Source organism: Phocoena phocoena, chromosome 2 (genome assembly GCF_963924675.1).
Source record: "Phocoena phocoena chromosome 2, mPhoPho1.1, whole genome shotgun sequence".
NCBI lineage: Eukaryota > Metazoa > Chordata > Mammalia > Artiodactyla > Phocoenidae > Phocoena > Phocoena phocoena.
Genome location: NC_089220.1, coordinates 48,844,323 through 48,916,411, shown reverse-complemented (window position 1 = coordinate 48,916,411; position 72,089 = coordinate 48,844,323). Strand labels below are relative to the sequence as shown.

General features: G+C 39.0%; 1 protein-coding gene and 1 non-coding gene across 2 annotated transcripts; both read left to right on the top strand.

Moving 5' to 3' along the window:
• Positions 1 to 41,857: 41,857 nt before the first annotated feature.
• On the top strand, positions 41,858 to 53,945 carry TMX1 (thioredoxin related transmembrane protein 1). The gene is made up of 8 exons (XM_065871675.1): positions 41,858 to 42,009; positions 45,050 to 45,165; positions 46,503 to 46,548; positions 48,358 to 48,486; positions 50,686 to 50,731; positions 50,830 to 50,931; positions 51,047 to 51,113; positions 53,764 to 53,945. Exons 1-8 carry the CDS (start codon positions 41,858 to 41,860, stop codon positions 53,943 to 53,945), a joined length of 840 nt encoding a protein of 279 aa, XP_065727747.1.
• Positions 45,283 to 45,417, top strand: LOC136119635 (small nucleolar RNA SNORA70). The gene has a single exon (XR_010655608.1). It is a non-coding gene; the product is annotated as a small nucleolar RNA SNORA70 (small nucleolar RNA).
• Positions 53,946 to 72,089: the final 18,144 nt, after the last annotated feature.

Below are 72,089 nucleotides of genomic sequence, written 5' to 3'. Positions count from 1 at the left end.
TTCACCATCACCATTCATCACCCGTAATCAACATTTTCAAACGGAGGAAAGGGAAGAAAGGGTGTAAGTCCAGGATAATGAATTTCCTTTTAACCAAGTAGAGCCAGGGTAGTGCACATTGCTTCTGCTCTCATTCCAGTAGTTAACACTTAGTGACATAGCTGCATTGAGTTAGTTCTAAGGGAGGTTGAAAATAAAATCTTTAGTTGATTGGCCATGTGCCCAGAAAGGAGAGAATGGATGTGAGAAAACATTCAGGACTCTCCATGATAAAATAGTTATATTATTATCCCCATTTTACAGATAAAAACACTGAGGCAGAGAAGTTAAGTAACTTGTCCATTGAAACAAAGTTAACAATGGTGGGGCCATGATTTGAACCCCAGGCAGTATGGCTCCAAAGGGTTTGGTCTACCTACAATATTCTTCTGCCTTCTCAGAGTCTACTGTACATGTGGTCACTTGCTTTTTTTCTCTCCACTGTGCTATATAAACTCCTTGAGGAAAAGATTACATTCACCTTCAAATTTCCTGCATTGTAGCTTTGCATATTATAAAGGGTATGTCAGCTAGTTCTTAGTTGCAGGCCACAGAGTTGCAAACTCTAGCTAGTTTAAGCATAAAAGAAATGTAGCAAGTGATTTTGATAGCACAAAGCCTCTTCCAAAGGACCAGAGAATCAGCTTTAAAGATTATATAGCCCAGAATGAAATAGGAGGGAAGGGGACAGGGCACAACATTTAAAAGGATGTCAGAGCCGTTGGGGATACGACATAAACTGATTAGAACCAACTAGGTCCAAGATGGTGGAAGATTTGACTTCCTGTAGACCTTGACCCTCATTATATGCTCATTGTAATGCATTAGCATATGCTAAATGACACACCCACAGGTGCCATAACAGTTCTGAGGCTAACCATAGAAGGCCAAAAAGTGGGCAGTGGCCCAATTCCTGGAAGTCTCCACCCCTTCTCCCGAAATATTGGAATAGCTAGAATAATCCTCCCACTCATTAGCCTATGAAATTACCCAGCCCATAAAAACTAACCACCCCGTATTTCGGGGCTGCCCTCGCCTTTTGAGATGGACTGCATGACCCACACTCTGTCTGTGGAGTGTGTCTCTTTCTCAACAAATCTACTTCTAACCAATCACTTTGCCTCTCTCTCAATTTCTTCTGCACTGAGACATAAAGAACCTGAGCTTCACTAAGTCCTGAGACCAGGTGTGCAATCTCAATTAAAAGGCAGTGGGTTTGAGTCCCAGCCTGTGGGTTCCAGTCCCAATTTGAATTTTGGCTGGGTTCGAGTCTCATCTGAGGTGTGCAGTCTCAGCAGCAACACGTAAATCATTGCACAGTATGGTCCCATGGAGTCACCAGATGGAGGCAAGACCAGAGCTCACTGCTGCCCCCCAAAACAAGCTGTAGCTTGCAGCTGAACCTCGGCCCTCTCTGCCACTGGAAGTCCATGTCTTTGCAATTCACCTTCCCCAGAATGAATCTGTGTAGCCCTAGCTCAGGTGGGTCACCAGTCTCTGAACTGAGGTGTTGCATGAGTAGGTCTGGTTGGGGAGGCCCCTATCACATGCTGGTGCCTAGTTGTATGGGAGGTGGGAAAGCGTTTCTGGCTTCTGTCAGGGGAAGGACAGGACTCAAAAGATGGAGAACTTCCCAATATAGGAAGCGTGATCCAAGAGTAGGGCAGCCCAAACTATATCAACTGTCTACCCCATGGGGGCTTGAATAAAGTGTCTCTTTCCTCCTAACTTTCTTAAATCCTTTCTTGCCTGAGAAGTAGAGTGCTAGAAACACTGAGATGACTTTCCTGAGGCTACTTAAGAAGAAATGTTTAGAGTTCAAAGAAACCTCTGAACTTTCTAATTCTAGAGTTTTTAGACTGATCTAGTAGGTCACAGACAAAGGTAACCTAGCCCATTTAGCTGCTATAAGAAATAATTAGCAACTTAAATGATGCCAGAGTGTTTAAATGGACTTCGTTCTCTCTCTGTCTGCCTCACCTCACTTTTTTTTTTTTTTAAAGCAGTTATGTTTTTCTTCTTGTTTTATCTTAAGGGCCTAGTGATTTCTATCTACTGATAGTGAAGTTTCACTTTTCTTGCTGATATTTTACTAATTCACAAATTCATCTAAAAGAAAAAATATGAATGAATGAAAGAATACTGAATTAGCAATATATATACTTAGGTCTACATAAATTCTTTGAAAATATTGTGATCCAAGTAGCAATTATTGTTGTTATTATGCACAATAGTATATTATCAAAGTATAATAAAATGATTTATTTACCAAATGCGTTCTAATAACCTATCATGTTGATCAGAAATTTGGAGATACAACAGGCTTCTAGAAGTCTGACTGCCTTAGTTTGGGTTCCCCACTAGCAAACAATGACTCAAGTGCAGATAGTTGATTTGGGAGGGGAAAAGAGCACCGATAAAAGAGCGAAGATATGAGACAAAGAAGGGAAGTCAGCCAATAAAGGGTGTTATCCAGGGAGCTATCCATGTGGGAGATTGTGCTTGATCCCACTGGAGGAACGTGTGGAGCCAGCCTGGATCTCATGCACACCTCAGTTATGTCACCTAAGGAATAGGGGAGTGCTTGAGGGCTGATCCCAGGAAGAGCTAATTTTCCCACCCACTGACCATCACAAAGTGATGGCAGTAAAGTTTTATCTTGCTGGTTCCAGCAGCAGGAGTTCTTGTTCTCAGACAAATACATGATGGTGTTGGCAGTTGGAAACCATGCTAGAGTAACCTGGTGAGGGTGGGAACTATGGGCGGGACACCAGAGTGTCTGATACCATTACTTTGTAACTGATCTAGACTTCTTAAAACTCAACTTAGATGAGATGTTGACCTAATAGTTAATTTCTGCATCTGTTGGGAGAGATATTTGGATCAGATAGTTTCTAAAGCTTCCATGATATTTTTCAGTTTCCTCATTTGCTTAAACTCTGCAGCCAGAATTATAATGCTATCTTGTTACTATTACAATATAAACACAATGTTAGAAGTTTCTACTATGTAAGAAAACTAAGTTCTAGGATATTGTTTGTGATATGTGGTATCAAAACATCTGATTTCTTGGTAGGATCTTTTGGGATGTTATTATGACTCTATTCCAGTACATTTTATTGCAATAATTTCCAAAGCCATGAATAAGAAAGGATGTTTGTTACATATTTAGAGAGGCTCATTTTGAAGAAAGGGGATATGTGGAGATGTTACAGAAGCATTTTTCATAATAAGAAATCACTCGGGGCCTATGGCTTGACTCTGGAGCACAGATATAATTGCGTGTCCTTTTGGGGGCTGGGACATTAAGTTGACTATATTCTTCATCTGATATGCATCTCATCATGATTTCTGAGATGGGAGATATCTTTGCTTTGGAGCTGGAGACGGAATGGCCATGGGGTTCCCATGGTGGACTTTGTCTCCATTCTGCTTCTGCTAAGCTGGTGAAAATGGTTACGCCCTCTCCTCTGTGGCTCCTCCTTCCTTCTCCTAGTAGTTTCTTTCTCTCCCCTTCTGTCTTCTTTCTTTCTTGTTCTCTTTTCTCTTCCTTATATTTCCTTCTGCCTTCTTTGTTTCTCCCTCTTTCACTCTCTCCGTTTCTCCTAGGATTGGGATATTCCCCTAGTCTGTTTCTTCCATTTTTACCAGTTAATTTCAATCCTGGTAACATCTGGAAAAACTCCCAGCTTAGTGCCAGTTGCTTTTCTCTGGGTTATATTCTTTTTCTTGAGTAAAGCGGTTGAGATTGTTCCACGGCTTTAGAAAAACAAATAGATTAGAATTTTTGGGCTTCTCTTCTCATCTTGGGTTGCCGGATGTAGCAGATAAAAATACAGGACATGTTAAATTTAAATTTCAGATAAATAGCAAATAATTTTTTAGTATAAGTATACCCCATTCAATATCTGGGACATACTTGTCCTAAAAGTATCCCTTGCTTATCTGAAATTCAAATGTAACTGGGCAACCTGTATTTTATTTGGTGACCCTAGTTTTAACACATTTCAAAATCTGCTCTTGCTTTTATTCCGTGACTGACCTACCAGCAATAACTGCAGTTCAATGTCCATTTCCAGCTCTTAAGGCCAAGGAGATATAGGCATGATCTCATCATTTATGGTGAAAACACAATTATTACAGCAAGAAGTACTTCATTTGAGAAAGTTTTTCCCTGCCTTTATCTATTGAAACTGAAGCATTTCCAGGAGTATGTGGAATAATAAAATTAAGAGGGCAATTTTATGGTGTTAAGTGGTAGATGGAAATTAAAAGGCTGTTACTCAAGGCAGTTCTCATCCACTGCATGTGGCCGTTGTGATTACCTTGTAATTTGTTAATCTGAATATTTTGACATGCACTCAAGGAGTTCTGTATAGTGTCTGTTACAACAAAGAAAATTAATATGTCTCATATACTGGCACACAACAATGATACTTCTATACTTTTCCATTTTTATCTTTACATCTTCATCACTTATTGGGCCTAAGTTTAGAAACATAATAGTTGAGGGTATTGAAATTCTCCAATTCTGCCCTGCTAACAATCCTTTCCTCTTGCCCTGTCCCCTTCATGGGTGAGTCTAGAGAGAGACTTACACAAAGAAAAAACATAATAAAAAAAAACAAGGTAATTCTACCTCATTATCTGAGCCAATGTCCCTACTGTCAAGCTCTGGTAAAGACGGTTTGGACCATGTGGTTCAGACTCGGGGACTGTGTGAGGCCCCTACCTCCCTCCGAGAGGTGTCAAAGTCGGAATAGAGTGAAGGACATGCAGAAGGACAGGACTGGCATGAGGTATTAGAGCCTCAGCAGAATGAGAAAGGCATCCATTTGGAAGGAAGAACTGGTGTCAGGTATTGGAGCCCAAGCGGGGTAAGGAGGGTGTCCATAAAGGGTAGGGGGCAACAACGGCAATATGAGGTAGATTACATACAGGGAAATTATAAATTTCCTATAAATAACCTTATTAAGGAAAATGGGAACTGGGCTTCTCAATGTTGGAGAAGGGAGTTACAAATATAGAAAGGGAGAAAACTAGAATTATCACCCAGATATTGGACTGAATTAGAGATACTGGTGTAAACTAATAGATTTATATATATAACTATAACTATAATGCACACTCTCTCGCTCTCCAAATATATATAAAAATGTGTGTATATATATATACCCTAGCTCAGCCCACCAAGAGGGTATGGGAACAAAAGTGTTCTGTGAAAGAGGCAGGTGAATGAACTTTAGAGTGGGAACAAAGTGTAAGATCTTCATATTGCACAATAATGCCCACCAGAGAGCATCCACTGTAGAAGAAACACTAAGTAAACAAGTAGACAAGATGACTTGGTCAGTAGATGTCAGCCAGCCTCTGTCATTGGCCACCCCGGGGCTTACTTATTGGGCTCAAGAACAGAATAGCCACTGAGGCATATGTGGAGACTCTGTCTGGGCACAACAGAACATGGAGCCATTCCTGCTGCTGAATGTATCACTTTCTAGCAACAGAAACCCAAACTTCCCCCCTGATATTGTACCAATCCTTGAGGAGACACACCAGCAACGTGACGGCAGGGTGATTCCATCAGGTGCCTTCTACCCTGCAAAGGTCAATGATTCATCACTGATCAAGACTGACACATAATTCAGATATAGGTTTGCCTTTTCCTACCCACAGTACAGCAGCACTGTCCAAATGTTCACAGATTGCCTGATAACCTGACACAGTATCCTGAAAAACACCACCCTGGACTAAGTGAACCTTCATGGCAAAGACCACCAGTGTGGGAAAAGATACATGAACATGAGATCCGCTGGCTCTATCACATACTTCATCATCCAGAAGTTGCCAGCTTGGTAGAGCTGTGGAAAGGACACTTGAAGGCACCGCTGACATGCTGAGTTGGAGGTAGACACCCTGTGAGGAGGGGGTGTTATCCTTCAAGATGTAGACCAAAAGCCATATTATGGTACTATGGCCCAAACAGGTGGAAGAACAACATGGACTGGGGAACCAAGGGACAGAAATAGGAGTAGCACTGCTCTCCGGTATTCCCAGTGACCCACTCGGGGACTTTGTGCTTCCCATTTCTCACAACCCTTGGCCCTGTGGGTCTAGAAGTCCTGGTTCACAAAAGGGGGGTATTTCCAACAGGTGGTGCATCAAGATACCTATTACACTTATTTCTGTGGCTGCCATGTGGTCACTTAAGGCTCCTTGTGCCAGTAGACTGGCAGGCACACAAAGGAGTTCCCACAATGCCAGATGGAGTTGACCCTGATCATTATAAGGAGGTAAGCCTGATACAAAATGGGGGTGGGAGGAATGTATTTGGCACTCAGGTGATCTACTGAGGCATCCTGTGGTTCTCCCATACCTGATTTTAACTGTAAATGGGCAAGTATAGCAACCATAGACTGATAGGGCACAGTGAAGTGTACCCCAGACCCTTCAGTGATGTGGGTCTAGGTCATTCCACCAAGCAAACCACTTAGACTAGTAGAAGTACTAGCCAAGGATGAGGGGAATCTAGAACAGGTGGTAAAAAAAGGCAGTAATAACATTAGTTATAGCCTTGGGACCAAATGCCACAGCAGAAATCTACCTTCTTCCTCTAACCTTCCTCTTGCAAGCTTCCCCAGGAATTGTGACCAACTAGAATCCTGGAGAAGTTGTACCTAGATGGAGTGAACTTAATGTGGGAAGCCAGTGAACCTGAGCACTGCACATATAGTAGATGCCGCTGGTGCTCCCCCCACATAACCTAGAACCAGACCTATATCTTCCATCTTCTTCAAGTCCCATGGCTAGGATGCTTGGGAGGTTATATACTTCCCTCCTGGGGACAGACAATGATAGTCTGTTACAGGCAGGATGATTCTGCATTGTGATTTTTACCCCAGAGCACCCTCCGCATACAGGCACACACAACCCAGTGGCTCAGGCCAAGGCTAGACCACTGAGATCACATCCTCACTCAGCTCCCAATCCCTTTTTCTGAAGACCAGTCCCTCAATAAAACACCCTAAATCCCTACTGCAGGCTCTGCTTCTAGGGAAACTAACTTAAGACTGTGCCCTTCCTGATTCTAGGAGGCGGGAACATTTTTAAGTTGACTTAAACCAACTGGAAGACTAATTCAACAATGGGCAGATTTCAGAAGGGAAAAGGATCCCATGGTATAATTAGGGGAAATTTAAAAAAAAACCTCCTCAAATAGAAAATTTAAGATACAGAAGTGTAGCTTAAGACTAAACACTAGAGGAAAGAAGAACTGGGTATAGTTGATCTCAAAAGCCAAATATTAACTAGCAATGGCAGTGCTATTGTTTAAATATTGTTAAAAACAGAGATATATTGAAGAAATTTAATGTCTGAACAGCTAAGAATAGGTCTTCCATTATTTTCTGAGTTGGTCAGACTCTTAATAGTGTGTCCTATTTGATAACAGAGATTGTGGAGAAACTAGAGACCATGTAGGGTACAGCAACAAAATTGATTAAAGTGCACATAGTAGGTTCTGTGTGTGTGGAAAAGATTTTTTTGAGGGGAGAAGAGTGTTTTTATCAAGGAGAAGATCTTATTACTGACATTGTTTAGAATTGTCAATGACTGAATGATGATAACAAAAAGCAGGCTGATTTTTTGTGTGTGTGTTTACACATTGGAAAATTTTAATCAAACAAACAAAAAAAGAACTTATTTATTTCTTACTATGTATCCAGCCTGTAATAAGTACAAATAAAAAGATTACTGGTGAATTTGAGAAGACAGGATTTGCTAATCCTCAAAGGAATGCCATTTAAAGATCTCTGATACTTGTCACCTGTCACTACATAATTCTGCTGGCCACACCATCTGGAAATTGTGGATATTTAGTTCAAGACCAGCACAGTCACAGTGACTTCAGCAGACTGATTTTTATTCAGTTTTTTTTTAAATTTAATTAATTTTTTTATACAGCAGGCTCTTATTAGTCATCAATTTTATATGCATCAGTGTATATATGTCAATCCCAACCTCCCAACTCATCACACCACGACCCCTACCACCCGCCACTTTCCCCCCTTGGTGTCCATACGTTTGTTACCTACATCTGATTCTCTACTTCTGCCCTGCAAACAGGTTCAACTGTACCACTTTTCTAGGTGCCACATATATGCGTTAACATACGATATTTGTTTTTCTCTTTCTGACTCACTTCACTCTGTGTGACAGTCTCTAGATCCATCCATGTCTCTACAAATGAGCCAATTTCGTTCCTTTTTATGGCTGAGTAATATTCCATGGTATATATGTACCACATCTTCTTTATCCATTCATCTGTCGATGGGTATTTACGTTGCTTCAGTGACCTGGCTGTTGTAAACAGTGCTGCAGTGAACATTGGGGTGCATGTGTCTTTTTGAATTATGGTTTTCTCTGGGTATATGCCCAGTAGTGGGATTGCTGGGTCATATTGTAATTCTATTTTTAGTTTTTTAAGGAACCTTCATACTGTTCTCCATAGTGGCCATATCAATTTACATTCCCACCAACAGTGCAAGAGGGTCTCCTTTTCTCCACACCCTCTCCAGCATTTGTTATTCGTAGATTTTCTGATGATGCCCATTCCAACTGGTCTGAGGTGATACATCATTGAAGTTTTGATTTGCATTTCTCTAATAATTAGTGATGTTGAGCAGCTTTTCATGTGCTTCTTGGCCATCTGTATGTATTCTTTGGAGAAATGTCTATTTACGTCTTCTGCCCATTTTTGGATTGGGTTACTTGTTTTTTTAATATTGAGCTGCATGAGCTGTTTATATATTTTGGAGATTCATCCTTTGTCCGTTGATTCGTTTGCAAATATTTTCTCCCATTCTGAGGGTTGTCTTTTTGTCTTGTTTGTAGTTTTCTTTGCTTTGTAAAAGCTTTTAAGTCTCATTAGGTCCCATTTGTTTATTTTTGTTTTTACTTCCATTACTCTAGGAGGTGGATCAGAAAAGATCTTGCTGGGATTTATGTCAAAGAGTGTTCTTCCTATGTTTTCCTCTAAGAGTTTTACAGTGTCCAGTCTTACATTTAGGTGTCTAATCCATTTTGAGTTTATTTTTGTGTATGGTGTTAGGGAGTGTTCTAATTTCATTCTTTTACATGTAGCTGTCCAGTTTTCCCAGCACCACTTATTGAAGAGACTGTCTTTTCTCCATTGTACAACCCTGTCTCCCTTGTCATAGATTAGTTGACCATAGGTCAACTTGGGTTTATCTCCGAGCTTTCTATCCTGTTCCATTGATCTATATTTCTGTTTTTGTGCCAGTACCATACTGTCTTGATTACTGTAGCTTTGTAGTATAGTCTGAAGTCAGGGAGTCTGATTCCTCCAGCTCCATTTTTTACCCTCAAGACTGCTTTGGCTATTCGGGGTCTTCTGTGTCTCCACACAAATTTTAAGATTTTTTTGTTCTAGTTCTGTAAAAATGCCACTGGTAATTTGACAGGGGTTGCATTGAATCTGTAGATGGCTTTGGGTAGTATAGTCATTTTCACAATATTGATTCTTCCAATTCAAAAACATGGTATAGCTCTCCATCTGTTTGTGTCATCTTTGATTTCTTTCATCAGTGTCTAACAGTTTTCTGTATACATGTCTTTTACCTCCTTAGGTAGGTTTATTCCTAGGTATTTTATTCTTTTTGTTGCAATGGTGAATGGGATTGTTTCCTTAATTTCTCTTTCTGATCTTTTGTTCTCAGTGTATAGGAATGCAAGAGATTTCTGTGCAGTAATTTTGTATCCTGCAACTTTACCAAATTCATTGATTAGCTCTAGTAGTTTTCTGGTGGCATCTTTAGGATTCTCTATGTATAGTATAATGTCATCTGCAAACAGTGACACTTTTACTTCTTCTTTTCCAATTTGTATTCCTTTTATTTCTTTTTCTTCTCTGAATGCCGTGGCTAGGACTTCCAAAACTATGTTGAATAACAGTGGCAAGAATGGACATCCTTGTCTTCTTCCGGATCCTAGAGGAAATGCTTTCAGTTTTTCACCATTGAGAATGATGTTTGCTGTGGGTTTGTCATATATGGCCTTTATTATGTTGAAGTAGGTTCCCTCTATGCCCACTTTCTGGAGAGTTTTTATCATAAATGGGTGTTGAATTTTGTCAAAAGCTTTTTCTGCATCTATTGAGATGATCATACGGTTTTTGTTCTTCAATTTGTTAATATGGTGTACAACACTGATTGATTTGCGCATATTGAAGAATCCTTGCATCCCTGGGATAAATTCCACTTGATCATGGTGTATGATCCTTTTAATGTGTTGTTGGATTCTGTTTGCTAGTAGTTCATTGAGGATTTTTGAATCTATATTCATCAGTGTTATTGGTGTGTAATTTTCTTTTTTTTGTAGTATCTTTGTCTGGTTTTGGTATCAGGGTGATGGTGGCCTCACAGAATGAGTTTGGGAGTGTTCCTTCCTCTGCAATTTTTTGGAAGAGTTTGAGAAGGATGGGTGTTAGCTCTTCTCTAAATGTTTGATAGAATTCACCTGTGAAGCCATGTGGTCCTGGACTTTTGTTTTCTGGAAGATTTTTAATCACAGTTTCAACTTCATTACTTGTGATTAGTCTCTTCATATTTTCTGTTTCTTCCTGGTTCAGTCTTGGAAGGTTATACCTTTCTAAGAATTGGTCCATTTCTTCCAGGTTGTCCATTTTATTGGCATAGAGTTGCTTGTAGTACTCTCTTAGGATGCTTTGTGTGGTGTCCGTTGTAACTTCTCCTTTTCCATTTCTAATTTTATTGATTTGAGTCCTCTCCCTATTTTTCTTGATGAGTCTGGCTAAAGGTTTATCAATTTTGTTTATCTTTCAAAGAACCAGCTTTTAGTTTTATTGATCTCTGCTATCATTTCCTTCATTTCTTTTTTATTTATTTCTGATCTGATCTTTATGATTTCTTTCCTTCTGCTAATTTTGGGGATTTTTGTTCTTCTTTCTCTAATTGCTTTAGGAGTAAGGTTAGATTGTTTATTTGAGATTTTTCTTGTTTATTGAGGTAGGCTCGTACAGCTATAAACTTCCCTCTTAGAACTGCTTTTGCTGCATCCCATAGGATTTGGATTGTTGTGTTATCTTTGTAATTTGTCTCTAGGTATTTTTTGATTTCCTCTTTGATTTCTTCAATGATCTCTTTGTTATTTAGTAACGTATTGTTTAGCTTCAATGTGTTTGTGTTTTTTACGTTTTTCCCCCTGGTATTGATTTCTAACCTCAGTATTGTGGTCAGAAAAGATGCTTGACATGATTTCAATTTTCTTAAATTTACTTGATTTGTGACCCAAGATGTGATCTATCCTGGGGAATTGTCCATGCTCACTTGAGAAGAAAGTGTAATATGCTGGTTTTGGATGGAATGTCCTATAAATATCAATTAAATCTATCTGTTCTACTGTGTCATTTAAAGCTTGTGTTTCCTTATTAATTTTCTGTCTGGATGGTCTGTCCACTGGTGTAAGTGAGGTGTTAAAGTCCCCCACTATTATCGTGTTACTGTCGATTTCCTCTTTTATAGCTGTTAGCAGTTGCCTTATGTATTGAGGTGCTCCTATGTTGGGTGCATATATGTTTATAATTGTTATATCTTCTTCTTGGATTGATCCCCTGATTATTACATAGTGTCCTTCCTTGTCTCTTGTAACATTCTTTATTTTAAAGTCTATTTTATCTGATATGAGTATTTCTACTCCAGCTTTCTTTTGATTTCTGTTTGCATGGAATATCTTTTTCCATCCCCTCACTTTCAGTCTGTATGTGTCCCTAGGTCTGAAGTGGGTCTCTTTTTTTTGTTGTTGTTGTTGTGGTACGCGAGTCTCTCACCGCTGTGGCCCCTCCCGTTGCGGAGCACAGGCTCTGGACGCGCAGGCTCAGCGGCCATGGCCCACGGGACCAGCCGCTCCGCGGCATGTGGGATCCTCCCGGACCGGGGCATGAACTCATGTCCCCTGCATCGGCAGGCGGACTCCCAACCACTGCGCCACCAGGGAAGCCCTGAAGTGGGTCTCTTGTAGACAGCATATACATGGGTCTTGCTTTTGTATCCATTCAGCAAACCTGTGTCTTTTGGTTGGAGCATTTAATCCATTCACGTTTAAGGTAATTATTGATATGTATGTTCCTATGACCATTTTCTTAATTGTTTTGGGTTTGTTTTTGTAGGTCCTTTTCTTCTCTTGTATTTCCCACTTAGAGAAGTTCCTTTAGTATTTGTTGTAGAGCTGGTTTTGTGGTGCTGAATTCTCTTAGCTTTTGCTTGTCTGTAGTTATTGATTTCTCCATCGAATCTGAATGAGATCCTTGCCGGGTAGAGTAATCTTGGTTGTACGTTCTTTGCTTTCATCACTTTAACTGTATCATGCCACTCCCTTCTGGCTTGTAGAGTTTCTGCTGAGAAATCAGCTGTTAACCTTATGGGAGTTCCCTTGCATGTTATTTGTCGTTTATCCCTTGTTGCTTTCAATAATTTTTCTTTGTCTTTAATTTTTGTCAATTTGAATACTATGTGTCTCAGCATGTTTCTCCTTGGGTTTATCCTGCCTGGGACTCTGCACTTCCTGGACTTGGGTGGCTATTTCCTTTCCCATGTTAGGGAAGTTTTTGGCTGTAATCTCTTCAAATATTTTCTCAGGTCCTTTCTGTCTGTCTTCTCCTTCTGGGACCCCTATAATGCAAATGTTGTTGCATTTAATGTTGTCCCAGAGGTCTCTTAGGCTGTCTTCATTTCTTTTCATTCTTTTTTCTTTATTCTGTTCTGTGGCAGTGAATTCTACCATTCTGTCTTCCTGGTCGCTTATCCTTTCTTCTTCCTCAGTTATTCTGCTATTGATTCCTTCTCGTGTATTTTTCATTTCAGTTATTGTATTGTTCATCTCTTCTTTAATTCTTCTAGGTCTTTGTTAAACATTTCTTGCATCTTCTCGATCTTTGCCTCCATTCTTTTTCCGAAGTCCTGGATCATCTTCAGTATCATTATTCTGAATTCTTTTTCTGGAATGTTGACTATCTCCACTTTATGTAGTTGTTTTTCTGGGGTTTTATCTTGTTCATTCATCTGGTACAAAGTTCTCTGCTTTTTCATTTTGTGTATCTTTCTGTGAATGTGGTTTTCCTTCCACAGGCTGCAGAATTGTAGTTCTTTTTGCTTCTGATGTCTGTCCTCTGGTCTTTATTCAGTTTTATGATTGTTTAAAAATTGTCTACAGGGACTTCCCTGGTGGTCCAGTTGTTAGGACTCCGCACTTCCACTGCAGGGGGCACAGGTTTGATCTCTTGTCAGGGAACTAAGATCTCACATGCCACTCAGCATGGCCAAAAAATAAATAAATAAAAAGAGAGATAAAAAAATTGTCTACAGACAATACAACTTCCTGTTGTATGTGCCCAGATGGTCTGCTCCCTCCTCCCTGTTCTTGGCATGATAATGATTCACACATAGGACAAAACACTGAGATAAAGTAACAAGAATGTTTGGGAATGTGTTAGGCAAGGAAGGCATGGGCTATGCCCTGAGGCTGATTTGTGACAAGTACAGAAATTGAGAGTCAAGTCTTAGATGGTTTTTAATAGCAATTTGATTTTGCTGATATCCAGTATCATTTTCTAGTAATTCATTTTCATTGTCTTTTACCAAACAATTGGTCTGCAACAGTGGGGAAATTTTTAAAAAAATCATCCTTTACCACAGATACTTTGAGAAACACTAGTTTATAAGTCTCCTGTTGAATTACAGCAGGCACACTGAAGTGTCTTGATTAAACAAGACGGTGAATGGATCGATGATTCTAAAAATGTACCAAATGGCTGGGCTTGAGGAAGGAATGAACTAGAAGTTACCAAAGCTGATTATACTGGAACATAGCATGCTATGTTAGGACAATTTTAAACATCAGATTCTATCCTGGAACAAATTTAATATTGTTCTCCAGGTGTAAAGCTTGCTAGTGTGGAGAAGATCACGATGTATTTAGATGGTTGCTTTCATTATTTACTTACCTGAAGGTAACAGACTGGAACCAGATAACTCCTTGGGAACAGTACTCACCTTGAATTCCTTCATGGGGAAGAATATGGGTAATTGAAAGGCCACCAGGAATAAAATTAGTAATATATGGATGGCTGTGTGCAGAAAAAGAGTAGGAGGGACTTAGGGTTCAATCCCAGAGCAGTGATAACTGGGATGACTAAGGCAGTGTATAATGGAAGACATTTCTGAGTGAAATAATTAGAAGATGAATGAAAGCGTCAATCTCTAAGTGACAGGGATTTCTTTCTACCCCAGTTTTAATTCTGATCCCTTGATTCTTCTTTTGTTTGAAATCTTAAAACAGTTTGGCATTTCCTTTTCAAAAATGTCACCAGTCATGATTCAAGTAGCAACCTAACTCCAAAATGCTAACTTTCTCTACGTTAGAACGCAGAGTAGAAAGAAAGAACATTTATCTCGCAGGGGATTTTTAAATCTGTGACTTTTATAATTTCTACTGTAGATATTATGAGGTATAATTATTAGTTATCTTCACTCCATTATTCATCCATTCATTTCATACTTTATGGTGTATTAGGAAATAATCCTTTGGCAAATGAATGGACTAGATGAATAGAAAATAGATTGGAATAAATTTAGGTCTGAAGAATGCAAGATGTTCTTGCCTATGGGAAAAAGGAGATTTATTTTCCTTTTTGAATCTAGTATGCTTGGAGAACAGTCTGAGAAACCCATTGTTTCATATATTCCAGCAGTCAATGGGTACATCAGGGTCCAAATGCTTTATGCTTACAATGTCTCTTAGGAACACAGGAATAATGTTTTACTGGCTTTTTGAAAAAGCGAAATCAGAGATATTTCTTACACAATCATAGGTACTGTAGAAAACATTTTTGAAATGATAACCCATTATCCAGTGTTCTGCCTTAGTCAAATTGCTACTATGTCATAAAAGATTGTCATATTGTCATAATACAAGTTATATTAAGAAAAGACCTTTTTATTAGGTAGCTATCTCATGACCTTGTTCAATATCCACTTCCAGTATATCATCAATCTCCATGAAATTCTTTCCATGTTTAGCTTGAATTTTTTCAGTAATCATTGAATCCCTCTTTCTCTAGCTTCTTTCAAGAATGACTTTGGTAAAGCATGGCTGTAGGCAGCATATGAGACCCACATTCAAAACTGCTTGATAGTTTTCTGACTGAACTTGAAACTTGGACTTTCTTACCCATCTATATGACACAGGAGGCCAAGCAGGACTCTCTTGATGGAAGCAAAGCAGAACCTGTGGGAAGAGAGAGAAGGAAATAAAGATGCTGGAGGTGGCTGTGTCTCCTGGGAGTTTAGTCCCCATGGAAGGCTTTACATCTCCAAGGTTTCCTATCCATAATCCAATACTCCCCTGGGGCTAATAATTTCTGACTATTTATCATGTGTTATTTCCAGAGGGAACATTGCTCTAAACAATATATACCATACTTTATTAAAAGAAAAACCCAGCAAAAATGGCAAGTGGGTGAATGTAGAACTTATTAATTACCCCTGGTGAGGTGAAGTGTGGGTGAGCTTAATAAAGCCTTTCAAAACTAAGTTTCAAATGGCTGATAGACCTCCACAGACTCTGTCAACATGCATGCACTGTATTATTTTCATTGATCATAACTTACAGAATTTTAAGAAAAAACTTTAAAAAGTATGCAGCATAATCTACTGAACATAAAACACAGGATCCTTTCTTCCTATTAACTAAGTTAGAGCTCTTTTATGTACATAACCTTAATAAAGTATTCTAATTTTGTGGCATTAAATGGTACAATAAGCTGTTATACAATTTTCCTTCTCCCCCACAAAGACACTGAATTCTAAGGTATACCAATATTATTGATAATTGTCATCAGTTAACTGTTGTTTGAGGCTCTACAAAAACAATTTATGTGGGATTTATCCCCATATACTTCCAAAAAAAAAAAAATATATATATATAGGTTCGAACATTAGTGTAGTAGAAAGGTTGATTTTTGGGTTTTGTGACCAGGGAGTCTGGAATTCCTAAATAATCTCACTCGGTTTTGATATGTAAAATCTTATTTAATCTTTATTTTGTTTTACTTCTCTTTTGTTACCTTTATTTTTGTTCTTGAAAATTCAACCTTTAATTGAGTCTCCCTATACACTTGGATTGAAAGCAATTTGTAAATACTGTATCTCACTAAAGATACAATATCTTATATTGTATCTCACTAAAGGATGATTACCATACTTATATTTCTTTTGATTAATTTAATTGGTGTCTGTCACTGTTGTTATTTTGTAGTATTTATGTATAGAGATATCATTTTATTACACTTTTTATATTTATAGAAAATGGTACCATTTATATTAGGAACTTTTGAAAATTTTAATGAAATGCATTTATAAATATAAAGTACAAAATAAATTTCACTTCTTTATGAAAATTCCAAACAGAAAGAAGTACCAGTGAAAACTAAGTTTAATCTGGATAAATTTCCTATGTCATTTAAGAAAAAATAATGATTGGGCCAGTTCATGTATTTATCACATTTGAAGTCTAGCACTTTCTTCCATAATCGGAAAGAAACAGTACTAATTTTTCTTGGCTAAACAATTTTGCATACAGCATTCCTTTTTTAAAACCAGAAATGCTGGCTTCTCGGGCATGGCAAGCCTGTGGGTGGTCAGCTGATAGCTAGCTGTGTGTGTTCCCTGGTTTCAGTGGTACCTGAGCTCAGCAGTCCCCTCTCAGTGGAAATGTGGAAAAGTGAACACCTCTTAAAGCCATGGAGGGAACAATGTGCTCCTCTCCTGGGATGACCACCTCCCCACATCCAGTACACATGACAGAGGGGTGGGAGGTCCAGAGTCACCTGCTACCCTGGTCCAGCCAGGCTCCTTCAGAAGGAGCCTTGCCAAAGGCAGGTCAAGAGTAGAGGCAGATCCTATGGCAAAAAGCAGCTTTGGTCCCATTCTCTGCTGGAGCTAGTTCCTTCTGCTGTGGCCACATGGGCTGGTGGTAGCAGAGGAGAAGGCTGAGACAAGAGAAGATGAGGGAAGTGATGAAGGATCACATGTCCACTCTGTCCAGGAAATGTGCCACCAAGGTCTTACTCAAAAAACAGGGATGGGCTCTGCATTTCCTATGTTAAACTGCTGATGCAACATCAGAGACATAACTCTTGTGCTGCCGCAGAAGTGAGTGCCAGTAGATGGTACCTCCTTTACCTTAGAATCCAGCCTCCAGATTAATAAAAATTACCATGTCCTTGAACATCAATTTAGATGACTCAGTGTTTCCAAACTTGAAAGTTCTAGGTGGCTAAGAGACCTCCTTTTAGTGGGTGATTTTTTTTTTTATTGTTTCTCTTCAATATATTGAAAATATACGAAGACAACATAACTTTAAGTTTAGGTTATTGGTGGAATTTATATATGTTGGGAAAATAAAAGGGCAGAGACTTAATTAGTTATGGTCATTTGAATACAAAGAGCCTGAGATGAGTATTGACCTTAAGGTATCTTTCTTACCTATTCATCTTACGCTAATGTTTCAATTTATATTGGTCTGGTTCCTGAATTTTAGTAGTCACCGTTTACAGCTGTTTCATTGGTTGTCTCTCATTTGCTTTCCAGAAGGCACGTTTTCTTCAAAAGCACCTCATAAATCACTTTCTCCCATTCTCTGTTTGGGTAGGATATGTTCTTTTCTAATGATAGATGCTATGGTACCATTTGTTCTCAACCCAAATGATATAAAATTGGCTGTGAGCCACTGCTCAAATTTCTATTTTTATATCTGCCCCTACTTTTTTAAGAGATACCTCCTTTGAACACAGCTCAGATTTCTGTTCTCCTTAGTTAGATGCATACAACATCTTAAACTTAATTTCTTGTTGTTGTTGGAAGTATTTTTAGTTTGTCTAATTTTCATAATCCTTGCATTTCATCAGGGTGAACCTGATGAATTCTGTAGAATCACTGTAGAATTTCTGTAGAATCACTTTACCTAACAAAGGAGCAGCTAACAAATCCTTAAAATGTTATTTTACTTCTTATGAATAATAATTGTCTTGAATGTTGATTGTCATCACAGGTTGATGCTGCAAGAGGAAGCCCACCGATGCACTGGCAGATTGCTGCACTTTATAAAGATGAGCATGTCTTTAGTTTGGGGAGTTTGGGTTTTAATTCATGCAGGGAGTCACAAATGTTCCAACACCCGTTCTGTAGACTTGGTCTGACTGCAAGAACTGCCCTTCCCTCCTGTTCAGGATCAGGATGGGCTCTTCCCGTGGATGGTGGTTGCTGGGCCCATGTTACCTGTCTCCCTCTCCTTTCCCTCCTCTCTCTCCATCCCAGTTGCTGCTTCCTGAAGGCCCAGACCAATTGTGTCTTAAGGTCCAGGCTGACCAGACTGGAGCCCACAGAGCATTTAAATAGATGGGCAAAACACTCTTCTCAACTTGCCGGAACCCCAGGGGTCTGATCCCAGATCCTGTGCCCTCTGCTAGAGGGAGAAGGAAAGCCCGAGACTATGACTTGAGTTTTGAGATGGAACTTGCAATAGATGTTCGCAAACCAACAACATAACCAATGATGCTTCTGATGTCTAGGACTATTAGCACACTATTTACCTGCATAATTCCTATGAGAACTGGAGAGATCCGACAAAGGAAAACACAGAAAACTGTGCTCTGTTTTCATGTAAGACTTCCATCACGAAGAAGAGATTTTCTAATTTCACTGAGGATTACCAAAAGCTGTCTATGTATTACAGAGCTAGTTGCTCCTAAGCTCAGTTTATATTTCCCAGCCTATTTCTTATGTCTAAATGGTATTTTCCCTTCAGAGAGGAAAATTATAACCCAATTATAAGATTTTCCCCAGTAGTTGTAAGGTGTTTCCTTCAGTTTCTGTCAACTGTATTTCAAGATGGAGAGAGCTACTAGTAATTTGCCAGCCTGTCTGAAAGATGTGTGAGTAGCAGACAGATCACCCAGATAACACATAACATATTTCAAAAGCTATATAATGGCTGCAAATGGTTATACACCTACTCCCTTTGAAAATATGAACAAGAACTTCTATGAGACAGAAATGTCATTCAAAGGAAGTCAAGACGAAGTAATACACTTTGGTTATATACTACATTCACGAAAGAGAATATTAACTTCTGGTAATACTCTAAAAAATTCTGGATTAGGACGGAAGAACCTTTTACTAAAGAGATAATCTGATCTTTGGGAGATGTGCTTTTGAGTAGAATATTGCTTGATTGCATTATATTTTGTAGAGAAGGATATTTTACATTTTGAAAGATTCATGCCATTAGACCTTACTGTTATAAAAGAAGAAGTAACAGGTTTTATAGCTTTACTAAGTAAGTGAATGTAAATCTTATTATACTCTCAAGTATGATATACTTTAAATCACACATTAGGCCACCCCAAGCAGAACAAACAGGTTACAGATCTATTATTTTAATTTCAGTTTCATACCACACTGGGTATCATTCCCTACAAGCATGGTGTTAATACATGTGATGTATTAATCAGTGACACCCTGATGTGTCAGGCAGCCAGCTACACCCAGCAGGTTGCCACAGCCTAGCAGATGGCCCACTATTCAAACACATCCTAACACCTGTTCCTTAGGGAACTTCTCACCCAGGCCTCCTCCCTAAACTCAAAGAAATTTTTTGCAACACTTGTGGAAGTCATTCCATTATCTTTTATTACACAAAAAGACAGTTTCTATTTCAGAACTCTGCTGGGGTTGAGGAGGCAGAGATGGAAGAGAATGTTTTTGAGCCCCCAGTAGAGAGACAGAGAGAGTGTGTTGTGGCCTGCAAGCAGGTGAAACCATGGGGTGGGCCCTGCAGCTGCCCTCTGCTCACTGCACCATCTGCTCTGCAGCTGGGACAATACCAGGTGCTGGTTAGACAATTAACTTGCCCCTGAAGAAGGCCACCTTTAACCTAAAAAGTAACTATTAAATTGCCCCAGATGGTGGGTTAATGCCAATCCACGGCCTATTTAAGATGATCTGGGCAGCAAAATCTTGAGAGAAAGTGTTTAATCGATTAAAAAAAAAAAACTTTTAAGGGACTAGGTCATTAAAGGAAAGGTCTTACCTTAGAATTTCATTTTTTTATCTACAATTATTTGAAGATACAAGTGTACGTATTTAGATAAAGTAGCTCCAGTGGCATAGATAAAAGAGCCAGTTACAGAACCCTGAACTATTTTGATCATGAAAAGCGCTAGGAAGATCACTGAGGATTGCGGCAAAAGTCAGTCATAAAAATCCCTCGGAGGAAAAAAAATCCCTTGGATAGTTCTCTAAATTTTGGAATCTGTAACTGACTCTGTTTACTAAAAGTATAATTAAAGGTAGTTATACCATAGCAAATCTATTTTTACATGCTCAACTGCAACTCAAAATTCAGGTGCTACGGGTAGTTTGAATCAGGGCAAAATGGTAACCTATAATTTAAAATAGAACGCAGCCAAGACATGGTAAAACTAAATCTCAAAGTTCTTCATTAAAAGGCAAATTAATGAAAAGTGAATTAGGCCATGGGGCAGAAGGATACTTAACTGTAAAATGAACCAAAGCAGGTCATTAAATTGACAAACAGGATGAATAGCTGATTCTCAAAACCAGAGCCAATTTGACAACAATTGCTACATAGGAAAGCTCTTGACTAGGCATATAAAATAGAGGAGGAAGGGCAAAGATGAAGTTTCCAGAACTGGGGACAAATGAAAACCTTAGTAAGTCATTATCTCTGCATACTTCTTCACAGACTAGTCTACTGCTGTTTACAGCTGCTTGAGGTCATTTAATCAAATATACTTTCTAGAACATTTTCTAGAACCCTTCTAGTTAATCTTGGCAGTGGTCTGGGGAGGGCAGCAGTGTTGAAAAGCAGCAGTTCCCAGCTATAGCTTTGACTTTCTAGAACCAAAAGGGTCATAAGAGAGAGTGAGCAGAAAGAAGACTGCAAATGTGTGTCCTGCAGGGCTTCTATAACACTCCCCCTCCTTGTCCTCAGGTGGATCTACAGAGCAGGGATTATTTGAGGGCTGCTACAGGGTAGGCTCATTGCTTGGTTCTGGAGATCCACTGTTAAGTCAGATATACACTGTCTGTGATCTGGTGCAGGCGGAGCTTAAAGTCAAGTCAGTAGAGGTGAAAGGAAAAGGAAAGGGACCTGGAATGGTTTCCAGTTACTGTCATACCTTCCCATACCCCCTGCTTTGGGCTTGGGGGTGGAGGAAGGGAAAGAGGGAAGAGGAAAAGAAGAGACCTTTTAAGGAGAAAGGTTGGAAAGAAGAGAGATGTGAAAAATGAAATACACACACCTCAGAAATACTAATGGCTAATGCATTTTGAGAACTTACATTGCCACCATGGCCAATTTCAAGCTACCAATCTGATGTCACTGAACGTAGGGCTTGGGCAGAAATTCACAGTCGTTCACCATTATATGCTATTTGCACCATATAGATTCAACAGATGTAAATAATCTCAGAACCATAGATAATAGTAAAATGTAGTCAAATAGTTAGGAAGTGATGAGTTTTGATTATTTATTACCTGATTTAATATAACCTATTATTAAATTATATAATTTAATTTTTAATAGGGGCTATATTTAACAATGATGTGCAAAATTCCTGGAAATTTAACAGTTGGCTTTTGCAGATACAAGCCCTCACACCACTGCTTATGAAGCAAGTACTCTTATTATCCCCATTTTACGTTAATAGGAAAATGAGGAAAAGAGAAGTTTAGTAATTTGACCAAGTTTCCATAATTTGTGAATGCCTGAGCTGAGGTAACAAACTGAGGCTCCAAAGCTTTTCTGCTTCTCTGCTGGGAAAGTGTAGACAAAACAGCCCCCAGTGACCCCAAATTCATCTCTATCTACATGCTAATTACTGGCTGTGGGAAAAACTATTTTGTAGGTCTCTAGTGGGGAGAGCAGCTTTAGGAAGGGATAGATGACTCTAGCCTGGATGGTTGAAGGCTGGTGAGAGGGAATCCCCACCAAGCTAAAAAGACTGCTGCTTCCTCCCTCTGCCCCCAGAAGGAGGCTGCATCTGAACTCAAGCTAATATGCTGAATCTTGTTGGATGTTCTTTGAGGACAATATCAGAACTCTTCTTCTTAAATTAACGTAAACATGAGATATCATTTCTGGCTAAGATGAATGAATTTATAGAATTATAACACCCATTTGGGCTAAATCCATATTCTCTCCAGAATCCTCGCAGAGATTTCTGAGAGGGTCGTAACTCTCAGTGAGAAAGACACAATTACTTAGGGGTGAGGGAGGAAATGTTACCGTTCAAGCAAAGAGTTTGTTATGAGAGTTAAGTAAATACTGCTGCTCATAACCATTACTAACACCAAACTGGCAGCAGCAAATTACTTTCGCTCATGACTCTTGGTGATTCCAATTTTATGCATATTTTTGAAATCATAATTATTATTCCAATATTTAGAACAGAAAATATATATCCTATAGAATACTAGATACTTTAGAACAGAGTATTAATGTTAAGCTTGATATTATGTATAAGATTTTCTTTTCATTATAACTGTGCATTTTAATGATCTGTAGTTGATAAAAGCAATTTATATCATTAAACTGCTTTTTTGCTATGGCATTTTGTGATGAACTAATTAATAACTTAGACTCATAAAGTGGGTATCTCAGTGAATTAATTTTATATTCATAACCTATGATCCTAGACTGCATATTTACGAAACTCAAGAAAGTAAAAAAAATCCATATTCATTTTTGACATAAATGTAAATCACTTCAAACATTATTTGAAGTGAATAAATGTATACAAACATTCATTACTTGGAGGCTAATTCATCTGCATTATGAATTTATGAAGATTGTGCCTCTTATGGTCTCCATGGTAACAAAAATAAAACAAGTTAATGGGAAGAGGTTTCTCTTAATCTCTATAAAAGGGGTTAAGGCCCTTTTATGACATATTCAAATTTAAACCATCAAATCAAATTTACATTCAGTCAGCTTCAAAGATTAAAAAGGTGATCAATACACTTGAATGTCATTTTCAATAACCAACAACCCAATTACCAAATTCAGTGCTGGGCACAAGTGTCCTTCATAGCATAAGGATAAAAACAACATTGTAATCTAGTTCAGATATCACTAAACTATTCACTAATACATTTGCTTAATGAGCCCATAGCCTCATTAATTTTCTTATTCAGGTTTTCAGTTTTCATCCTACTAATGAATATTGGCCACATTGATTGATTATGAGTTCTCTGGCTGACAGAGGTGGAGGCCAGGTCATGCTAAAGGCAATGGAAAGTGAATTCAAAGGAGAGCTGGAAAGATGGCAGTAGCGCTCTCATTGCAGCATCTGGGAAGTGCCCTCAGAGGACACAGGTATATCTCAGCCCCCGCTTCAGCTGCTGCATGTCCATTTTTCCTCTTTCATGCCCATCCATAACCACTGTCTGCTTTCAAGCCTTCCAGAGCCATGTAACATTTGAGACCTCTCAGTAACAGAATTCACTAGCTAGGCAAGGACTACTACATGTTCAACAAAAGCTTTTCCTTTACCTCCTGGTCACACGGCTAAATCACAGTTCCCTGACTCCCTTGCACATGAGTGAGTTGCGGTCAACGAAACAAGGGCAAACCATATTGACCATTTCCAGGCCTGTCATGCAAACTTCCTATGGGATTCTCTGTATCTTCTCAGTCCCTATTTGCCAATTGGAGGCAGAGGATCCAACAGAGAAGTCTGAGATCCTAGCAAAATTAGAGCCATATGGGGGAAGGAGACCCTGAATGACCACACTGAAAGCTGTCCTCCAGCCCTGAACACCCTCATCAGACTTGACAGGAGAGCAAAAATAAACTTTTATTATGTTAAGCCACTGACATTTTGAGATTTGACTGTCACAGCAGCTAGCCTTATTTACTCTAGTACAATGGGGAAGGGGAGGCAGTTTTATACAATATGAAATTGTTTCTCCTTGATGCCTTTGTCAAGGCTGCCCCCTTTTTGTTAAAACTACACTACCATTTTCAGTGGAGTGATGACCCTTGATGCTTAGATACCAAAAAGTAGCTATTTTTAGTAGGAAAACAAAAAGTGTTACAAAGGCTCAGGGAAGGGGAGAAAGGTACAAATATATAAAACATCTGACTTTTAGTGGTTTTATTGCATAACAATACATATACAAATCATGCAAAACATAAAAATACAGGCAGTAATCTCTTCCTAAACAATGAACGGATAAATAGAATATTACCCAACAGCTAGAAGAAATAAGTAGGCTAAAATAATATTATACAGGATAATTACATTCTAAATGTACAGCATTTTAAATTGTAAAGTTATAAGAGAGATCTCTTTTGACAAGAAGTCTCTCAAAATTGTTATAGGTAAATATAACTTCTTTACAAAACAACAGAAAAAAAGGAGCTAGTAAACCATTTATGAAAAAATCAATTAATTATTAAAGTGACACTTAACAGCTTTAAATTGCTAATCCCTAACATACTTCTGTTTATTTCTTTAGCCTAAGGAAATAATAATATTAAAAACTGCTTGTCAGTAAAATTTACAATCAGTGTGATAGCAACTTTTACTCCCAAATTTTTAAGAAATTGGATTCTTGAAAGTCTTACCTATTTTGTTTTTAGAAAAGTTTTAAATTATATACATGCACAACTCATTGGCACATTAAAAATGTACGGCCATACAAAAACAGACAGTGGTCAGTGGAACAGAACAGAGAGCCCAGAAATAAACCCACACACCTATGGACAATTAATCTCCAACAAAGAAGGCAAGAATATACAATGGGGAAAAGACAGTCTCTTCCGCAAGTGGTGTTGGGAAAGCTGGATGGCCATATGTTAATCAATGAAGTTAGAACACACCCTCAAACCATACACAAAAATAAACCCAAAATGACTTAAAGACTTAACTATAAGACAAGGCACCATAAAACTCCTAGAAGAGAACACAGGCAAAACATTCTTGGACATAAATTGTACCAGTGTTTTCTAAGGTCAGTCTCTCAAGGCAATAGAAATAAAAGCAAAAATAAACAAATGGGACCTAAGCCAAACTTATAAACTTTTGCATAGCAAAGGAAACCATAAACAAAATGAAAAGACAACCTACAGACTGGGAGAAAATATTTGCAAATGATGTGACTAACAAGGGCTTTATTTCCAAAATATACAAACAGCGAATAAAACTCAACAACAACAAAACAAACAAATCAATCAGAAAAAGGGCAGAAGACCTAAACAGGCATTTCTCCGAAGAAGACATACAGATGGCCAAGAGGCACATGAAAAAATGCTCAACGTTGCTAATTATTAGAGAAATGCAAATCAAAATTACAATGAGGTACCACCTCACACCAGTCAGAACGGCCATCATCAAAAAGTCTACAGATAGCAAATGCTGGAGAAGGTGTGGAGAAAAGGGGACCCTCCTACACTGTTGGTGGGAATGTAAACTGGTGCAGCCACTATGGAAAACAGTATGGAGGTTCCTCAAAAAGATAAAAATAGAGGGACTTCACTGGTGGTACAGTGTTTAAGACTGCGCTCACAGTGCAGGTGGCCCAGGTTCGATCCCTGGTCAGGGAACTAGATCCCACATGCCACAACTAAGAGCCCACATGCCACAACTAAAGAAGCCCACATGTGGGCAACAAAGATCTCTCCTCCTGAAACTAAGACCCAGCACAGCCAAATAAATAAATATTAAAAAAAACCCAAAACTAAAAATAGAGTTGCTATATGATCCAGCAATTCCACTCCTGGGTATATACCCAGACAAAACTATAATTTGAAAAGATACATGCACCCCTATGTTCATAGCAGCACTATTTACAATAGCCAAGACATGGAAACAAGCTAAATGTCCATCGACATATGAATGGATAAAGAAGATGTGGCACATATATACAATGGAATATTACTCAGCCATAAAAAAGAGTGAAATAATGCCATTTGCAGCACCATGGATGGACTTAGAGACTATCATACTAAGCGAAGTAAGTCAGAAAGAGAAAGACAAATACCATATGAAATCATTTATATGTGGAATCTAAAATATGACACAAATGAACTGATCTAAGAAATAGAAACAGGGCTTCCCTGGTGGCACAGTGGTTGGGAGTCTGCCTGCCATTGCAGGGGACGTGGGTTCATGCCCCGGTCCGGGAGGATCCCACATGCCGCGGAGCCATGGCCGCTGAGCCTGAGCGTCCGGAGCCTGTGCTCCGTAACGGGAGAGGCTGCAACAGTGAGAGGCCCGAATACTGCAAAAAAAAAAAAAAAAAAAAAAAGAAAAAAGAAAAAGTAACAGACTCACAGACATAGAGAACAGACTTGTGGTTCCCAAGGAGGGGAGGGTAGAGGAGGGAGTTTGGGATTGGGAGTTTGGGATTAGCAGAGGCAAATTATTATGTATAGGATTGATAAACAACAAGGTCCTACTGTACAGCACAGGGAACTATATTCAATATCCTGTGACAGGGCTTCCCTGGTGGTGCAGTGGTTAAGAATCCGCCTGCCAATGCAGGGGACATGGGTTCCAGCCCTGGTCCAGGAAGATCCCACATGCATGGAGCAGCTAAGCCTGTGTGCCACAACTACTGAGCCTATGCTCTAGAGTCCGCAAGCCACAACTACTGAGCCCACGTGCCTAGAGCCTGTGCTCCACAACAAGAGAAGCCACCACAATGAGAAGCCTGCACACTGCAACGAAGAGTAGCCCCTGTTCGCCACAACTAGAGAAAGCTCACACGCAGCAACAAAGACCCAACTCAGCCAAAAATAAATAAATAAATTTATATATTGAAAAAAATATATCCTGTGACAAACCATAATGGAAAAGAATATGAAAAAGAATATATATATATATGTATAACTGAGTCCCTATGCTGTACAGCAGAAATTAACACAACATTGTAAATCAACCATACTTCAATAATATTTTAAAAAATTAAAAAAGAAAAAAGAAAACTAAAAAAAAAACCTGCTGGAAAAAAAAATGTACAGCCATATTAGACATTTAAATTTGACCAAAATAAAGATTGAATATTTAAAAGGAAACCAAGTAAAGGAGTATTTTTTTAAAATTTTGCCTACTATCATTTGATCTTCAAAACAAAAATAAAAACACTACAATCTAGTTTAAATAATAATACAAATAAGCATCACATTTAATATCCAACAAACTATCAACATCTAATGAACTACCCATTGCCATTCTAATCTGTGCACTTCTCTCCTCTCTTTATTTCAAAGGATAAGATGATGTTTTTGAAAGCACCTTCTCAACTATAAAGCATAATATGAAGTTAGTGTAAGATATCATTCAATCTAGATGATTTGAGGACAATGTCATAACAAGTAAAGACATATGAGATTTAAGCTTCCTTCTATTAGCCTACACTCCCACCTTCACATCCAGGAACATGAACATTTGGAGACACTCTCTTATTCAATTAACATCTATGCAAGTTTAGGTTATCACCTCACTCCCTCCACCCCTCTGCCTTTTTTTTTTCCCCCAAAGTAAAAAAATAGAAACACAAGTATAAAGACACTAAGGAAAACTTTATCAATTAGAAGAAGGACCAGCCCTACGAATCACGTAGCCCTGTGATATTTCTAAGTGATCGCTGCCCCATTTCAGATTTATAAAACAGTCACACACTGCCACAAAGCTTAACATTAACCAGTATTGTCTCCATAATCTCTCACTTTTCCCATTATACCTTTGAGACTGTTATTCAGTGCTTTTAGGAAATAAAGAAAAATGCTTCTTTGCTATAATGGATGTCTTCTGTTACTTTGAGGCTTTAGAACATGGTATCATTTTCTGAAGATGAGCACACTGGATTGCAAAACCTAATTTTTTAATGATGTTTGATTTCATTTTACTATCTACATGTGTATATTGACACCATTATAATATTATTCTTGTCAATTACACTGTTGCAAGGAACTTAAAATTTTTTGACTAGAGAAAGATCTTCAAAATACTGGGGAAATTTTGGCTTTCATTCATAAATTGCCTTTTTTTGACATACAGGCACAATGGAAAGAAGATTTTGAGGGAACGGATTAAACATGATGATTAGGAATTGGGTTCAAATGGTCACTAAATGGGGAAAGAGATAAGAGGTTGGGCCCACATACCTGATAAGGCCTTAATAAACTCTTTATCTGATAAGGCCTTTAAGGACTAAGCTCACAGATATTAAAATGACTTCCAAAACATGATATCATACAGTGGTTAATCCTTCCAAAAACAATTAAATGTTCTCCTGGTTCTGAGAGTCTGTGAAGTTGTTAATCCCCCAGGTTCTAAAATCTGACAGACCTGCTTTGAATCTGGCTTCTGCTGCTTATCAATGTCCTGAGCATATTGTTTCTTCTCTTTTCAAGACTGATTTCTCATCTGCAAAAAGGTGATTAACAGCTTTTGCTTCCTCCGGATGCTGTGAAAATTAAACAGCATCATATCTGGACACCTCTTCATCTGGTGCCTCATACACAGTTATTGTACAATAAATACTGTGGTCTTGATATTATTATTGCTGTTATTGTTACTACGATATAGGCAATAGGCCAAAATTGCTAACTGCAGGGCCATGGGATACTAGTGCAACACGTTAAGCTATGAAGTGATGCTTTTTTAAAAAAATAAATTTATTTATTTTTATTTATTTATTATTTTTGGCTGTGTTGGGTCTTCGTTGCTGTGCACGGGCTTTCTCTAGTTGTGGCGAGCAGGCGCTATTCTGCTGCGGTGCGCAGGTGTTGCGGTGCGCGGGCTTCTCATTGCAGTGGCTTCTCTTGTTGTGGAGCACAGGCTCTAGGCGCGCGGGCTCAGTAGTTGTGGCTCGCGGGGCCTAGAGCGCAGGCTCAGTAGTTGTGGCGCACGGGCTTAGGTGCTCTGCAGCACGTGGGATCTTCCCCGACCAGGGCTTTAACCCGTGTCCCCTGCATTGGCAGGCGGATTCTTAACCACTGCACCACCAGGGGAGCCCTGAAGTGATGGTTTTTATGTTTTCCAAAACCTGTTTCCAGCTGAAAATATTTTCATGTTTTCTCACTGTAATCTAAAGACACGTCCTCTGCCACCTAGTGGCTCCTTATGACCAGTCAAGGAAAACATAAAAAGACACCCTCAAATCCCCCCCCAAAAGCCACCATATTTAACAAAGGAATCATGCTGTAGATTTTCAAAAGAAGTTATACATGGTAGCAAAAAACTGCTTAAATTTAACATATTATTTTTTCTTCATAATATTCTATTAATCAAATTGTATTTCAATATTTAATTGCTAACAGCATCTCTGCAGAGTGACTGTGAGGGAGCCTTTATGGCTTTTAGGCCACAAGTGAGTTCCCTGGTGTCTTCATGGTAGAGGTGGTACAAAAACATAAGGATTTCATCTTCTCTGCTTTTAAAATACAAATATCACAAGTGCTGATTTTTTTTAAAAGTGTGGAGTGCTCAGGTGCCTTCTACTTCTATTTCTTAAACTGGGGGTAAGAACAGGTTTATTTTTTATTATTTAAACTAAATGTATCTGTTTTACACAAGAATGGAAGTTCGCTGGCAAAAGAAGCAAGAAGGGTCATCTAGACAGAGGGGACCTTGGAATAAGGCAGGGTATGTGTGACGGCCGGCTCTGTAACCTGTAAGTAGTTCCATGTGTTTGGGTTGTAAGGTTCACGGTGAAAGTAGTGTGTAGAAAGGTAGGTGTGGCCAGATGCCCAAAGGCCTGGAATGGGATGTATCTGGACTTTCACCTGTGGGGTATTAGAAGCCATCACAGATCTTTACAATGGAAATTAGATGATTGATAAGGACAAAAGCTACCAGTGAATAATTATCTCCTGTGTACCAGACCCCTTTCGTTCTAAATATTATCTCAATCCTTACAGTAACCCTTGAAACTTTCCCCCCTTCATTTTACTTAGTGGAAAACTGAGGCTCGTGGAAGTTAAGTAACTTACTTGAGGTCACACAACCAATAAGTGAGGGAGCTTGAATTGAAAGATGATCTATCTCTAAAGCATGAGTCCATGCCGGTAAACCAGAATATGCCATGCTTCCTGATATGGTCACATTTGTTTTAGGACAGTAGTGTTCTCTTAGTTTGATTCACTTTTTGAGAATTAGGGAACATACTTTGAAGGTGGGGGCTATCTCTTTAAATGTGTTTGTCCACCACTGTGCACAGGAAGTGTTCAAATGCTTGCTGAATGACTCAACGCAATGCCAGTCTCTGACTCCAGAAAGGGTGAGTGGAAGGCATCAAAATGAAGCCTTCTTAGATGTTACTACATTTTCATCCAGCTGCTCAAAAATGCACAGGGATGCACTATTTGAACAATGCTCCTAGGTTTTCTGGGCCGCTCTATATCAATAAATAACGTGTATTGAGCATGCATTACATATATTAACTCACATGAGCCTCGCAATAGCCCGAGACTGAGGCACAGAGAGCTTGTATAACTTGCCTAAGTTCTCAGATCACTAATTGGTAGAGGCAGGATTCAAGGCCAGGAATCTGACTTTAGAACCCTCACTCTTAAGCACCTTGCTATACAGTCCCCACTGGACTAGACTCAGCCAAGACTTGTTCTACTCAGTAGGATTCAGCAGGATAGTCATCTCCTAGGATGACAGTGGAGATGGGCGGCCTGTGGGCAGCACAAAGGAAGCAGAGACTTCCACTGCCCGCCACTGTGCTCCGAGGCCTCCAGCCAAGGGGTAAGTGAGGCTCAAATTCATCTTGTATTCTGTAGACAGCGCCCTGTGCCCCAGCCGCTATCTCTGCCAAGTCAAGTCCCCTGCAGGAGGAAAGGTTTCCTTTTCCTAATTTATGTGAAGGCACCAGACTGCAAGCAGGCCGGCATGGGGAAGAAATGACTAACCTTCCAGGAGAATTCCAAAAGATGAAAAGTCATAAGACATGGTCCTCTGCTTCAGAGTTTGTCCTAGATAGACCCAGGGCACTGCTCAACCATTGAAGACTCTTTTAAGAGTCAAGTCTTAAATGAACTTAAAATGACCAGTTTATAATACTGTCCTCAGGAAAGCCTGCTCATTTGGTGGGAAAAGACCAATTTTCAGGCAGGGCCATTTGAAAAAAAAAAGCTGTTTATAGGAGACAAATCCTCCCCCTGCACTTTCCAGTTTCATTACTTGTCAGAGCATTTCAATTATAGCTACACAATTACAGCTTTGCTTTAAAGTATTATTACCTATTCTCTATAAACGACAAAAGAACTTGAGAACTGTAAAGCACCATATACATTTGAGATATTAGGGTGTTTGGGGAAGATGGGAAGGATGTAGATGACGATGAGGTTGAAGTCAGCTAAGATTTACTGCACGCCTCATGACGCTGTGGGTCAAGCAATGTGCTGAGTAATTTGCACGCATTCTTTAATTTTCAAACAAATATTTATGAAACGTGTACTATAAGCCAGGCATACTTCTAAGCACTAAGGATAAGGTGGTGAATGAGACATAGTATTCATGGAACTCACACACTAATGAAGGAGAGCCATAAAAATCAAAATAGGCAAACCAATATATAATAAAATGTCAAGTAGTGATAAGAGCTATAAACAGAAAAACAAAGAGGGATAAAGGGATGAAAGGAATGGCCAGGGAAGGTCTCTGAGGAGGTAACGTTCAGGCAGAGATCTGAATGAAGTGGGCAAATGATCCATGAAAATATACAGGGAAAGGATGTTCCAGGTACAGGGAACAGCAAGTGTAAAGGCTCTGAGGTAGGAGGGAAATTAGTATGGTTGAACAGAAAAGAGGCCAGTGGATAGAGTGGAGTGAGGAAGGGAGACAGTGAGAAGAAACCATATCAGAGCTGGTTAGGTAGTGGTGCTGGTTGTGGTGGTGGTAGTAGTAGTAGTCGTAGTAGTAGTAGTGATAGTGGTAGCAGTAGTAGTAGTGTCTAAGTCAGTTAGTCGCTAGGTCTGGATCTGTTAGACCAGTTGAATTCTAAGTCTGATGGGAAGCAACTGGAGGGCTTTAAGTTACGAAATGACATGATCTGACAGAAAGGATTATTCTGTGTCCATTAACTCACTTAATGCTTACAGCAAACCTGTGAGATGATCTACCATTTCCATACAACAGATGAGGAAACAGAGGATTAGAAAGAGTAAGTAGGTAGTGCAATTAAAACTGGAATACTTGTCTACCTAACACCAGAACCAGGTTCTTTGCCACCAGACCTAAGCCATCATGACCACTAAAATGGAGCTATTAGGTATGGTAGCCAGACTCCACAATGGCCCCCAGTGATCCTTGTCTATGTGTATCACACTCTTGTATGATCCTCTACCACAATGAACAGGCCTGACCTTTAAGACCAGTAGGATATTGCAGAAGTGACTCATGGCGAGTGGCCTCTGAGACTAGGTCATAAAAGGCATCACTGCTTCTGGCTTGCTTTCTTGGAGTCATGAAGACCTCAAGCAGTCTATGGAGAGACCTACGTGGAAAGGTGCTGGAGCATCCCACCAGTCAGCACCAACTTGCCAGCACATGACAGACAGCCACTTGAGAAGTAGATCCTCCAGTACCAGTTAAACCTTCAGATGACTGCACCATGATCAATGGTGCACCATTGATCAATAACCATTATCAATGGTTATTGAATGTTACCTCCTGCACCATTATCAATAACCTCATGAAAGACTGAGCCAGAATCACCAGGAATTTAGCCACTTCTGAATTCCTGATACACAGAAACTGTGAGAGATCATGTTTATTGTTTTTAAGTTACTGAACTTGAAGTAATTTGAGGAAGCAATAGATAACTAATATATTAGGCTTTTGTAAAAACAGATACTCCTATGCTATTGGGTCCAAATATTATTTAGAATGGAAATATTAAAAAACAAAAGCAGGGACTTCCCTGGTGGTACAGTGGTTAAGAATCCGCCTGACAATGCAGGGGACACAGGTTCGAGCCCTGGTCTGGGAAGATCCCACATGCCGCGGAGCAACTAAGCCCGTGCGCCACAACTACTGAGCCTGTGCTTTAGAGGCCGCGAGCCACAACTACTGAAGCCTGTGTGCCTAGAGCTCGTGCTCCGCAACAAGAAAAGCCACTGCAATGAGAACTGCAACGAAGAGTAGCTCCTGCTCACCGCAACTAGAGAAAGTCCACGCGCAGCAACAAAGACTCAACGCAGCCAAAAATAAATAAATAAATAAATTAAAACAAACAAACAAAAAAACAAAAGCATACTGACTTGCTGCCTTTAATTTTTTTTAAATGACAGTCCTTGTCTGTTCAGGCTGCTGTAACAAAACACCACAGACTTAGTGGTTTAAATAATAGACATTTATTTCTCACAGTTCCAGAGGTTGGGAAGTCTAAGATCAAGGTGCCAGCAGTTTGGGTTCTTGGTGACGGTCCTCTTCCTGGTTTGCAGATGACTGCCTTCTTGCTGTTATCCTCACATGGCAGAGAAAAGAAGCTCTGGTCTCTCTTCCTCTTCTTATAAGGGTACTAATTCCATCAAGGGGGTTCCATCCGCATGACCTCATTTAAACCAAATTATTTCACAAAGGCCCCACCTCTTAATACCACTGCATGGAACAGGGAGGGGGTAGTGGTGCTTAGTGCTTTAACACGTGAACTTTGGGGAGACACACTCAGTCCATAACAACAATTAAGGGGTCATTTTCCATAATTATTGAATTTCAGAGACATATTTACATATAAGTATGGTATATCTGTTCATATATAAAATTTGATATTTAACCTACTATAATTAATATAATAGGTAAAAATAAGTTAAGATGCAATGTTGCTCTGTATTAACTGCCAACTCTCATGGGCAGGGAAACTGTGAGACCCATGGTGTGCTCAGATAACCGTCTCTGTCCTGGTTCAGTTCAAGCATTTCTTGTTGTCCTGACTCTGCATCATTTATGATCTCTATGCCTTGAGCCATCTGTGTGGGAAGAGCTGCTACTTGTGTCAGAGATTTTAATGCTAAGTGAACACACTTCTCTTTCTCCTCCTAAAATTGGCCAGACTTCCGAATTTAACTCTGGTGTCTATAGCTTTAGCTTTGCTTGTGCCTTTGGGACAACTGCAATAACATATATTAAGCTAACCTTGAGCTACAAATACTTTGCAACTTGCCAAGTAATTATGTCAGTGATTAGTAACCCTTCAGATGGCCAAATCTTCATTTATTAACTCTAATTTAGGGTTTCACATGATAGTATCCCTTTGAAAAGCTACATTTTTCTCTAGCTGGGTTTAAATATTTTATGCATGAACATTATAAAATATTTAATAAGCGTCTTTAAAGTTAAATTTTAAAGCCAACCTCATACATTTAGAATGATCCTTACTTTTGCCTTGCTGTATCCAAATGGGAGAGGAGAATAATTAATCTTCCTAGTCTTGGCTTAAAGAGCTGTGAGACCATCTGAGGATGTTATCTTACTGTTAGTGTAGTTCTCGGAGAGTTTAGCTAAGTTACTCTATAATATTGCTGCCTCGGCATACGTTTTGTGTGACCCAGCAGCCTGCAGGGGCGTTGAACTAACTCTAGCCCGTCCTGTGAGTGTATGCCCTAGGTAACAGCCCCGAGGGTCACAAGTAAATGTAGGTTACTGATATGACTCCCCCAGTGGCCCTTGTGATAAACTGTCCCCCTCATCCTCTCAGGGGCTTCGCTCTGTGCACCCCTTAGATAAGACCCCTGAGAAGCTTACTAAAACCCTGCTCTTTTTGGTTTGAATTGCCCAGGAACCCCAAAGCACTCCACCCACTGACCCTAAGAGAGGCATGTGTCCCAAGTCCTGCTTCTCTCTGCCTGCACCCTGCCTCACCCTCCCTGCATGGGCCCTCAAGGCATGCTGTATACTTCTTTCAGGACTTGTGAGTAATAAACTTCTCTATTCAATTTCCCTGGTGGTCTTTTGCCGGAAGGCAGCTATCTATCTGACACCCCAGGGCTCTAATAACAAGTGTTAATTTAACAAAATCATAGCAAGTGGCTCTACTAACATCTGACAAAATAGACTGTAAAACAAAGAATGTTGCTAGATATAAAGAGGGAAGTTTTGTAAGAGTCCATCCATCAGAAATATACAACAATTATTAAGATATATAAAACAGAGCCCTAAAATACATGAAATACAAACTATCAGAATTGAAGAGACAATAGTTGGAGACTTCTATACCCCACTTTCAATAATAGAACACTTAGGCAGAAGGTCAGCAAGGAATTAAAAGACTTGAACAACATTATACACCACCTAGACCTAATAGACATCTATAGAGCACTCTGCCCAACAACAGAAAAATGCAAATTCTTCTCAAGGGTTGGAACATTCTCTGGAATAGACCATACGCTAGGCCATAAACCAAGTGTCAATAAATTAGAAAGAACTGAAATCACAGAAAGTGTGCTCTTTGATCACAATAGAGTGAAATTAGAAATTAATAACAAAGAAATTTGGGAAATTCACAAATATATGGAAATAAACAACACACATTATTTCTAAATAACCGACAAGGAGGATATCAAAAGAGAAGTTAGTAAATACTATGACATGAATGAAATGAGGGCCACAACATAACAAACATAACAAAAGTTATGGGATGCAGCTGAAGAAGTGTTTAGAGGAAACTCAGCGGTTCAAAACCTACATTAAGAAAATCAATAACCTAGTCTTCTACTTTAAAATACTTTAGGGGGAGAGGGAAAGCACACTAAATCCAAATCATGCAAAAAGAAAAAAATAATGAAAGAGAATAAAAAAACAATAGAGAAAACCAACAAAACTAAAAGTCTGTTCTTTGAAAAGATCAACAAAATTGACAAGCCTTTAGCTAAACTGACCAAGAAAAAAGAGAGAAGACTCACATTGCTAAAATTAAGAATGAAAGAAGAGACATTAGGGCTTTCCTGGTGGCTCAGTGGTTGAGAGTCCACCTGCCGATGCAGTGGGCGTGGGTTCGTGCCCCGGTCTGGGAAGATCCCACATGCCGTGGAGTGGCTGGGCCTGTGAGCCATGGCCGCTGAGCCTGAGCGTCCAGAGCCCGTGCTCCGCAACGGGAGAGGCCACAACAGTGAGAGGCCCGCGTACTGCAAAAAAAAAAAAAAAAAAAAAAGAAACATTAATATTGACCTTACAAATATAAAAAGGATTATAAGGGAATACTATGACCACTTGTAGGCCAACAAATTAGATAACTTAGATAAAATAGACACATTCCTAGAAAGACACAAACTACCAAAACGGATTCAAGAAGAAATAGGAAATCTGAATAAATTTACAAGAGATTGGATATCCACAAAGAAAAGCCCAGCTCCAGATGACTGTACTGCAGAATTCTACCAAACATTTAAAGAAGACGACAAAAGAAATTCTTCACGAATACTTCCAATAATAGAAAAGGAGGGAACACTGCTCAACTCATTCTATGAAACTAGTATTATCCTGATAACAAAATGAGATAAAGACATCACAAGAAAACTATAGACCGGTATCTCTTATGAATACAGATATAAAAATCCTCAACAAAATACTAGCAAACTGAATCTAGCAATATACAAAAAAAACTAAACACCATAACTGTAACAGGGAATAACAGATCTGACTCCATATTGGATCTGTTTCTTTTACTTTAACCTTTGTATTGTATTGCTTTTGCTATAATACAAGTTAATCACTAAAGGGATGTTGCCTATAGCTTAAAGTATACATAATGGCCCATTTCCAGGTACCCTGCCGCCCATGCCTGAACGTCAAGCAAAAATACCTTTGTTTAAGCTCACAGGAAACATCCTGACCAGGCTCACCTGTGAATCGCTGCAGGGAAGAAGAAATTACCGCATCTCCTCCAGAGTCTAGCTGGAACCAGGAAATATTGCAACAACTTATTGTGTATTACCTTTTTTACTTTACCTCCTCATCTCCCCCTCTTTGTTTATAAAAGAAACTAGCATCCAAACCCAGGCAAGATGGTTCTTTGGGGCACTAGTCCACCGTCTTCTTGGTCTGCTGGCTTTCCAAATAAAGTCACTATTCTGTGCCCCAACAATTCATCTATAGGTTTACTGGCCTGTCATATGGTGAGCAGTATGTAAGGTTGGTTTAACATTCAAAAGTCAATTAATAAATGATATCAATAGAATAAAGGACAGAGACTACTTGATCATCTTAATAAATGCAGAAAAAGCATGTGATAAAATTAAACATTCTTTCAGGATACACAACCACCTAGGAACAGAAGGAAACTTCCTCAACCTTATAAAGGACATCTATGAAAAACCCACACTCACATCATACTAATAATAAAAGACTAAATGCTTCCCCCCTAAGAACAGCAACAAGACAAGGATATCTACTCTTGCCACTTCTATTCAACATTGGACTGGAGGTCTAGCCAGGGAAATTAGGTGAGAGAATTAAATAGAAGGCATCCAAATTGGAAACAAAGAAGTAAAACTATCTCTACTTGTAGATCACATAATCTCGTACACAAAAAATCCTCAGGAATCCACTAAAAATTATCTAGTAATTTTTAGAACTAATAAACACATTCAGCAAAGCTGCAGGATACAGATAAATACCAAATTCTACTGTAATTTTATACAGCAGAAATGAACAAAACAAAAATGATATTAAGAAAACAATTCCATTCACATTAGCATCAAAAAGAATAAATACTTAAGAATAAATTTAATAAAAGAGGTGCAAAACTTAGACTTTGAAAACTATAAAACATTGCTGAAAAAAATTAAGAAGACCCAAATAAATGACAAGACTTCCCATGTTCATGGGCTGGAAGGCTTAATTGTTAAAAGGGCAATACTCCCCAATTTGTTCTACAGATTTAACGAATTCTCTTGCAAAATCCCCACATACTTTTTAATAGAAATTGACAAGCTGATTTTAAAATTTATATGAAAAATCAAGGGTCCCGGAATAGGTAAAATAATCTTTAAAAAGAACATAGTTGGAAGACTCATACTTCCCAATTTCAAAACTAAAGTAACAAAGAGAGTGTGCTATTGGTATCAAGAGAGACACACAGATCAATGGAATAGAACTGAAAAGTCAGGGGAAAAATAACCCCTCTCGAACATCTATGGCCAACTGATTTTTGACAAGGGTGCCAAGACCATTCAATGGTGAAAGAATAGTCTTTTCAACAAATGGTGTTGGGACAACTGGCTATCCACATGCTATGGAATGAAGTTGGACCCCCTATCCCACACCATACATAAAAATTAACTCAAAATGGATCAAAGACACAAATGTATGAGATAAAACTATAAAACTCTTAGATAAAAAACATCGGTTACCCTGGATTGGGCAATAGTCAGTTTCTTAGATACACCACAAGCATTTCCATTTCAAGGTGTGTACCCAGGGGAAATGAGAACATTATGTTCTTGCAAAAACTTGTGAATGTTGATAGTAGCATTACTCATAAACAGCCAAAGAGCAGAACAAATGTCCATCAACTGATGAATGGATAAACAGATATATTCATAAAATGGAATGTGACTCAGCAATAAACAGAAATGAAGTACTGATACAACATGCTACAACATGTACAAACTTTGAATACATTATGCTAAATAAAAGAAGTTAGTCACAAAGGACCATGTATTAAAATATTCCATTTAAAATGGTCATGAAGAACCTAGGGGCAAGATGGGAATAAAGACACAGACCTACTAGAGAATGGACTTGAGGATATGGGGAGGGGGAAGGGTAAGCTGTGATAAAGCGAGAGAGCGGCATGGACATATATACACTACCAAACGTAAAATAGATAGCTAGTGGGAAGCAGCCGCATAGCACAGGGAGATCAGCTCGGTGCTTTGTGACTACCTAGAGGGGTGGGATAGGGAGGGTAGGAGGGAGGGAGACGCAAGAGGGAAGAGATATGGGAACATATGTATATGTATAACTGATTCACTTTGTTATAAAGCAGAAACTAACACACTATTGTAAAGCAATTATACTCCAATAAAGATGTTAAAAAATAATAATAAAGTACTGATGGTCTAGTGATATTAGAAAAAAAAATAAAGGAGTGATGTGAAGACTGGTGGGGAAGTAGTGTAGGCAGAGGGAACAGCTAATGCAAATTCTCTAGTGTGAGAATGAATTTGATTTATTCAGGGAGCCCCTGGAGTGTAGCAGGGTAGGGAGGAGGAGAGCCAGTACTACACGAGGTAGCAGTTAGGCAGATGTCAGATCATGTAGGACTTTTTAAGCCATCGTAATGAGTTTAAGGAGTTTGGTTTTAATGTTTAGTGCAGTGGGAACTTTTTGGAGGGTTTTAAGGAGAAATTGCTAGATCTTATTTAGAGAAGCAAGAGAGAGGACACAGGGTGATCAGTTAGGAATCTACTATTGTCGAGGCAAGAGATGATAGAAACTTGGACTAGGGTATTGGCTGTGGAGATGGAAATTAGAGAAGGTAGAGTTCATGGGACTTGCTGATGGAGTACATGAAGAGGGGATGAAAAGAGAGAACAATAATGAAGAATTAAAATGTAAATTTTTGTCTTGAGCAACCAGATGGACCTTGGGGCTCTTAACTGAGATGGAAAACCAGGAGAGGGAGAATCAAGGATTTTATTTTTTGATTCTGTTATGTTTAAGCTACCTATTAGATATCCAAGAGGTGTCCAGCCACGGGTTGAATATTGTTAAAAAAGAAATAACAGTCTTAAAATGGAGTCATTTGCCCCCCATGAGAGCAAATCCAGACTTAAAGAAGAGGCAATCTCATGATAAAACCCTTGCCAGTTCTCCTCTCCTAAAAAGGCCTAAAAAATAATTTTCTTTTCTTTTGCTAATAACTCCCTTACCTCACCCTTCTTCCTATAAAAGCCTTCCATTTTGTATAACCTATAGGAGAGCCCTTCTAGTTGCTAGATGGGATGCTGCCTGATTCATGAATCACCAAATAAAGACAATGAGATCTTTTTTTTAAGATTTTTTTTGATGTTGACCATTTTTAAAGTCTTTATTGAATTTGTTACAATATTGCTTCTGTTTTTTGTTTTGATATTTTGGCCACAAGCATGTGGGATCTTAGCTACCCAACCAGGGATCGAACTTGCACCCCCTGCATTAGAAGGCGAAGTCTTAACCACTGGACCGCCATGGAAGTCCCAAGACAATCAGATCTTTAAATTTACTTGGTTGACTTTTGTTTTTTAACCACATACATGTCTGAAGTTCCCAGAAAGGTCAGGGCTGGAACGACAGTTATATTGATAGCTTTTAAAGCCAGAATTGAGGTTATCTGGAGGAGCATGTGGATATGAAGAGGAGGGGGGCCAGTACAGCATCCTGGGGAAAGCCAATGTCTGGAAGTCAAGTACGGGAGGACGGCCAAGAATTTCAGAAGGAGCAGCTAGTGAGGAGAAAAAAAAGCAAGTGAGGCACCACACTGTGCCTTTCAAGAAGGGTGTGGTGACAGAATGCTGCTGGCAGTCAAGTAAAAATAATGTTAACACGCAGATTACTAGTGTCCTAGAAAGGGCATTTCAGCGAAGGGGTGGGGAAATCAGCCAACTGGATTGAGTTTAGGAGAGAATGTGAAGTGAGGAGGTGTAATGGCAACTATTTTCATTTGACTGATTAATACTTTCTAAAGACTGCACATTTTGATTTGTATTTACAAATGCTTGAGGGAAAAACCCCTTAAATATTCGTTACAAGCCTGCGTCTTGTTCCATTTTGAATTTCTGATTTAGCATCTCTGTAACTACTGCATTACATAAAACTGAGGCATCGCATACATCCTAGAGTGCATAATACACATCCTAAGTGCACTAAACATGTACAGCTCAATGGTTTTTTGTGTTTTTTGATTAAATTAATTTTTATTGGAGTATAGTTGCTTTACAATGTTGTGTTAGTTTCTGCTATACAGCAAAGTGAATCAGCTATAAGTATACATATATCCCCTCTTTTTTTGGATTTCCTTCCCATTTAAGTCACCACAGAGCACTGAGTAGAGTTCCCTGAGCTATACAGTCTCAATGGTTTTTTAGGTATGACCTGTGTAAGCATTGTTCAGACCAAGATACAGAATACAAAGTGAACCCATAAGGTTCTCTTGTACCCCTTTACAGTCTATAATCTCCCAGAAGTAAACCAATATTCGGACTCATAAACATCCATTAGCTTCCCAACAAAAATTTTCAAAGGAAACAAAAGAAAACTCTGACGGGCATTTAACTGGAAACTTCTTTAGTGTAAACTTACCCACTGCCTCCGTTAAGTATAAATGCCAATCATCCGGCGCCAAAATCCTGAGGCAAATTTTTAAGCCGTTCCTCTCCGAAGTCCCGCCCCCCTTTCTATACCACGCCCTCCGTTCACTGTTCCTCCAAAACGGTTTAGAGCGTAGCAGAAGACAGGACGAGAGACCCCCTTTCTGTCATGCGCACTAGGGAACAGGAGCGCTCCCTTTTTCTCTGCTCCACCAACCCACTAGGACCTGGCTTCGTCATGCGCATTGAGAGTTCTTAAGGCGCGCGCGCGCGCGCGCGCGCGAGCGCCGCCACGCTCATGCGCACGAGCCGATCAGCCCGCGCGGGCGGAAGTGCGGAGCTGCTTCGCGAAGTGAGGGCTGCCGCGCTCGTTGTGGGTGGGCGAGCGGCCGACATGGCGCCCTCCGGGAGTCTCAGAGTCCCCGTGGCAGTGCTGCTGCTATTGCTTTGGGGGGCTCCCTGGACCCACGGGCGGCGGAGCGACGTGCGGATCATCACGGACGAGAACTGGAGAGAGTTGCTGGAAGGAGAGTGGATGATAGAATTGTGAGTGCGGGGCGGTGGTCTCGGGGCCCCCTCGGTGGGCCGGGGTCCTAGTTCCAAGTCTGGACCCCCGATTTCATCCCCGTTCGTCTCATGCAAGTCCCAAACTACCCGGGACTGCGACTCTGAGGCGCGGGGCGGGAGCCCCCGACTCCTAGCGATCCCCTAACTCCTCTTGGGATCCTCCGCAGTCGTGGTCCCACCCCCTCCTCGTTTCTGACCGGGGGATACTCTGTTAAGTTTCTTCTAAAGTGTGCACCCTAGTTCGATTGCTAGGACTGAGGTGCGCCTGTGAGGTTACTTTCAGCTTTGAATTCTCTTTCTTCATGGCTTTGGAGTTTAGGGTGGTTGGTCTGTCTAGTTCCTATACAATTATTTATTTTGGAATGAGTCTTCACAGACTTAACAGACTTATTTCACCAGACTCTACAAAGGAGGAAATTGAGTGAACCTCTCCTCTCTTTTTGTCTCATTATCCTTAAAAAGTAGTCCACTTACAGTGTTAGAATTTGAGACTCTTTTAGTTTATTTTAAATGTTATTTTATGGATTAGGCATATTTTTATTGTAAATGCCAAGTAAATTCAAGTTGCGTTATTTAGACATCTGCGTTCCCTTTATCATTTGTTGTTGTTTTTTCTTTGCCCACGTTTCATTTTTCTTTTGGGTGTGTGTTTTTGCAAAGTACTGAATGTCTTGGGTTATAACTCTTATGCTTCTCTAAATGGTATTGCATTAAAAAAATTAATGTATGAGTGTGATTATAAACTCTTAAAAGAGCGTCAGTTCGTCACTTATTGTTCAGATAAAACCATGTGTCTGTGGTGATTCTGTTATAATAACGTCCCTTCTGCATCGGTAGATAATAAACTGTCTGCCTTTGCTTTAGTCACTAAATTGGTGGTGGTGGTGACCGTGGTGGCAGTATTATTAGTGGTACTAGTCATTATTCATTAGTGAAAAACATCATTACGGGCTGTTAACTGTACTAAACACTTCTAAGCTCTTTACATACGTTATCATATTTAATTCTTTACAAATTCTATAAGATAGGTATTATTTCCCGCATTTTACAGATGAGAGACATATCTAAAAGCTTTAATTAATATGTCCAGGTATTGCCATAGTGGCTTTCTTATTGTCTCCAGAAACTAACACAGAGTAGACATGCAGATGTTGTTAGAATAACCCCCTTCCTTAACGGGGTTCAGGCGGGTGCTTTTCTGGGTGGTTGGGTTGCCAGTTAAGGAGGGAGGTGGAGGTGGACATCCCCAAGGAAGAACCCACAAGGTCACATCAGTAACTCCTGAGTCATAAAGTCAAACAAGGCATAGAACATCTATATGCAGGATACAATAGGAGAAATGTTTATATAGTATGCATATAATCTGTAACTCAGTGAAATGAATTTTCAGGCACCGTTGAAGATGCAGGGGAGAGGAAATATAACCAGGGACAGCATTTGGGTTTCATTGTCCTCAGTACCTTGTTTTAGATAGTGCCCATAAAATATTCACAGTTTCGTAAATAATGTGTTGAGCAATTGTGATTATGAACTTTTATGCAAATTAAATCAAGTATTACTCAAGGACATTTTTATTAACTCATTTGATCAAACTATATCAATACAGCAGTCAGAAGTGAAGTATTTGGGGATTTGAATTAGAGCATCTGTATGAAATTAAGAGCATACCGTAGTATTTTTTTCCCCTAGCCTACTGAATATGAAGTTGTCTCTAAAAAGCACCGAAGAAACAAAAGAAACTTGAAAAAGGATCTAGTATTTCTAATGATAGTCAGCTCTTACTGCAAGTTAGTTATCTGCATTAAATCTGCCCTGATCAGGAGTTATGTTACAGAGATATTTTCATTGTAATTCAATTTATTGTTACGGACTTTGGCTTTTGTGTATGGTACTAGTCTTGTTCCACAATGCATATTACTTTTAGGAATTTTATTTTCATAAAATAAGTCAAGAAAATAGAATGAAGTACAGAAACTGTACTCTTGTGTTTAACAGGTACAGGCTTTATTCTTCCTGGTTCCATTAAAAAAAACTGAGGTAAATTATGAGATAATATACAATAAAATGGGAAAAATCAAATCCTAGGAAAGATTCAGGGCCTTTTAAGACTGAATACCGGAAGAGTAATTAAAATGCTAATATGCTTGGCCACAGATTTATAAACCCGAGATTGACCAAGGTCTGGGCAGAGAATTTCATTTGGCCTGCCTAGTGTTTGTGTCTGGGTTAAGTTTTGAGGTAGCATTTTTACATAAAAATGCAGATTTTCAGCTCCTTTTAAATTGGAATAGCCTGCTGCACTGGGCCAGCTGTCCTGGACCTGTCAAGCTATGTAGTGTTTCCTTCCTTAAGATGAGGCACGTGTTTCCTGTTCACCACAGCCGTGGGTGCTTCCTCTTTTTTTACTAGCACCTTGGCACTTGTGACTCCTGCACATACCATTGTTAAAACTGATGAACTCCAAATTTGGCTTTGAGCTTTCTGCCCACCTTATAATAAGAGAAATCCAAAGGTTTTTTTTTTTTTCTTTTTTTTTTTGCTGTACGCGGGCCTCTCGCTGTTGTGGCCTCTCCCGTTGCAGAGCACAGGCTCTGGACGCGCAGGCTCAGAGGGCATGGCTCACGAGCCTAGCCGCTCTGCGGCATGTGGGATATTCCCAGACTGGGGCACGAACCCGTGTCCCTTGGACCCATGTCCCCTGCATCGGCAGGCGGACTCTCAGCCACTGCGCCACCAGGGAAGCCCCCAAAGGTTTTTAAAGAGCTGTCTTGCACTTGAAAAAGGCCTTGTGTATTAAAAACTTATTCTCAGAATTACTTTTCTGTGATTAGCATTATCAATTCATAGTTCTTGATTTCCAGAGTGTTTGACTCACACTTAAAACCTTTTCATCTTCACAAAATTAACCACTTTGTTATCTTGTTTTTAGTATAAAATATTCTTCACAAGTTACACATTTTAGAATTTTTATCCCAATATGATATTAGAGTGTTTAACTTTTTAAAAAACTATTTCTTAGTTATGCTCCATGGTGTCCTGCTTGTCAGAATCTTCAACCAGAATGGGAAAGTTTTGCCGAATGGGGAGAAGATCTTGAGGTTAATGTTGCAAAAGTAGATGTCACAGAGCAGCCAGGTACTGTAAGTCTTTGGTTAATTTTGTTTTGTTGCAGATTGGGATGATCTGTTGGTCTGTTTTCCACATTGCATGATCTTAACTCTACCTTTCACTAGTTTTTAAAAACAGAACTGTCTTCAGCTGGTTAGGCTGACTTACCCACCTCCCTGATGGGGGCTCAGTGTGAAGTGCCACAAAAAGTAGATTCCCTGGTTGGGTATGGCAGCTTACTTCTTTTCTGTATTGCTCTAAGGGACCTTGGAGACATCTCCCTCCCCCCACTCTTCCCTCACATAACTGCCTGTGATCGTTTTTCCTTTGCATCTCAGGCCCCAGACTAGTATGTAAGACGTCTGTGAGAAGCCCTAGAACATTGTGGCTCAGGTGGACTTTGGTTAACCCAGCATTTGCATCTGTACCAAGCTTCAGAATAAGGAGCATGTGGTTGAGGTTCTTTGTAGAGTCAAGGTCACATTCCCTGTGTGAGTCGTCTAAATCTCTGCAATTGGGTTTCAAATTTAATCCTTTAACTGTGATTTGAGAACATTGGCTGTTAATTACAAAGCCCTCATGGTTGTGGCCTCCTGACTTGGCTCCCTGGAGAAGTGTCAGGCCCTGCCCTTACAGATGCTTCTTACCTGTTCTTGATCACAGTAAACCTGGATTCTTGATTCTGCCCCATCCCAAATGGTAATAATCGCTAATATTTGGTGAGCACTTACTGTTACAGGTACTGCTCCAAGTGTTTTGCATTTATTATGTAGTCCTTATACAGCGTTGTGGGATAAATAGTATCCCCGTTTTACAGATCATAAAACTGAGTCATAGATTGGTTCTTAGTTATTTTAGTGTTTAACACATGGTTGATAATGTTAGCTGATGCTGTTATTGCCCACCTTTTGGAAGATTCATAATATTTTCCATTTTTAACAATACCTTAGAAACTCTGTGTTTGCTTTTTGATTATCAAATGCAGTTTCATTTGATTTTAGACCTAAGACCGCAGTTATATTGTGCTGTCCCATGACTCAGCTAGTAATCTTATAGTAGTATAATTGACCAAATGTTTATACATATATATTCACAAATGTCTTCAATATTCAGATTTTACATACTTTTAAATGGAGATAATGTATAGTAGGGTTTTTTTTCAGTTGCTTTAAGTACGTAATTGGAATTTCTTTCATTGTTTATATTACAGAGCTCAACTATTTTTAGGTATAATTTCATATTCTTTGCCTATTAGTATTCAAGTAATTCAGAGTCAGCTTTTAAGTGGTAAGTGATTGGCCCATATAAAACCTGCTGTGTGTTCTTTCTTGTATTTATTTCTAATCTTTCTTTATCATTTGTAGGACTAAGCGGACGATTTATCATAAGTGCTCTTCCTACTGTTTATCAGTAAGTATTTGAAGATTCTGTAGTTATGAAAGATGCGTCATAGTGTAATCAGAATAGTAGACCTCTAGCCTAGATCATGTTTAAAGAGCATTATATTCAATAAGTTTACTAGAAGGCTTACTTTGCTTAGTGCTATTCTAGGTGCCTTTAGATAGATGAATGATGCATGAAACAATCTGTGATCCCAAAGATTTGTAATTGTTTTAGAAGATGATGTGCACGAGAAATGGTGTGATACCATTCAGCTAGTAAGTGATTATGAGCGCAGAGTTGTGGTAAGTACTGTAGGGAATTTGGTAAGGGAAAAAAATCGCTGCTTTGGACTGGTTCCTGGAGAATATGGGGTTTAAACTCAACTTTGGAGGTAGCATTTTCAAGAGTGCAGAGTAAGCATTCCATCCTGAGAACAGTCTCATAAGCAGTTATAATTAGGAGCATGGTATGTTCAAACATTAGCTATTAGAAAGTGCTGTTGCTCAGCCTTGGGGACAGTGGTAGGTGAAATGGTTGTTAAGTCAGAATAAACAAGATTATGTAGTGTTCAGTGTCAGGTTTTTTCATTTGTCTTTATCTTCTGAACTGGCCATAAGAAATCTTAAATCTCTTTATCTGCCCTGAACCTTAATGTTCATCTAGCTGGTGGGTTGAATGCCAGGAGGCACTTCTCTCCTTCACTTAAAAGTTACACAAACAAGAAGTCGGCGGTTCTGTGTGTATCTTGATTTTCCTTGTCTTTTTTTCATGTTTGTATCTGTTTCCCTGTACCTTTCTATTTGCCACGACTCCCTTTGTATATGTTTAAATGTCTCTTCTCTGTCTCTGTAAGTGCTTCTCTCCGTTTTTACTCAGTCCTTTTCTCCACATGCCCCTTAACTGGCTAGTCAGTCTCCCTCTTGTCTCAACACCCCCTGAAATTTTCTGGAATTTCCTGCCTTTTTCTTTTAGTAACGTTGTTTATCATGCCCATTCCCCTAATTTCTGCCTGCTGAAATCCTACCTATCCTTCAAAAACAGCTCAAATGTCATTTTCTCCGCAAAACTTTGGGTTTTTGAGTGGGGGCTTCCTTGTTGTCTTTGGCTCTGGGTGGATAAAGGATCCTCTAATCTTACTGTAGGTAGTGGGGAGCTATGGAAAGTTTTTGCGCTTAAGTGATAAAAATTGAAGTGTTGATTGAGTAGAGTTAGACTGGCAGTACTGTTTAAGGTAGTTTAGAAATGGTGAAGATGTGGGAACAGGGAGAGCACTTACGATCCTATGACAGAGCTCCATGCATTAGGAATGGGAAGGAGGAGGTGGGTGTCAGAAAGAATGCAAAGCCGAATAGTCACTGCATCAGATGCCTCCAGCGACTTAAAGCATGATGGCTGTGAAAGTTCTTTAACAATAGCTAATAAATAATAAACGTCAGATGCGATTCTAACTGCTTTTTCATGAAGTCATCTCTTTAATGTGTGTATTGTGGCTTAAAAGTAATTTTCTGAGATATATCTACGTACTGCATTTCTTTTTCTCCCCAGTTTTTTATTGAGACATAATTGACATATAATTACTTACTGTGTTTCATAGTTTTATTATTAGGAAGAGTAACAATAACAGTCTTAAGACTTACGATTGTTTAAAAGTATAACCTCAATGTTTAATTAAATTTGGGGCTAAGATGTCAAGGGTCGGTAATTAGTGTAATTTGCTACTTCTGCATTGCTGATGATTTTGAAGATTAGGATTGATTGTAAAATGAGGTTATAGAAATAGCAAAACAAAGTTTATTTATTTGGTGCTGATTAATATTTACTTGTGATCTTCTTTAGTTGTAAAAATGGTGAATTTAGGCGTTATCAGGGCCCAAGGACTAAGAAGGACTTCATAAACTTTATAAGTGAAAAAGAGTGGAAGAGTATTGAACCTGTTTCATCATGGGTTGGTCCAGGTTCTGTTCTGTAAGTATGAGGGGTTTTTCTCTTATTTATTTCAGGATTAATTGGGACATATATTTCATGTAAATAAAGGATACTTACTTAGTTTTAATTCTAGGACTCTTAAGATATGTTCAGATTTACTATGTGTTATTTTCAGTTTGACTTTATCTTCTAAGTCCAGTGGATACTGTGATCCTTGTTAATGTAGAAGGAGGCAGTCTATAGAACTAAGCTGAAAGTCTTTTTAGGAATATTTTAGTTCTGTAAATATGGTCATTTGTATCATCAAAAACTAATAAATTCCCCTAAGAGTGTGAGCGATATAATAGGTAAAACTATCATTTGAGGGGTTTTTTGTTTGTTTTTGTTTTTTAAAATATTTATTTATTTATTTGGCCGTGCCAGGTCTTAGTTGCGGCATGTGGCGTCTTTAGTTGAGGCATATGGGCTCTTAGTTGCGGCACACGGGATCTAGTTCCCTGACCAGGGATCAAATCCAGGCCCCCTGCATTGGGAGTGTGGAGTTTTAACCACTGGACTACCAGGGAAGTCCCTATCATTTGAGCTTAGCATTTGGATGAGAAGCCTCAACCATAGACCTACTCATGCTACCTTTAGATTTAAGTTCTTGATTTAATGTGATTGAATTATTCCACCTGTCTGATAGCTTTTTGTACGAATAGTATGGATGAACAATGAGCCTAATGACATGACTAACCACTGAGCTTTATATGTAGGTAGAGGGTACATTTCTCCATAGCAGCTTGCTATGGAGCAGTAGGATTGGGCATAACTGGCACATTTTCTGAATCTTTCTTGGGGAGCAAGGCCTCACGGGTCATTTGAGAGACCTCTGGGAATACTGAGTTTTGCTGAGGCCACCATGGACTCATCCTGGTGTGGCTAAGCTGTCTCTTCCTGTCCTCTTACCACACTTGCCTTTGGAGGATGGAGAGTGTAAGCGATAATGCTCTGGATCTGGGAGTGGGGGCATGATCATCCCTAAGCAGTATTTTGAAAAAGAAAGTTCATCTTTAGGACCTTTTCCTTACACCTCTGAATTGAACTGTCAGAATTCCCCCACTGAGCCACCATGCCCAACCCAAATAAGGCACCTGCTCTTTCTGATAGAATCTAATTAGCACAGACTACAGTGAGACAACACAGTGATTCATGTTTCAGTTCCTTGTTCCTATTCCTATTTTGTGTTTTAAAGAACAGAAGCAACATGGTTAATGTACCTGTCTGTGTTGGACTGAAAATGTAACTGATTTTTGTTTGAAATCTCATGTCATAAATGATTCTTCCCCTCTCTGGTCGAGGAAGTGGGGGTCGCTTGTAAGTCTCCGCTGACTCCTCCGGACAGCAGTCCATACCTTTTTTATTGGTAGACTGAGTAAGAGGTTCAGCTTGGCAGGTTCATCCACCCAGCGATCCGTGATTGGATTAGGCCATTCTGCATGCGGGACCTCTGGCTTGTGTGTGAATTAGTTTATGTGTTAGCGGCCCCACTTCTGCTAGAGAGAACCCACAAAGCTAAGTTTTGGAGCAGGCCTGTTTTCTAACTGCCCATCAAAGCTACTTGGGTTTAATTATGTGAAAATTGTTATTTTTACTTTTACCGTTTTACTTATATGGTAACAGCATTTATTTCTTGTGTAATTATTTTGTACATCATTAAACTATATCAAACTAATGCTGTTGTAAGTTTAATTTTAATACAAAAGGAGGGTAATTCTTAGGTGGGAAGGATCAACTCAGCAAGTGCTCCCAGTCTTCCTTCAGGCTCCCTTCTCTACTTCTTCTTTGGAAGATTTTAAGGGTGAATAAGAGTTGCCATTTGCTTACAGTGTGCCTAACTTCAAACCAGTTTGTTCCATAGAGCTTGTAACCTGTGCTCAAAGTATACTGGAGAGATCATCAGGTGAAAGGTTATAGTCAAAACAATAGGAGAAAAGGAAAAAAAAAATGATCAAGTGTTGTGTTTATGAGGATATCACATAGTGGCAAAAATTCAGAAACTGTTAATTTCCGTTAACAAGCCTTCTTATTATGGGCTTGAAATCACTGATGTATCACTAATCTTGAGTAACATCAGCAATAAAATCTGTTGTGTTGGGGAAGTTATAGAGTAAAAAATAGAAGATATAGGTAACACACATGTATTCTACTTCAAAGCTGTGTATCTGATTCAGTTTTTCACTTGTCTTTTTATTTTAGGATGAGTAGTATGTCAGCACTCTTTCAGCTGTCTATGTGGATCAGGGTATGGGCTAAAATTTTATTTCTATTTTAAACATTTTGACACTGTCACTTTTTAAGAAATGACCATGTTTTTAGTTTATTTTTTTCTTTTGATTTTAGACTTACCATAACTATTTTATTGAAGACCTTGGATTACCGGTTTGGGGATCATATACAGTGTTTGCTTTAGCAACTCTGCTTTCGGGACTATTATTAGGACTTGTAAGCACTTCATTTTTGGAGTACTGGGAAGAAAAATATTTTAGAATTTCATAATTCAATATAGTTTCACTAGCTTTATATTGTACATTCATACTTCTTATGTTTATTTTTGCAGTGCATGATATTTGTGGCAGATTGCCTTTGTCCTTCAAAAAGGCGCAGACCACAGCCATACCCTTCCAGTAAGTATATTTTTAAATTTTTATTTTTATTCACTATAATCCCATTGATTTCTGTAATAAACACAATCACACATAAAACAGGTTGCCTTTCTAGCTTAGGTTTCTAAATATGGAGTGGTGGGGGAAGAGGGATGTATATTTCATGTAAGAATGACAGCCCATTGGATTTAGAAACATAGGTTTTTTTTTTGTTTTTATAGTGTGGAGAATTTTAACACTGCATATAACTTATAGATATTTGATAACCATTGACCTGATGTCAATTTGTTTGAAAATTCCATGATATTCATGGATCCATTTGAATATACTTGGGTCAAAAAAAGTTGAATATATTCCACTCTTGAAGTCTTTTCATTGGTATAGTGACCGCATTTGAAGCTTTTTCTTTGTATGCTGGTCAAGTCTAAGTTTTTCTGTTAGGTTATTGGGAAAAGCAAATCCTGTAGCTGCTTGAGGATTCTCATTGCCATTGTATTTTACTACACGATGGGTTTATAAAATTAGAATATTCACTGCTGTTTATCTTAATAGGATTACCTACCAATCATTTATTTTTAATCTTGAAAATCATACTGTTATGAAGGCCCTCTTATTTGCTGTTTGAGCTTTCACTTTCTGTCGTCCCATTTGCTTTTCAGCAGCTCTTTAAGTAGACTGCATAAGTGATACTCTTCCCATTTTGTGGTTGAGGAAACTAAAGCTGAGAGAGATGAACTGTGTTTCCAAGTTCACACAGAAATGACAGAGCTGAGAGTAGAACCTAAACCAGACTTTTGGCCTGACATTTCTGTTGTATTTCGTGACTTAGGACTTAAACTGAGGTCAAAACTCCTGAAATGAAATCAGTGGAGATTGCATTTACAGTATTCCTTGTCTGTCGAACAACTGATAAGGTTTTTTAAAAAATTTCTTAGATAGTTGCATTGATGCTAAGAAGAACACAGGTAGGGGAGGGCATAATTTTATCCACCAAGGGTCACTGACCTGTAGGAAAAAATATAATAAGCACAGATTACTTAAAAGACAATTAAGTCAGTGAATGTACATTTTATATTTATTTTGCTTCAAAAACCTTAAACCTAATAACAGATTTGTCTCAAGTAATCTGTGACACAACTGATACTAATCCATACTTTAATGTGATATTACCCCTTCTACAGCAGGCTACAGGATTTTTTTGAGTTGTTTTCCATTATGTGTGTTTGGCTTAGATTTTGAGTTGCTAGGAAAAGATCCAACTGAGTCTAACTTTAAGCAAAATCAGAATTTATTGGTTCACATAGTCAGGAAGCCTGAGGGCAGAGTTGATTGGATCCTGGGGCTCAAATGTTTTTATGTTTCTGAATTGCTCAGTTCTCTGTAACTTTGCTTGCTCCATTTTGGGGTCTTTTTAGTCCTGAGAATAGAATGACTATAGAAAGCTATAGCTCATAATCCCAGAGTAAGAAGGAAATATACTTCTCCCTGTACTCACCTATCTTTTGGAAAAATTCTGGTGTATTCCACATGTATAGAGGGCTCACTTTTTGGAACAGTCACTGTAAACCAGGGTTTCTCAACCTTGACACTATTGGTCTTTTGGGCTGGATAATTCTTAATCGTGATGAACTGTCTTTTGTACATTATTGAATGTTCAGCAGCATCCCCCTGGTTGCCAGTAGCACCACCCCTCTCTGTTGTAGCAACCAAAAATATCTTCAGACATAGCCACGTGTTCCCTAGGAGGCAGAATCACCCCTGGTGGAGAACCACTGCTCTAAACTGTCGTTTGTGTCCACTACAGCCACCTGGGATGTAGCATAGGGAAGGGGTAACCCAACAGGAAAAGGGATGCTAGACAGACCAAACAACAGATTGTCCTCTTTACGGTAATTCCTTCCCGTAATTTCTTCTACCTTGCATCCCCGTGTTCTTCCCACTCCATTCCAGGTTGCCTAGGATTAGGGACGGTCTCGGATCACTGAACAGAGAAAAGCTCATTGGCCAAATTCTGTGTTCTGGATCTCATTAACATGGTGTCTTCTAAGTTTAAGTTAACTAGCAACAGTCCCTATTAATAAAGGGGGAGGGTATATGTGTGTGTGTATATTAAAAAATTAATTGAGCTGTATACTTAAGATATGTATCTTATATTGTTTATAATTACCCCTTAATAAAATTACATATGTGGAGAAGTGGAAGCATCTTTATGAAATCACTTGAAAAAAACATGGCTAGGAAAATAGCCTTCAACTTAAGTGTCTGATTCCTATTCTTCTGGGAGCTGAAACAAGGGTGGTATTGAAGTTTGTCTTAGTATACTTCTTAGCTAGAAGATTTAATAGCAACTTAATATAAGATAGTTATATTTAATGCAGTCTGTTTTCTTACAACAATATGCACAGCGTTAATTCTGGTTCATTAATTTCAGTTCAGTTTATGAATAGGTGGATAATAAGAATGAATTTGGTAAGTAAAGTGGATCTTCCAAACCAGGTATTTTCATAGTATCACTTGTTCTTGAAGATAGCTTTTTCCTTTTGGAAATCCAAACATGATTGATAAATAAATGCCAAAGCAATTTATGGGCATATGAATTGTGTCTTGATTGTACTTCTTAACACAACTCTAATACATCAACAAAAGAACATTTCTGGTTTTTATCTTTAAGAAAAATTATTACTAGAATCTTCTCAACCTCTGAAAAAAGTGGAGGAAGAACAAGAGGCTGATGAAGAAGATGTTTCAGAAGAGGAACCTGAAAGCAAAGAAGGAATAAACACAGACTTTGCACAAAATGCCATAAGACAACGTTCTGTGGCTCCTTCATTGGCCACAGATAAATCTAGTTAATTTGTACAAGTATATTCATATGATTTTGACAAAAACAGAAGATTGATCATTTCTTTTGGTTTGAAGTGAACTGTGACTTGCTTGTACATTGCAGGGTTCAGTCTAGATTGTCATTAGGTTGAACAGTCTACCTTCAGAAAATAAAAGTAGCATTATTTGAAAAATCAGGATTTGAGAACAGTATGTGGTTCAAACAGTTGTTTAAAAATCTGGTGCCAAGCAATAAGATTTCTGTATGTTTGTTTCATAATAACCTTTTCAAGTCTGAGTTGAAAAATTACATTTCCCAAGTATTGCATTATTGAGGTATTTAAGGAGATTACTTTAGAGAAAAAGATTTCTCATTTGATATAATTTTTCTCAGTTTCACTGTGTGAAAAAAAGAACATATTTCCCATAAATGGGAACTTTGCCCATTGTCTCAAGAGATGTGTATATGTGAGGTCCTTTTAGAGGTAAATTCCAAAATTTAGTCATAGCTTTAGAGTATGCAACTAATAAAAGCTACCTTACTTTAGTTACAGTTTTCTACATATGATAATACAGGATATGTTTAGGAAGATTTTATAAGCCCATGGTGTTGTCTTGATTCCTATAAAAGGTTGGTTGCCTTTTTGTTCTCCTCTGTTCAGTGTATGATTTGTATTTTTCGTACCATGAGTTACATTTTTCATTTTCCAAATTGGATAATTTCCTGGAAATGTTTTTCATGTTTTAATAAATTGTTTCAAACTGAAGTTTACTGAGGAATCCTTAAAAGTGAAGAGACATCTACTGATAATTTAAAATCTTGGCTACTTGTTTCAGATTTTACATCATTCTTGTTGAACCTCTACTTGAACTTTTTTTGGATGTGAAGGTGAACATTCCTGATTTTTATTTGATTTCGTGGAAAAGCCTTGGTATTTTACATTTTGAAAATTCGCAGAAGCTTAATTTGATATAAAGTTAGCATTCTACTCAGGAAAAAGCATCTTGTAGTGTATGTTTTCAATGTATATTCGTCCTCATACAGAAAGTTCTTAATTGATTTTACAAAGTCAATGTATGCCTGATGTCTTAAACTCATAAAAGGCTTATGTTTTTGAAAAGACAGACTCCGTATTCTACTGTACTTTCTGTTGTGTGGTATTTCACAGGTGGGTATCAGCAAGGTGGGACATTTAATATATTTTTACTCCTTGAAGAGTTTAAGAGTTTTCACCTTACAGCAAAAGAGGGGGTGGGCGGACGTGTGCGGCAGCAGTAGAAAACTGTGTTAGCTACAAGAAGGGGAAAAAGCATAAATATTTAGAATGGATCACCTCTCCATTATGGTAATAGACAATTTCTGTAATGTCCCCTTTCATCTAGGTTCTGCTGCTGTGTGAATCCATTAGACTTACAATATCATAATGTACAACAGTTTTCTTTAAAGGCCTCTCCTTTAGAATATTAAATATTCTACCATTGAAGAGTTTGGATGTGTGATTTTGTGATGCTTTAGAAAAATAATCTAAGCACAAAATAAACTTTTCTAAGCACTTCACTGAAGCTGAAGGCAAGTGTGATTTCTAGTTGCATATTTAACGATGCTTAATTAATTTGCATTTTACAGTGTTCAAGTGAATATTTGTGTCACTGTGTATATACTTGATATGTGTAATCAAAAGGCTAGAGTCATACACATCTGTTTCTGTCACTTGAGATGATAGAGAAATGCTGTTCGTTAATTAAGCATTCTATTTTTCTAGTCTTGTAGTATACATGACAATATAGTTTTAAGTTTTTAAGTGATTAAAAACAATATATACAGAAGATTACAAGTAGGCTGAACATGTAGAGACTTGATATTTCAGAAAAGAGATGATCTTGTGTGTCTTCAGGATTGTCACTGTAGACATCTGAATAAGCAATTTTCTGTCACACCAGAGGCTTACAGAAACTATATTGGGATCATTTTACCTTTAACAGACCCCTTTTGTTTCTGCATTGGTTTAAAGGGGCTCCACATGGCAGCTTAGCAACAGATCGTCTAGGAGGGAATAAGGTGCAATATCAGCATCCTGGAGAATGCTGCTCCCCACGATGCCTCAGTCATTCAGCTCCAGCACTAAAGTATTGAAATCTGATCACTCCACTAGAAAATGCAGTATTCTACCACGTATTGCCTAAATTCTTAAATGAGCAAGACTGACAGTAGTTATAATGAAGGTTCCATGGGGAACATTTTTCATTCATTGAGTATTGAAGCTGTGCTCTTTTCCTGTAATAATTCATTTAGTCTGACTACAGTATGTGATATCTGAGCATTACATGTGAACAGGCTCAGAGAGCTAGGGCAGAAATAGGTACAATTAGAAACCACAAGATTTCAAATCATGCTTTTTTTTTTCAGCACGAGTACTGCAGATTTAGCAATTTATATATGAAATTACAATATAAATTTAAAAATTTCACTCTTATCAGGTATTGCAACAAATATATTCAGAAATACCAGAATTCAGTACTTGCAGTCTTGTGTTTTGGGTACCGCATAAAGAATCGAGGTTATTACCATAAATGATGCTTTTGAAAGCAGTTTTCTCTCTAGTCAGTTGTATTCTTATTGAGCCTGATGCATAAAAAGGCATAGTACTGGACTTGTGATTAGATAAACATTTTTGAATGAACATTTAAACTCATTTTAAAGTTACCTAGGATATTCTGATTCATTGCATAATTTAAGTTAGAATTCTTTTGATAATTTTTTTTCCCAAGCTTTACTGACGTATGATTGACAAATTACTTTTGATGTGGGTGTTTTATTAATCATAATTGTTTTGGGTTGGAATTTAAATGAGTGGTCATACTGAGTATAATTGTGTAATTCTAAAAGTAAATTTTAAATTGAATATCCTACTTGCAGATTTAGATATGTTGGTATTTCATATCCAGCAACTTTTGCACCTGTTTTAGAGCCATTGAAATTAGAAAAACATAAGTTTAAATTGGAACTTTGATACTCTATAAGTAGTAAGATTCAGTTACATACTTGAACTAAACATCTAAAATGTTCCTTCTCCTTTAATGATTTTTTAATTTTGATTCATTCATTACAAATGGTGATAATATCAGTACTGTATTGTGGCCATTAATGAAATCAGCTGTCCTTCCTTTTTACCCATTTGGCTATGTGTGACACTACTTATAAGCCTGTTTTCATTGTAGTATCACAACTCAGACTGGTTGTATCCTGAAAATGAAAATATAAGAAGTCAGTTGAGCAAATAGAGGTTTGATTTATCTGAAACTTATTTTAAATCTCAGCATAATTGAGAGAGTCATGTTTTAAATTCCTTGAAAATGTCTTGATACTTCACTTGGAAGAATAACAAGTAATTAAGTGTTTTTTTAAACTTCCTAAGCTTCAGTGCTTTACTAAAGCATGTAGTAGAAAGAAGGTTGCTAGTGGGTTAGAATGTATCAACTCAAGTAAGTACTTAGGAAGTTTCAACATATTGCTACCAAGGCATTCCTAAGAAACCTTCTCTAAACTTTAGTCTTTCTGTTTCCACAGAATCAAGTGTATACTTGGTTGGAAATTGTAAATGCTCTTAACCCTATCTTTCCAGCCCCAACCCAACTAGTGTTCCTGAAACTACTTTAACAAATGAACTGTTGTTCTCTGAGCCTGCCTCGTTCCATCTGTTGCTTCAAGAGTCAGCTCAAATCCTGTGAGTCCTTTCTGGCCCACAGTCATTTATTTCAGAAAGAAACTATTTTGTGGGTTTTTACCATTCTTTGGCAGTTAAATCATATACTATCTTGTAATATTTCTTCTCTTGCATTTATTATACCAATTAACGGACATGGAGCAACCACAATACATCTCTAGGCCTCGGTTTGTGAGTAAAGTGATTTCTGAGGTTCTCCACCTTCAACAAGATAAACATTGCTCTCATCTGTTGTCTCGAAAAGCTGACTGTCAACTCTTTGGGGCCTGGAACTTATTGTTAGTTTGATACGAAGTGTAGTGTTGGGGGGAGACTTCTGGGCAGAGGTCAAGGGACCTGGCTTCAAATCTTGTCTCCACCCCTGACCAGGAATGCAACTGCTGCCTCTCTGGATACTGATTTTCATATTTATGAAATGAGGGAAAGTTGAGTAGTCTAGTGTTCAGATAAATGACTTTGGGGAAATCCTTGAACATTAAAGTTATTTGTAACTTTAGCTTCCTGGGCAAGTTTCCTAGAATATTAATGCCTTGTGAAGGAAGACAGTGAAATAGTAAAGCTATTAATGTTGACAGTAAGCTGTGTGAGTGTCACTAGGAACTCACTTGGGGCCTCAATCTACTGAGATGGGGGAGCAGGAAAAGAAAAACTCTTCTGCCTTTACTCTCATGGCAAGCACTGGTGTCATCCTTCACACCAGAACCCAGATTTTAAGTTCTGCATTTCTTTGCAGCCCTGTGCTTCAGGGGAAGCTTGACTCCATCCTCGCTTACTAGGGGCAAGTTTAAATCCTATTTTATGTGGGTTTTGTGTTTAGTATGCAAAACCTTACATGTCATTTTGACAGTAACTTGAGTCTTCTCCTGAGAACGGGAGCAATGTAAATTTGAAGGTGGTAAGGAAGAATTATTTTGCCATTTTGTCCCCTTTGAGGAGTAAGTAAAGGCTGAGGTATGTTTATGTCTTCTGAAATATGTGGGGTTTTTTTTTTTAGTTTATTTTTTGTTTATTGTCAAGATTAAATGAGATAATGTATGTGAAAATGCCAGTTATAACTTAGCACGTGCAAACAGCTCAATATGGAATGTTTCTTAATCTAATGTTTATGAAAGGGGATTTCAGTTGAATAGCCCTACTGCTTAATAGACTATGTAACTTGCATTGTAATTTGAGCTATTTTTGAAGGTTTTTTTTGCAGACCTGCAGAGTATGATTACTTTTTTTTTTTTTACATCTTTATTGGAGTATAATTGCTTTACAATGGTGTGTTAGTTTCTGCTTAATAAAGTAAATCAGTTATACATATACATATGTTCCCATATCTCTTCCCTCTTGCATCTCCCTCCCTCCCACCCTCCCTATCCCACCCCTCCAGGCGGTCACAAAGCACCGAGCTGATCTCCCTGTGCTATGTGGCTGCTTTCCACTAGCTATCTACCTGACGTTTGGTAGTGTATATATGTCCATGCCTCTCTCTCGCTTCGTCACAGCTTACCCTTCCCCTCCCCATATCCTCAAATCCATTCTCTAGTAGGTCTGTGTCTTTATTCCTGTCTTACCCCTAGGTTCTTCATGACATTTTTTATTCTTAAATTCCATATATATGTGTTAGCATACGGTATTTGTCTTTCTCTTTCTGACTTACTTCACTCTGTATGACAGATTCTAGGTCTATCCACCTCATTACAAATAGCTCAATTTCGTTTCTTTTTATGGGTGAGTAATATTCCATTGTATATATGTGCCACATCTTCTTTATCCATTCATCCGATGATGGACACTTAGGTTGTTTCCATCTTCGGGCTATTGTAAATAGAGCTGCAATGAACATTTTGGTACATGACTCTTTGAATTATGGTTTTCTCAGGGTATATGCCCAGTAGTGGGATTGCTGGGTCATATGGTAGTTCTATTTGTAGTTTTTTAAGGAACCTCCATACTGTTCTCCACAGTGGCTGTATCAATTTACATTCCCACCAACAGTGCAAGAGGGTTCCCTTTTCTCCACACCCTCTCCAGCATTTATTGTTTGTAGATTTTTTCATGATGGCCATTCTGACTGGTGTGAGATGATATCTCATTGTAGTTTTGATTTGCATTTCTCTAATGATTAATGATGTTGAGCATTCTTTCATGTGTTTGTTGGCAGTCTGTATATCTTCTTTGGAGAATGTTTATTTAGGTCTCCTGCCCATTTTTGGATTGGGTTGTTTGTTTTTTTGTTATTGAGCTGCATGAGCTGCTTATAAATTTTGGAGATTAATCCTTTGTCAGTTGCTTCATTTGCAGATATTTTCTCCCATTCTGAGGGTTGTCTTTTGGTCTTGTTTATGGTTTCCTTTGCTGTGGAAAAGCTTTGAAGTTTCATTAGGTCCCATTTGTTTATTTTTGTTTTTATTTCCATTTCTCTAGGAGGTGGGTCAAAAAGGATCTTGCTGTGATTTATGTCATAGAGTGTTCTGCGTATGTTTTCCTCTAAGAGTTTGATAGTTTCTGGCCTTACATTTAGGTCTTTAATCCATTTTGAGCTTATTTTTGTGTATGGTGTTAGGGAGTGATCTAATCTCATACTTTTATATGCACCTGTCCAGTTTTCCCAGCACCATTTATTGAAGAGGCTGTCCTTTCTCCACTATACATTCCTGCCTCCTTTATCAAAGATGAGGTGACCATATGTGCATGGGTTTATCTCTAGGCTTTCTATCCTGTTCCATTGATCGATCTTTCTGCTTTTGTGCCAGTACCATACTGTCTTGATTACTGTAGCTCTGTAGTATAGTCTGAAGTCAGGGAGCCTGATTCCTACAGCTCCATTTTTCATTCTCAAGATTGCTTTGGCTCTTCGGGGTCTTTTGTGTTTCCATACAAATTGTGAAATTTTTTGTTCTAATTCTGTGAAAAATGCCAGTGGTAGCTTGATAGGGATTGCATTGAATCTGTAGATTGCTTTGGGTAGTAGAGTCATTTTCACAATGTTGATTCTTCCAATCCAAGAACATGGTATATCTCTCCATCTATTTGTATCAGCTGTAATTTCTTTCATCAGTGTCATAATTTTCTGCATACAGGTCTTTTGTCTCCTTAGGTAGGTTTATTCCTAGATATTTTATTCTTTTTGTTGCAATGGTAAATGGGAGTGTTTTCTTGATTTCACTTTCAGATTTTTCATCATTAGTGTATAGGAATGCCAGAGATTTCTGTGCATTAATTTTGTATCCTGCTACTTTACCAAATTCATTGATTAGCTCTAGTAGTTTTCTGGTAGCATCTTTAGGATATAGTATAGTATCATGTCATCTGCAAACAGTGACAGCTTTACTTCTTCTTTCCGATTTGGATTCCTTTTATTTCCTTTTCTTCTCTGATTTCTGTGGCTAAAACTTCCAAAACTATGTTGAATAAGAGTGGTGAGAGTGGGCAACCTTGTCTTGTTCCTGATCTTAGTGGAAATGCTTTCAGTTTTTCACCATTGAGGACGATGTTGGCTGTGGGTTTGTCATATATGACCTTTATTATGTTGAGGGAAGTTCCCTCTATGCCTACTTTCTGCAGGGTTTTTATCATAAATGGGTGTTGAATATTATCGAAAGCTTTCTCTGCATCTATTGAGATGATCATATGGTTTTTCTCCTTCAATTTCTTAATATGGTGTAACACATTGATTGATTTGCATATATTGAAGAATCCTTGCATTCCTGGAATAAACCCCACTTGATCATGGTGTATGATCCTTTTAATGTGCTGTTGGTGTTTGCTAGTATTTTGCTGAGGATTTTTGCTCTATGTTCATCAGTGATACTGGCCTGTAGTTTTCTTTGTGACATCCTTGTCTGGTTTTGGTATCAGGGTGATGGTGGCCTCGTAGAGTGACTTTGGGAGTGTTCCTCCTTCTGCTATATCTTGGAAGAGTTTCAGAAGGATAGGTGTTAGCTCTTCTCTAAATGTTTGATAGAATTCACCTGTGAAGCCATCTGGTCCTGGGCTTTTGTTTGTTGGAAGATTTTAAATCACAGTTTCAATTTCAGTGCTTGTGATTGGTCTGTTCATATTTTCTATTTCTTCCTGATTCAGTCTTGGCAGGTTGTGCATTTCTAAGAATTTGTCCATTTCTTCCAGGTTGTCCATTTTATTGTCATAGAGTTGCTTGTAGTAATCTCTCATGACCTTTTGTATTTCTGCAGTGTCAGTTGTTACTTCTCCTTTTTCATTTCTAATTCTATTGATTTGAGTCTTCTCCCTTTTTTTCTTGATGAGTCTGGCTAATGGTTTATTAATTTTGTTTATCTTCTCAAAGAACCAGCTTTTAGTTTTATTGATCTTTGCTATCATTTCCTTCATTTCTTTTTCATTTATTTCTGATCTGATCTTTATGATTTCTTTCCTTCTGCTAACTTTGGGGTTTTCTTGTTCTTCTTTCTCTAATTGCTTTAGGTGCAAGTTTAGGTTGTTTATATGAGATGTTTCTTAAAGTAGGATTGTATTGCTATAAACCTCCGTTTTAGAACTGCTTTTGTTGCATCCCATAGATTTTGGGTCGTCGTGTCTCCATTGTCATTTGTTTCTAGGTATTTTTTAATTTCCTCTTTGATTTCTTCAGTGATCAGTTCGTTATTAAATAGTGTATTGTTTAGCCTCCATGTGTTTGTAATTTTTACAGATCCTTTCCTGTAATTGATATCTAGTCTCATAGCGTTGTGATTGGAAAAGATACTTGATACGATTTCAGTTTTCTTAAATTTACCAAGGCTTGATTTGTGACCCAAGATATGATCTATCCTGGAGAATGTTCCATGAGCACTTGAGAAAAATGTGTATCCTGTTGTTTTTGGATGGAATATCCTATAAATATCAATTAAGTCCATCTTTTTTAATGTATCATTTAAAGCTTGTGTTTCCTTATTTATTTTCATTTTGGATGATCTGTCCGTTGGTGAAAGTGGGGTGTTAAAGTCCCCTACTATGAATGTGTTACTGTCGATTTCCCCTTTTATGGCTGTTAGTATTTGCCTTATGTATTGAGGTGCTCCTATGTTGGGTGCATAAATATTTACAATTGTCATATCTTCTTGGATCGATCCCTTGATCATTATGTAGTGTCCTTCTTTGTGTCTTCTAATAGTCTATTTTAAAGTCTATTTTGTCTGATACGAGAATTGCTACTCCAGCTTTCTTTTGGTTTCCATTTGCATGAAATATCTTTTTCCATCCCCTTACTTTCAGTCTGTATGTGTCTCTAGGTCTGAAGTGGGTTTCTCGTAGACAGCAAATATATGGGTCTTGTTTTTGTATCCATTCAGCCAATCTGTGTCTTTTGGTGGGAGCATTTAGTCCGTTTACATTTAAGGTAATTATCGATATGTATGTTCCTATTCCCATTTTCTTAATTGTTTTGGGTTCATTATTGTAGGTCTTTTCCTTCTCTTGTGTTTCCTGCCTAGAGAAGTTCCTTTAGCAGTTGTTGTAAAGCTGGTTTGGTGGTGCTGAACTCTCTCAGCTTTTGCTTGTCTGTAAAGGCTTTAATTTCTCCATCAAATCTGATTGAGATTCTTGCTGGGTAGAGTAATCTTGGTTGCAGGTTTTTCTCCTTCATCACTTTAAATATGTTCTGCCACTCCCTTCTGGCTTGCAGAGTTTCTGCTGAAAGATCAGCTGTTAACTTTATGGTGATTCCCTTGTGTGTTATTTTTCCCTTGCTGCTTTTAATATGTTTCCTTTGTATTTAATTTTTGACAGTTTGATTAATATGTGTCTTGGCATATTTCTCCTTGGATTTATCCTGTATGGGACTCTCTGTGCTTCCTGGACTTGATTAACTATTTCCTTTCCCATATTAGGGAAGTTTTCAACTATAATCTCTTCAAAAATTTTCTCAGTCCCTTTCTTTTTCTCTTCTTCTTCTGGAACCCCTATAATTCGAATGTTGGTGTGTTTAATGTTGTCCCAGAGGTCTCTGAGACTGTCCACAGTTCTTTTCATTCTTTATTCTGCTCTGCAGTAGTTATTTCCACTGTTTTATCTTACAGGTCACTTTATCCGTTCTTCTGCCTCAGTTATTCTGCTATTGATCCCATCTAGAGTATTTTTAATTTCATTTATTGTGTTGTTCATCATTGTTTGTTTCATCTTTAGTTCTTCTACATCCTTGTTAAATGTTTCTTGCATTTTGTCTATTCTATTTCCAAGATTGTGGATCATCTTTAGTATCATTATTCTGAATTCTTTTTCATGTAGACTGCCTATTTCCTCTTCATTTGTTAGGTTTGGTGGATTTTTATCTTGCTCCTTCATCTGCTGTGTGTTCTTCTGTCTTCTCATTTTGCTTATCTTACTGTGTTTGGGGTCTCCTTTTTGCAGGCTGCAGGTTCGTACTTCCCGTTGTTTTTGGTGTCTGTCCCCAGTGGCTAAGGTTGGTTCAGTGGGTTGTGTAGGCTTCCTGGTGGAGGGGACTAGTGCCTGTGTTCTGGTGGATGAGGCTGGATCTTGTCTTTCTGGTGGGCAGGTCCACGTCTGGTGGTGTGTTTTGGGGTGTCTGTGGACTTATTGTGATTTTAGGCAGCCTCTCTGCTAATGGTTGGGGCTGTGTTCCTATCTTGCTAGTTGTTTGGCATAGGATGTCCAGCACTGTAGCTTGCTGGTCGTTGAGTAAAGCTGGGTGCTGGTGTTGAGATGGAGATCTCTGGGAGATTTTTGCCGTTTGATATTATGTGGAGTTGGGAGGTCTCTTGTGGACCGGTGTCCTGAAGTTGGCTTTCCCACCTCAGAGGCACAGCACTGACTCCTGGCTGGAGCACCAAGAGCCTTTCATCCACAGGGCTCAGAATAAAAGGGAGAAAAAGTAGAAGGAAAGAATTAGTAGAAGTAGAAAGAAAGAAAGGAGGGCGGGAGGAAGGAAGGAAGGAGGGAAGGAAGGAAAAAAAGGTAAAGTAAAAGAAAGATAAAATATAATAAAGTTATTAAAATAAAAGAATAATTATTAAGAGAAAACAAACAAACAAAAAAAAACGGCCGTATAGAACCCTAGGACAAATGGTGGAAGCTAAGCTATACAGACAAAATCTCACACAGAAGCATACACACACACTCACAAAAAGAGGAAAAGGGGAAAAAATCATAAATCTTGCTCTCAAAGTCCACCTCCTCAATTTGGGATGATTCGTTGTCTATTCATGTATTCCACAGATGCAGGGTACATCAAGTTGATTGTGGAGCTTTAATCCGCTGCTTCTGAGGCTGCTGGGAGAGATTTCCCTTTCTCTTCTTTGTTGTCACAGCTCCCAGGGGCTCAGGTTTGGAATTGGCCTCGCCTCTGCGTTTAGGTCGCTGGAGGGCGTCTGTTCTTCGCTCAGACAGGATGGGGTTAAAGGAGCCGCTGATTCGCGGGCTCTGGCTCACTCAGGGAGGGGGGGCGGGAAGGGAGGGGCTTGGAGTGCGGGGCGGGCCTGCGGCAGCCGAGGCCAGCGTGACGTTACACCAGCCTGAGGCGCGCCGTGCGTTCTCCCGGGCGAGTTGTCCCTGGATCCCGGGACCCTGGCAGTGGCGGGCAGCACAGGCTCCCCGGAAGGGGGGTGTGAATAGTGACCTGTGGTCGCACACAGGCTTCTTGGTGACGGCAGCAGCAGCCTTAGCGTCTCAGGCCCGTCTCTGGGGTCCGCGCTTTTAGCCGCGCCTCGCGCCCATCTGTGGAGCGCCTTTAAGCAGCGCTCTTAATCCCCTCTCCTCGCGCACCAGGAAACAAAGAGGTAAGAAAAAGTCTGTTGCCTCTTCGGCAGGTCCAGACTTTTCCCCGGACTCCCTCCTGGCTAGCCGTGGCGCACTAACCCCCTGCAGGCTGTGCTCAGGCCGACAACCCCAGTCCTCTCCCAGCACTCCGACCGAAGCCCGAGCCTCAACTCCCAGCCCCGCCCGCCCTGGCGGGTGAGCAGACAAGCCTCTCAGGCTGGTGAGTGCCGGTCGGCCCTGATCTTCTGTGGGGGAATCTCTCCGCTTTGCCCTCCGCACCCCTGTTGCTGTGCTCTCCTCCACGGCTCCGAATCTTTCCCCCTCCGCCACCCGCAGTCTCCGCCCGCGAAGGTGCTTCCTTTCCTCCTTCACAGCTCCCTCCCACTGGTGCAGGTCCCGTCCCTATTCTTTTGTCTCTGATTTTTCGTTTTTCTTTTGCCCTACCCAGGTACGTGGGGGTGGTTTCTTGCCTTTTGGGAGGTCTGAAGTCTTCTGCCAGCGTTCAGTAGGTGTTCTGTAGGAGTCGTTCCACGTGTAGATGTATTTCTGGTGTATCTGTGGGGAGGAAGGTGATCTCTGCGTCTTACTCTTCCGCCATCTTCCCGGAAGCCCTGATTACTTTTTTTTCTTTTTTTTTTTTTGCGGTACACGGGCCTTTCACAATTGTGGCCTCTCCCATTGCGGAGCACAGGCTCTGGACGCGCAGGCTCAGCGGCCATGGCTCACATGCCCAGCCGCTCCGCGGCATGTAGGGTCCTCCTGGACCAGGGCACGAACCCGCGTCCCCTGCATCAGCAGGCGGACTCTAAACCACTGCGCCACCAGGGAAGCCCTTGATATGATTTTTGAGCTCCTTGTCAATGGATGCTTTGACACATCATTGCTGGAGAAGCCAAACGACTCGGTAACTTGCAATTGGATACAGAATGTAAAAATTCTTTTGTTATGTTCGGTGTTTATGTATGCGTTCAGATTGTGCAATGGCCGCAACCTTTAATCCGAGGATACACAAATTGTACAAAACGATGTTACTTATTCTCCCCCTTGCATATGAGCTTACAGAGAAATTATAGTACAGAAGGACAAGACAATGTGGTGGGATGGTTTTTTCATTAAATTAAAGGACCATCTTTTATTCTGATATATTCTTCTACTTCTTAATGTTTTAAAAATTAAAAATGCTAAATTAAAAAAACCGCAAAGTTTAGAGTTGACAATCTCTTGCGAGTGTCCTAAATTTGGAGAATTTTACTGAGACACAAAATTTTGAACTCTGAGAACAACTCATCTAGTCTGAGATGAGTAAACTGAAGTTTCTTCACTAGACAGCTCATAAAAGGCAGTAGAAAGTGAGGATTCAGGTGGCCTTACATTAACTCATTTCTTTCTACTTCACAAAGTTTTCTCTGAGTGGGGTTAGTGGAAGCCATGCCATGTTATACCACTGCAAACTTAAATGCACTGTTTGTGTTGTTAAATGGAACCCAAGTCTTTTATCAAAAAGGGCTGTTGGCTTATAGATCTATCAGGTGACTATTACTGTACCATTTAGGCCTGTAGTCTCATTTCTCTATGTGTCTGTGTTGGAAAGACAGAATCAGCAAGGTGAATATCTTTCAAATTTAGTTGCATTAATAACATTTCTGCCTCTTCAAACAGGGAGATGAGATTGAATCTGATGCTCGGTACTAAGGAACAGAAAGACCAGTTAGGTACACTGAGGTTCTGTAGCCTTTTTTTTTTTTTTTTTTTTACGTGAAGCATCATTATAAAACTTATAGTAAGAAGAGAAGTGCCCAAGTTAAGTTCATGTGGATCACATTCATGTCTTAGCACTATGACAGCTTACTGTTTGCTGAATGTATTCATTCTGCAATGTTTACCACTGACCTTGAGGCAGACCACCAAAGAAAGCTCCAATGGTGCCAGTTATCAGACTTTGTGCAATACAAATTTTATTACAATATTTTCTATACTCTGTCTCATGATCCCCATTGATTTACATTATCTCTAATGTGAGGTATTGTTAAAAACACTTTACTTGTGTGTATTGCTTTAGAGTTTACCAAGGGCTTTCACAAGCTTTATTTCATTTGGCTCTCATAGAAACCTTGATTTGTGGGTAGGTATTATTATTATTATTTTTACAGATAAGAAAATTGAAACTCTGAGAGGCCAAGAGACCCGCTTGAGATTACACAACTAGTAAGTGCTGCAATTAAGACTTGAACCTAGGATTGCTGAGTTTAGTATAGAGTTAAATGTTTCTCAGATTATCTTCTGTAGAACATTAGTCCCACAAGATGTTTCATGAAGAAGATCTTCATGGTGAAGTGAGTTTGGGAAAGCCTGTGTATGTTGTTCCTTCTGGATGCTCATAATACATCAGTCCCTGTACCAACAAGACCTTTGTTCAACCTGATATTTCCCAGATTTATCTGAATATAGAAGCCCTTTTAAAACTAACACACTCTAAACACCCCAAGGCATTAGTATTCCTTAAAATACACTTTTGGGAGAATATTAGTGTAGTAACTTTTCCTATACCGTACTACCCTAATCTTGTATGGAACTTTTTGTATGGTACCTTATAATTTAAGCTTTCTGCTCTTATCGAATGCTAGCTTCCTGAAAATACACCAAAATCATCCTATTGATAAACTAAAGCTGAGTTTATTGCTTATTTTATATGGTAAGGACAGTCACTACATTGACAGTCTTAGTAGTGTCTTGGATAGAGGCAGGTTATTGAGTTCTTTCGGGATCTGGTTTAAGATGATTGTTTGATTTGAGGGCTTGTTTATGATGGGACATATTAAGGACTAGGGTTTTAAAGCAAATTTTGAAAAGTAAACAGTGATTCAATGCCATCTGTTATTCTGAGAAGGGAGTATAAACTTGGCTGAGGGTCAATTGAATAGTCTAGCGTTCAGATAAATGACATTGAAGAAGTTCTTGAACAATGAAGCTATTTGCAACTTCAGCTTCCTGGGCAAGTTTCCTAGAATATAAATGCCATGTGAATGAAGACAGTCGAATAATAAAGTTGTTAATAGTAAGCTGTGTGGGTGCAGATGGGTTCAGTTATCAGTATGGCTCCCTTATTGCCATTCTTTGGCCTAAGCTGAAGGATTCACAACTGGGGATGTGGTCTCACGATCTTGACTGCAGAGCTTCACTGCTCTTTGTAGCATCATTATCATGTATCCGGTTTCCTAGATGGTTGTTTCAACATCCATAAGTGTTAGATTTTTCTGTTCTTTTACTGGATCATTTTTTTAATCATGTGGTGGGATGACAGTTGCATGGTGGCTATAAAACTTGTAGTCACCCATCTGAGCCCCTGTATAACAAATAGCAAGGGAAGGGTTATGACCAGAGTTTATAGAGTTCTAATGCATGAGCCAAGAGTGCCCAAATTAAACTGGATGAACAGATTTCATTTCCAGTGTAATGAGCCTGCAGTACCAAATATGGGATTATTAGACAAATTATCCAATTTTGTAATTCCTTTGTTAGTTTACCAGATCTCTTTAGTAGTAATAAAGATGTCATAGAAGTTTGGAAGGATATAAGCTCACCATTTCCCCCTACCTGCCTAAAACAGCACGTGATCCCCCTCAAGACACCAATATTATATCTAATGGGCTCTTATTCCATTTAATTTCCTGAACCTCTTGGATGAGGAGTTCCTTGGTGAAACTTTATAGCCTTGGTGGCTTTGTCTAGCTCCCCTTTGTCTGCATTTCTCTGAATCATAGCGTGTCAGACTATCCTGAGGGCAGGTATCCCTCTATCAAGGTAACTACCCCCTGTCCATTTTGCAGGTAGTAGATGGTGGGCTTTTGTGTTTAAGATATAAGGGACTTCCCTGGCAGTCCAGTGGTGAAGAGTCCGTGCTTCCACTGCCGGGGGCACAGGTTCGATCCCTGGTCAGGGAACTAAGATCCTGCATGCCGCGAGGGGCAGTCAAAAAAAAAAAAAAAAAAGATGTAATTGTGTTACATATTCAATTTTGTGTTACAAATCTGGTCATTGGTGCCACTCAGTCATCTATTTTTGGTCAAAATACCCCTATGGGTTGTCAAATAGTTTTTTATGATTTGGGGGCCACTTAAGAGTAGTCTGGCTCCAGGTGATGAAGTGTCAAGACCATTAATTAGGCAGATCTAAAGTGAAAGAAATAGTGTGTTTTACCCCTAAAACTGGATAAAGTGAGACAGCTTCCAAATATGCACCATCTATTCCCTAGTTCTCTCCCAAGCTCTGTATCTGTGAAAGCTAGCTCCCACAGAAGGTCCCAAGTATTAGTTTTGGTGGAAAGAAGAGTATTTGTTTTTCACCTAGATGATCATCATCTAGATCTATGATGACAGAGGATTTTAGATTTCTGGCTATACTTGTGTTTGCCATCCAAAAAGTCACCTAATAAAACAGTTGTCAGTTACCCAGAAAATCATCTGATATCATTATAAGGAAGTAGAACCAAGGAAAGCTGGATGCTCCTCCCAAAGGAAAATGTGTACAATTCCAGCAGTTAGTTCGATTGCATGCTTTAACCAGTTCATGAGTAAATTGTCTGTCCCTGAAGACTAAATCTTTGGTTTTAGGTTGTGCAAGGTTTAGGAGGATTTTGAGGAAAGGCTGCTCATACCTGTTGATGACAAGGCTGGGTGTATTGCATGAGTCCCTTGCAATATTTAGTCATGTCTACTTGCTAGTAGTGTGTGGAGTCTAGGATCCGATGAAATATTCCTAGATGTCTGGACAGGCCTGTTACTTAATCATAAGCCAAGAGCTGATGAAGCCCAGAGGAGTCATTAAAGCCAACGAGAAGATCTTAGACCATAGAACTTTGAGAGACTGAGAGCTTTGCTAAACTGAGTTTCAGAATTCCATTTGCTCTTTCTACTTTTCCTAGAGATTGGAGGCAATATGGATACAGGCATACCCCATTTTATGGTGCTTTGTTTTATTGCTCTTTGCAAATACTATATTTTTTACAAATTGAAGATTTGTGGCAGCCCTGTGTCGAGCAGGTAAATCGGCACCATTTTTCCAACAACATTTGCTCACTTTGTGTCTGAGTCACATTTTGGTAATTCTTGCAATGTTTCAAAGTTTTTCATTATTATATTTGTTATGGTGATCAGTGATCTTTGATATTACCATTGTAATTATTTTGGGGTGCCACAAACTGTGCCCCGATAAGATTGCAACCTCAATTGATAAATTGTGTGTGTTCTGACTGCTCCACTGACCAGCTGTTCACCCCCATCTCCTTCTCCTTGGGCCTCCCTATCTCCTTAGAAACAGCAATATTGAAATTAGGCCAATTAATAACCCTGCAATGACTTCTAAGTGTTTCAGTGAGAGAAAGAGTTGTATGTCTCTCACTTCAAATCAGAAGCTAGAAATGAGTAAGCTTAGTGAGGAAGACATGTCAAAAGCCGAGACAGGCTGAAAGCTAAGCCTCTTGTGTCAGTTAGCCAAGTTGTGAAGGAAAAGGAAAAGTTCTTAAAGGAAATTAAAAGTGCTACATGAATGTTAAGAAAGCAAAACAGCCTTATTTGCTGATATGGAGAAAGTTTGAGTGGTCTGGATTGAAAATCAAAACAGCCACAACATTCCCTTAAGCCAAAGCCTAATCCAGAGCAAGGCCCTAACTCTATTCCATTCTGTGAAGGCTGAAATAGATGAGAAAGCCACAGAAGAAAGTTTGAAGCTGACAGAGGTTGGTCCATAAGGTTTAAGGAAAGAAGCCGTCTCCATAACATAAAAGTTCAAGGAGAAGCAGCAAGTGCTAATGTAGAAGCTGCAGCAAGTTTATCCAGAAGATCTAGCTAAGACCATTAATACAGATGGCTACACTAAACAACAGATTTTCAATGTAGACTAAACAGGCTTATATTAGAAGATGCCATCTAGGATTTTCATAGCTAGAGAGGAAAAGTCATGCCTGGTTTCAAAGCTTCAAAGGACAGGCTGATTCTTGTTAGGGGCTAATGCAACTGCGGACTTTAGGTTGAAGCCAGTGCTCATTTGCCATTCCAAAAACCCGAGGCCCCTTAAGAATTATGCTAAGTTGACTCTGCTTGTACTCTGTAAGTGCAACAACAAAGCCTGGATGACAGCACATCTGTTTACAACATGGCTTACTGAATATTTTAAGCCTACTGTTGAGAACGACTATTAGGAAAAAAATTCCTTTCAAAATATCACTGCTTATTGACAATGCATCTGGTCACCCAGGAGCTCTGATGGAATTATACAATGAGATTTATGTTGTTTTCATGCCTGGTAACATCCATTCTGTAGCCCATGGATCAAAGAGTCATTTCGACTTTCAAGTCTCACTATTTAAGAAATACATTTCTTAAGGCTAAAGCTACCATGGATAGTAATTTCTCTCATGGATCTGGACAAAGTCAATTGAAAATCTTCTGGAAAGGATTCATCATTCTACATGCCATTTAAGTGCATATGTGATTCACAGGAAGAGGTCAAAATATCAACCCTCATGGATGAATTTGAGGGGTTCAAGACTTCAGTGGAGGAAGTGACTGCAGATGTGGTGGAAATTGCAAGAGGACTAGAATTAGAAGTGGAGCCTGAAGGTGTGACTAAATTGCTGCAATCTCATGATAAAACTTGAATGGATAAGGAGTTGCTTATGGTTGAGCAAAGAAAGTGGTTCCCTGAGAGGAAGTTACTTCTCTTGAAGATGCTG

Coding starts and splice junctions, on each gene's coding strand:
- TMX1 (XM_065871675.1), top strand. CDS start 41,858: ATGGCGCCCTCCGGGAGTCTCAGAGTCCCCGTGGCAGTGCTGCTGCTA. Junction 45,166..46,502: donor AGATGTCACAGAGCAGCCAG/GTACTGTAAGTC, acceptor TATCATTTGTAG/GACTAAGCGGACGATTTATC. Junction 50,932..51,046: donor CGGGACTATTATTAGGACTT/GTAAGCACTTCA, acceptor TTATTTTTGCAG/TGCATGATATTTGTGGCAGA.